This window comes from Cynocephalus volans, chromosome X (assembly GCF_027409185.1).
Source record: "Cynocephalus volans isolate mCynVol1 chromosome X, mCynVol1.pri, whole genome shotgun sequence".
NCBI classification, from domain to species: domain Eukaryota; kingdom Metazoa; phylum Chordata; class Mammalia; order Dermoptera; family Cynocephalidae; genus Cynocephalus; species Cynocephalus volans.
The window spans coordinates 64,089,606-64,161,694 of NC_084478.1; the positions used below are offsets into that span (position 1 = coordinate 64,089,606).

Sequence of the window (72,089 nt, forward strand, 5' to 3'; positions counted from 1 at the left end):
TTCTGTTAATTTGTTGCCCAGATGATCTGTCCAGTACTGAGACAGATGTGATCAAATCTTCCCCCATTATCCTAAAGCAGATGCTTCTTCCATTACTCTGGAGAGTACTTTGTGGAGGAAGAAGAACTCTTTTTTTTTTTTTTTTTTTTTTTGGTCTCTGCTGGTGCCCTTCCTTGTGTCAATGCAGTTGAGTCTGGCATGCCATCTGCACTGTGGCTGTGATTGCTGCTATACAGACTAGCCACTTTTGTGGCAGCTGTGGCAATTGAGGTGACTATGGTGGGCTACCTGTGGGAAATGGTGTTTTTGGTGCTCTTTACCTGGTTGCAAGTGGGTTCAGCTTCCCCCAACTCCATACCTCAGGACTCCAGTGGGGCCCTGGGGCGATGGCAGAAGCATGCCTAGCTGTGGCTGGGTTGAGCTTCCCCCAGCTCCATACCTCAGGACTCCAGTGGGGCCCTGGGGCGATGGCAGAAGCATTCCTAGCTGTGGCTGGGTTGAGCTTCCCCCAGCTCCATACCTCAGGACTCCAGTGGGGCCCTGGGGCGATGGCAGAAGCATGCCTAGCTGTGCCTGGGTTGAGCTTCCCCCAGCTCCATACCTGAGGACCCTAGCAGGACCCTGGAGCGTCAGTGGCAGCGGACTTAGTTGTGGTTGGGTTCAGCTTCCCCTGGTTCCATCCCTATTTTGTATATTTCTGTTGTAATCTTTGTTATTTCCTACTTATATTTGCTTTTGGTTTAGTTTGCTCTACCTTTTCTATTTTCTTAAGGTAGAAGTTCACATAACTGATTTGAGATTCTTCTTATTTTTAGTATAGGTGTTCACAAGTATAAATTTTCCTCTAAGCACTGAACAAGCCCTGCATCCTATAAATTTTGATATGTTGTGCTTTGATCTTTCTCTCAAAGTACTCTCTAATTTCCCTGTGATTTTTCTTTTTACCTACTGTTTATTTAGGAGAGTGTTGTTTCCTTTCCATACATTTGTGCGTTTTCTAAATTTACTTCTGTGTGGTCAGAGAACATATTTTCTATGATCTTAGTCCTTTTTTTTTAAAAAAAAAAAAAGAAAAAAATTTAAACAAACCAAAAGCTCATGGAAAAATTTCCATTATCTTCCAATTCCATTTTTCCATAAACTTTTTGAAGTGCCCTTGTGTTTATATTTGTTTTACTGATTTTTATGCAACTTATGTTGCTAAACTTGGATATCTAATATCTGTTCTTGATTTCTTTTTATTAAGTGGACTTGTTGATTTGCTTAGAAATTAATTTGCCTTTGAAAAATTTATTCATCTTCCTCTGTTGAGGTTAATTTGAGATTTGCATGCTTTTGGAAGACTTTAGAGAGCTATTTCAAATAATTGTGGAGATTATAAAATGAAATATATAAATTTTAATCAGTTTTATATCTCCAGTTTTTGTGAAAATTTGAAGCTCTACTTTCTACAGAGTATTGTGTTATTAATCTGTTATTCAGATTGTGCATGCATAATCTGAACAAATAAATGTGCATATCCTTGTTTAAAATATTTTAAATTAAAAAATAAAAAAAGAAATCCTAGAACTGAAGAATTCATTCAATGCAATAAATAACAGAATTGAGAGCATACATAGCAGGCTACAACAAGTGGAAGAAAGAATTTCTGAACTAGAAGACAAGCTTTTTGAATCAACCCAGTTGGACCAGAAAAAAGAATTTTAAAAAATGAAGAAAACTTATGAGATCTCTCTGATAACCTTAAGCATACAAACATACGCATTATGGGTATACCAGAAGGGGAAGAGAAAGAAAAAGGCATTGAAAGCCTATTTAATGAAATAATAGCTGAAAACTTCCCAAGTATTTGGAGATATACAGTCTTACAGATTCAAGAAGCTCAAAGATCCCCAAACAGATTCAACCCAGAAAACACCTACCAAGACACATTGTAGTCAAATTATCAAAAATCAAAGCAAAGAAAGAATTCTAAAAATAGCAAAAGAGTCAAATCACCTATAAGGGAATCCCCATTGGGCTAATGGCAGACTTCTCAATGGAAACCCTAAAGGCCAGGAAAGAGTGGGATGATATATTCAAAGTGCTAAAAGAAAAAAAACTGCCAACCAAGAATACTATATCCAGCAAAGCTTTTCTTCAGAAATGAAGGAGAAATAGTATCTTTCCCAGACAAACTAAAACTGCTGGAATTCACAACCACAAGACTGGCCCTTCAACAAATTCTCAAGGGAGTCATACATCTGGAATCAAAAGAGTGATATATGCCACCATAAATACATGAGAAAGAATAAAAACTGCTAGTAGAATAGATATGCAAATGAGAAAGAGAAAGAAAATGCATCTTATCACTACAAAGAAACAACAAAGAGAAAAGATAAACAATAAAAAGGAAAGAAAGTATCAAAAGAAATATAAAACAACCATAGAGAATTTAATAAAATGGCAGGAACAAGATAATACTTTTCAATAACAACCTTGAATGTAAATGGATTAAATTCTCCACTTAAAAGATATAAATGGTTGAATGGATTAAAAAACTAGGCCCAACTATATACTGCCTGAAAGAAACTCACTTCACCAATCAAGACACACATAGTCTAAAAGTGAAGGGATGAGAAAAGATATTCCATGCAAGTAGAAACCGAAAATGAGCAGGAGTTTCTGTACTTATATCAGATAAAATAGACTTCAAACCAAGAACTTTAAAAAGAGACAAAGAAGGACACTATATAATGATAAAAGGATGAATGCAGGAAGAAGATACAACAATCATAAATATATACGCACCCGACCTCAGAGCACCCAGGTATATAAAACAACTATTATTGGATCTAAGGGGAGAGATAGACTGCAACAGAATCGTAATTGGGGACTTTAACATGCCACTCTCAGCACTGGACAGATCATCTAGACAAAAAATTAGCACAGAAATATTGGAAATAAACAACACTTTAGACCAAATGGACTTGATAGACATATACAGAACATTTCATCCAACAATGACAGAATATACATTCTTCTCATCAGCACATAGATTATTCTCCAGGATAGACCACATGTTAGGCCACAAGTTAAGTCTCAACAAATGTAAAAAGATATATATCCAGTATATTTTCAGACCACAATAGAATAAAATTAGAAATTAACAACAAACAAAACTTTGGAAACTACACACATTCATGAAAATTAAACAACATGCTCTTGAACAACCATTAGGTCAAAGAAGAAATAAAGCAGGAAATAAAAAAATGTCTTGAAACAAATGAAAATAAAAGCACAACTTACCAAAACCTATGGGATACTGCAAAATCAGTACTAAGAAGAAAGTTCATTTCAATAAAGTGCTTACATCAAAAGAATAGAAAGACTTTAAATAAACAACCAAACAGTACACCTCAGAGAATTACAAAAACAAGAATAATCCAATCCCAAAACTGGTAGATGGACAGAAATAATTAAGATCAGAGCAGAACTAAATGAAATAGAGACCAAAAGAATGATACAAAAAAAACCAATGAAACAAAAAGTTGATTTTTTGCGAAGATAAACAAAAGAGACAAGCCATAAGCCACACGAAATAGAGAAGAGAGAAGATGTAAATAACAAAAATCAGAAATGAAAAAGGAGACACAACAACCAATACCACAGAAATACAAAGAATCATTAGAGAGTATTATGAACAACTGTATGCCAAAAGTTTGAAAATATGAGGGAAATGGATAAATTTCTGGACACACATAAATGACTTAGACTGAACCAAGAAGTAGAAAACCTGAACAGCCCAATAATGAGCAATGAGATTGAAGCAGCAATTAGCAGTCTCTCAAGAAAGAAAAGCCCAGGACCAGATGACTTCACTACTGAATTCTATCAAAGCTTTAAAGAAGAATTAACACCAATTCTTTTTAAACTATTCCAAAAAATTGAAACAGAGACCATTCTTCCAAATTCATTCGTTGAGGCCAGCATCACCCTGATACTAAAATCACATAAACACACAACCAAAAAAGAAAGCTACAGGCCAATATCCTTGATGAACATAAACACAAAAATCCCCACCAAGATATTAGCAAACAGAATACAACAGCACATCAAAAAGATCATTCACCATGATAAAGTGGGATACATCTCAGGGATGCAAGGATGGTTCAACATATGCAAATCAATAAATGTGATGCACCACGTCAACAAAATCAAGGACAAAAACCACACAATTATCTCAATAGATGCAGAAAAAACATTTGACAAAACTCAACATCCCTTCATAATAAAGACCTCAAAAAATTAGTTATAGAAGGAAAGTATCTCAACACAATAAAATACATATATGATAAACCCACTGCCAACATCATCCTAAATGGGGAAAAGCTGACAGCTATTCCTTTAAGAACAGGAACAACACAGGGATGCCCACTCTCACCACTCCTATTTAACATAGTATTAGAAGTATTAGACAGAGAAATCAGGCAAGAGAAAGAAATAAAGGGCATCCAAATTGGAAAAGATGAAGTCAAATTGTCCCTGTTCACAGATGACGTGATCCTATATATAGAAAAATCCATAACCTCTACCAAAAACTCCCAAAACTGATAAACAAATTCAGCAAAGTTGCAGGATACAAAATTAGTACACAAAAATCAGTACATTCTTATGCACCAACATTGAACAAGCAGAAAAAGAAATCAAGAAAGCAAGCCTGTTTACAATAGCTACCACAAGAATAAAATACTTAAGAATAAATTTAACTAAACGGGTGAAAGATCTCTACAACAAGAACTACAAATCACTGTTGAAAGAAATTAAATAGGACACAAAAAGATGGAAGACATTCTGTGCTTTTGGATTAGAAGAATTAATGTTGTGAAAATGTCCATACTACCCAAAGCGATCTACAGATTCAATGCAATCCCCATCAAAATATCAATACCATTCTTAACAGAAACAGAAAAAACAATCCTAACATTCAAGCGGAACAAGAAATAACCCCAAATAGCCAAAGCAATTCTGAGCAATAAATAAATAAATAGATAAACAAATAAATAAATAAATAAAGCCAGAGGCATAACACTACCTGACCTCAAATTACACTATAAAGCTATAGTAACCCAAACAGCATGGTACTGGCATAAAAACAGACACATGGACCAATGGAACAGAATAGAGAACCCAGATACTTAACTTATCTCTGGCCAGCTGATCTTTGACAAAGACACCAAGGACATATATTGGGGAAAAGACTGCCTCTTTGATAAATGGTGCTGGGAAAACTAGATACCCATGGATGGAAGAATGAAACTAGACCTATACCTCTTACCATATACCAGTATCAACTCAAAATGGATTAAGGACTTAAATATAAGACCTGAAACTATAAAACTCCCAAAAGAAAACATAGAGGAAGCAGGAAGTAGAACTGGGCAAAGACTTTACGAATAAGATCTCCAAAACACAAGCAACAAAAAGAAAAATAAACAAATGGGATTACTTCAAACTGAAAAGCTTCTGCACAGCAAAGGAAACAATCAACAGAGTGAAATGACAACCCACATATGGGAGAAAATATTTGCAAACTATGCATCTGACAAGGGATTAATAGCCAGAGTATACAAGGAACTCAAACAACTTAACATTAAAATAACAAGTAACTCCATTACAAAATGGGCAAAGGAGCTGAATAAGCATTTCTCCAGGTAAGATACACAAATGGCCAACAGACACATGAAAAAATGCTCAACATCACTAAGCATCAGGAAAATGCAAATTGAAATCACACTGAGATATCATCTCACGTCAGTTAGACTGGCTGTTATCAAAAAGAGAGAAAATAACAAGTGCTGGTGAGGATTTGGAGAAAAGGGTACCCTCCTACACTGTTGGTGGGACTGGAAATTAGTGCAGCCATTATGGAAAACAGCACGGAGGTTTCTGAAACAACTACAGATAGAGCTACCATAAGATTCAGCAATCCCACTACTGGATATACACCCAAAGGAATGGAAATCATCATGTCAAAGGGATACCTGCACTCCCATGTTCATTGCAGCTCTATTTACAATAGCCAAAATATGGAACCTACCTAAGTGTCCATTGACAGACGACTGGATAAGGAAAATGTAGTATATATACACTATGGAATACAACTCAGCCATAAAAAGAATGAGATTCTGCCATTTGCAGCAACATGGATGAGCTTGGAGAAAATTATGTTAAGTGAATTAAGGCAGGCACAGAAAGAGAAATACTGCATGTCCCCACTCATAAGTGGGAGCTATAAAAAAGAAAGAAAAAAAGAAAGAAAGAAAGAACAATCATAATAATGGGGTGAACTTTCAGAAGGAGAGAACAGAACTGTGGTTACTAAAAGTGGGAGAGGGGGAGGGTCAGGGGGTGCTAATGAGAAATCGGTTAATGGACAAAAGGAATGTTTGTTTTGTAATGATGAACATGCTAATTATCTTGATTTGATCATCACACATTGTACACAGGTGTTTATATTCAACTCTGTACCCCACAAATATGCTTAATCAATTATTTTTCAATAAAAAATTGTAGTGGGTTAGAAATCTTGATTCTCCTTTGATCTTAGAATAGGATTTTTAGGTAATGAATGAATGAGCCAAAAGGTTCTTGAAGAGGGGACAAAAGTCCACAGATAAGGTTGGCAAAAGCCATCTAATCAATTTTAATCACTGTTTGGGGATGGAATCCTGTACTTTGACTGTTTTAGGTTGCTGGTTTGATTCTGGCTTGAATGACTATTTACTATCTAACCTACTGATTGTTCTTGAGATATGTTAAGGAAACTGCTTGAATGCTTTTTAAATATGCTAAGGAAATTGCTGTAGGAAGTATGTGAAAAAGAAAATGTTTACTAAGGACAAGCTCTTTGTTGGTGAATTAACCTAGCTTTTTACAAATTACATTCTGGAATGTCACATTGTTAATTTACTGCTGTTACTAGCTTTACACTGCCTGTCTTTATGTCCTTCTTTGATGATTGAATCAGCTGATTTTTCTTGTGAAACTTCCTTGTCTTGTCAATAAAAAGAAAGGCTGATTTCGGATCAGGGCTGCTCTCCTGATGGGTGGCAGTCCCTCCAGGCCTCATTGATTGTATTTTGAGCGAATTCTTTCTTTCCCTTTTCTCTGTCTCGGTTACACAGAGGAAAGTGTAACAAAAAATTTAGTACATTATTAATATATTATGTTGGTATTGTTGAGTGGAAAAAGTAAAATGCAAGTAAAATGCACATATCCATTTGTGTACATGTTGCTATATAAAGGGGATGATATTAAAAAAAAGAGTTGCATTTGCTGTGACTAGAGGTACATCTAACCTCATCTTTCACACACCTTCTCTTAAGAAAAGCTGAGTGTCACAGCCCCAGGGGCCTGAGGAGGGTAACTGCTAGCCCCATCATGGTTTCTAAATACCACAAAAGGATACAAGGATCTTTGGAGAGCTAGCTGATTCCAGGGCTGGGGCAGGGAAAGACAAGATGAGCCTGGAATATTTTGTGCCAGAAAGTAATGAAGTGCTCAAAAAATGGAGGGGCCATGTCAAAATAGTGCCAGCTGGCAGGGGCCCTCACTGGGCCAAATCTGGGCAATTTGAGCACCAAAATAAATAATAACAGGACTTCCAGTCCCATCCAAGATGGAGTAGTCCATTCCTCCAGAGTCCTCTCTCTTACAACTAAAAATTGCTGGACATAACACAATGAACAAGCATAGGAAGATTTTGAAAGGTGGGAAGAAGAAGGTGTACCATCTAGGGACCTCAGGACTTGAGGAGCCACATGGCAGTGAGTTTCCTCAGCTCCTGTAGTCCCTCCCAAATATCCTGGAGAAAAGCTGCAGAGGCCTCCAATCTGGAATTGCCAACAGGCACAGATCAACAAAAAGGTCCAAGAAAAGCCCGTTTCCCTTAGCCAAAGTTCTGGGAAAAGGGTGGCCTAACATCTGAAAACCTTTTGGGTAATACCAGCCCTAGCTAGCCATACACCAATGGAGAAACCAAACCCCACTGCCCCCCACTCCCACGGCATCACTTGGGGAACAGGGAGCTGAACTTCTACCCACTCCATACCTACAGGATACGAACTGAGCCTCCACCACCACCCGGCATCAACAGACTAAACAGGCAGTGAGTCTGCTCTAATCAGGATTGCACATTCCTTCCTCCTCTGGTGTCAGCAGGGCCTGGCGGGGAGGTGCTCTGACACCCCCAACGGAGGTAAGGAGATCGTACCAGTCTGAGCCCTAAATTTGCTGGGAAGGTGTCAGCAAACTGAGGGGTGAGATGATTTTTCACAGCACCCATCTGCAAGGAGGTAGTACAGGCCAGACGCCAAAACAAGACAAAAAACATCTCCAAGGAAGCAGTGTGAGTGCTCCATCTTTGAAGGGTCTGGTGGGAAGTGGAACATACACGCCCACCTGGACTCACAGTCTACCTCAACAGGGGACCACTGCCCAGCAACAACACAAAGAAGATTAAATCTCACAGTATAATATTCCCAAATAAGACTGTCATAACATAATATCCAATATTGTGGATCCAATAGAAAATCACTTATCATACCAAAACCAAGAAAACTCACAACTTAGATGAGAAAAGATAATCAACAGACACCAATACTGAGATAAATCATATGTTAGAATTATCTGCCAAGGATTTTAAAGCAGCCACTATAAAATTGCTTCAACAAATCCTCTCAAAACAAATGAAAAAATAGAAAATCTCAGCAAAGAAACAGAAGTTATGAAAAAGATCCAAAGGGAAATTATAGAACTGAAAAATACAATAGCTGCCATAAAAATCTTGCTGGATGGGCTCAATAGTCGACTGAGATTATAGCAGATAGACTCAGTGAAGTTGAGGACAGGTCAATAGAATTTAATAAAATATGTACAGATTCTGTATGCTGAAAATTTATGTGATGATGAAAGAAATCAAAAGAGACCTAGATAAATGGAGAGATATACTGTGTTCATGGATTAGATGACTCAACATGGGAAAGACATCAGTTCTACCCCCAATTGATCTGTAGATTTAATGTAATTCTTACTAAAATGCTGGTGAGATGTTTTGCAGACCAGCTTATTCTAAAATTTATATGGGAAGGCACAGGTCCTCAAATAGCTAAAACAATCTTGGAAAAAGAATAAAGTGGGAGGAATCACTGTACTCAATATTAAGGCTCACTGTATCACTACAGTAATCAAGACAGTGTGTTGCTGAAGTGAGCAGGACTGAAGCCATGTTGGGACCGAAAACCTCCTGGGCTACGTGGGAGGGTGGAGAAGGGAAGGATGGGGTTTCTAAAAAGGACAGTTTTTTTTCTCTCCACTCTTTCTTCCCACCCCTGACTTTCTTATCTTGCTTGCTAAATAGGAGAACAAGGCTGAGAAGCTCATCAGTACTTTGCAAAGCTGACAGTTCTTTCTTCGAGACTTGTGGAGTTTTGAGAAATGATCCAGGCCAAATGACTGGAAGCTGACCTTGGGCGCCAGCCAAGTCAACCAGAGCTCTGTGAAGCAAAACTATGAAAAGACTAAAGAAAAGATGATTCTACACTGGAGCACATCAAAATCTTGCAGGGCCCTGAGATAACAGTAAAGATGAGAACAGAAACCAGACAGAGCTTTGGCGAGACCTTGTACCTGACTCATAGACATGGCCCCGCGTAACTCACGTCTCCTTCTCTCCTGCTTTTCATTTCCCACATTCCATTCCCTCAACCCTTCCTTTAAAACCCCCTCAGTAAATCTAAGTCTTTGAGATGGGACAGCCTACCATCTCTTTCAGCTGAATACATCTGCTTTTCGAACAGCAACAATTTGACTTGTGAGGTTTTTTTTCTTTCCAAGGGGGTGGGCAGCTGGACTTGTGTTCAGTAACACTATTGGAGAAGGGATCGATACATAGATCAACGGAGCAGAGTTACAGAACTCAGAAATAGACCCATGCAAATGTGCCCAACTGATTTTTGACAAAGGTGCAAAAACGACTCAATGGAAGAAGGATAGTCTTTTCAACAAATGATGTTGGAGCCATAGGACATCCATCAGCAAAAAGAAAAAAAAAAAAAGGAACCTGGACCTAAACCACACTTTATACAAAAATTAACTCAAAATGGATCATCGACTTAAATGTAAAATGTAAAACTATAAAACTTTTTGGAAAAAGTCTAGGAAAATATCTTTGAGATTAAGACTAGGCAAAGAGAATTTAGACTGGATGCCAAAATCACAAAAGGAAAGTTTGATAATTAGAAACTTGACACTGGGGCTGGCCAGTTAGCACAGTTGGTTACAGAGCAGCCTTGTAACACCAAGTTCAAGGGTTCAGATTCCCACGCTGGCCACCCACCAAAAAAACCCAAAGAGCAAGAAAAAGAAACTTGACACTATTAATAAGACGAAGGGAGGAGAAGTGGTAGACTATTGGGTATAACACTATGTTATCTACCCTAAGTGATTCATTGTGCACTGTATGCATGTATTGAAACAATACACTGTACCCCACAAATATGTACAAGCAAATGTAAAAAAAAAAAAAGAAAGAAAGAAAATGGGCAAAAGGTTTGAAGACATTTCACTGAATGGGACATATAGATGGCAAACAACAGCCTTGTAACTCCAAGGTCAAAGTTTCGGCCAGCCCCCCTCCCCGGAAAAAAAAAAAAAAAAAGCAAATAAGCTAAGTACATGAAAAGCTATTCAACATCATTAGCCATTAGGGAAATGCAAATTAAAACCACAATGAACTATCTCTATACACCTATCAGAATGGCTAAAATTAAAAAAAAAAAAAAAAAAAGTGACAATACCAAATGCTGGCCAGGATGCAGAGAAACCAGATCACTCATACATGGTAGATAGGAATGTAAAATGGTACATTCTAAAAAGACGTCTGGCAGTTTCTTATAACGTAACTATGAAATTGCCGTACAATCCAGCAAGTATACTCTTGAGCATATAAGCCAGAGAAATGAAATTTATGTTCACACAAAAACCTGTACATGAATGTCCATAGCGGCTTTATTAGTGTTAGTGAAAAATTGGAAACAACACAGAGGTCCTTCGACAGGGTAGTGGGTCAACAAACTATGGCACATCCAGGCTACGGAACACTGCTCAGCAATTAAAAGCAACGGAATGCTGATACATGCAACGACTTGGATGAATCTCCAGGGAACTATGCTGAGTAGAAAAGCCAAACCCAAAAGGTCACATTCCATTTATACAACAGTCGTGAAGTGACAGAGTTCTAGAGATAGAGAACAGATGGAGGTGGAGGAGGAGGTGGACGTGGCAGGGTCGTGGGCGTGGCTATAAAGGGCAGCAAGAGACATCCCGGGATCGTGGCAATGGCAATATCCTGGTTGCCACAGTGTACTGGAGTTTTCTGAGGTGTGACCATGGGAGGAAACTGGGTACAAGCACATAAGATCTCTCCGTATTATTTCCTGCAAGCACACGTCAGTCTACAATGATCTCAACTCAAAAGTTTAGTTTTTAAAAATGCGCACCTCACCCAGGACGGATGTGCCCCTGGCTTAGATCATGGCTCCATAGTAGTAAGCAGAGGACGCTGAGAATAAGCTCGGGTAGGAGAGAATCTTCTGGAGGCAAAAGAGAAGAACAAGCAAGAACGTGGCGGTGAGACCACACCGCCTGGGTCAGAATCGTGGCTCTGCCACACTCTCGTTCCACGGCCCTGGCTAAGTCACTTCCTTCCTCCAAGCCTCGGTCTCCTCATCTGTAAAATGTGGATGGGTTTCGCAGCGATCACTTACAGCAGCACCTGACACATGGTTAGCTCTCAGGGTTTGTTGCTATTTCTATTATTTCACCTGGGATGGACGTGCTCGACTGGAAATGCTAGACTGACATCTTAAAGTAATACTGTCAAATCACATCACATGAATATTTCACTCAGGAGAATTTCGCTACTCATGCTCTGGCATAGCTAACATGTACTATACACAGTCATTTGTGTGACTGCTCAGATTTGCTGCTTTCCTTTTGCATTACTTCATTTTTCTCCAGCTTTATCCTAATTTGTGGAATAAAAATAATATAAAAAAATTTAAATAAATAACAACAATAACTCATTAGAACCCATAGAATAAAATAGGAAACCATGAGTCCATACTGATTATTTAAAAAACGAATAAATTGAAAGTCTGATGAGGAACAGGATATTCACATGCTCTCGAGGTGCCCTTCCACAAACTACTTACTAGTTACAAAGGGCAGAGAGCGACTTTGTGGTGGAGAAGCCTGGCAGAGCCACTTCCATCAAGTGATCACAGTGAATATCACCGGTAGTGGGACAAATTGATATCACGGCCACCTGGTTGGATGCACTCAGGACACAGCATCACTTCTGTGACTTCTCTGACAGAGCTACATCACCTGCACCTAATCATGAGGAAACATCAGGCATAACCAAGTTGTGAGACATTCTACAAAATAACTGCCCTGACCTTCGAAAGGTTATGAAAGACAAAGAGAGACTGAGGAACCCTTCCCAACTGAAGAACGCTGAAGCGATGACAACTAAAGGCTGAGCGCGATCCTAAAGTGGATCCTGCTGCTGTGATGGACGCTATTGGGACCCCCAGGAGGGGGTCATCATGTATATCTCCGGATTTTGCTGCTTGTCCTGTGCTTATATCAGACAAGGTCCTTGTCTGTAGAAAACAATGAAGTATTCAGGGATGACGGGCATCAGGTCGGCAACTTACTTTCAAATAGTTCAGAGTAAAAGGTATTTCAGGTGAGAAAAAAAAAGAAGAAAAGGTATTTTTACTGAACTCACCATTTTCCTGTAAGCTTGAGACGGTTTCAAATAAAAATTATTAAAACAAAACAGAATCTATTCATCAAAACACACTATCAAAAAGGGAAAAGAAAAGGCACAGCCAGGGAGAAGATATTTTCTATGCACATAAAGGACAAAGGGTTAGTATCCAGAATATAAAATATCATTAAGAAAAAAGCTGGACAACTACATAGAAAAATGGGCAAGAAGTTTAGGCTGGCCAGTTAGCTCAGTTGGTTACAGCACAGTGTTATAACACCAAGGTCAAGAGTTCAGATCCCCCTACCGGCCAGCCACCAAAAAAAAAAGAAAAAAAAAGAAAGAAAGAAATTTATACAAGCAATTGACCAAAGAGGCAAATAATCATATAAAAGATGCTTGGCCTCATTAATAAAACCTCACGAAGAACCAAGGGTGGTAGTCACTATGCTATTAGTCTAATACTGAAGATTTTCCAATACTGTGAAACTTACTTAATAAGAAAAGGATTATTTTCCTTATCATATATATTAAATGATTTATAATTAATATATTCAATGTCATATATGAGTAGATGTAGCTGAAGTGTCTGAGAATAGTTTAATCTTCCTAGTGATTCAAATCTGTCCAGCAATATGCTTTTACCCAACAAGTGGGTAAAAGAAACACATATTAGTTAGCTGCCTTCCATCCTGTTGGCTCAAAGCCAGAGAGCGAAATTAGATGAAGGCAATGAAAGGGGTTTTTTTGCATTACCAACTTGGAGTTTTTGATGCCAAAATAGCATGTATCAGAATTTCAAAGTGTTGTGGCTTTTCTCTATTCAAGTAATGTCCTGACATGGTTCTATCTTTGGTAATGATTAGCTTCATTGTCTGTTCTATGACATTTTCTTCCTCTACTTCTCACTACTTATAAAACTGAAGATATTTAAAGGGATCTGGAAATTTTCTTCCGTTAAAACTTTTCACTATTTTCCTTGTGTGCTATTTTCCTGAGAAATTCAAATAACTTTCAAGTATTTCTAGGGTGCCCTAGTACTTGGGGGAAAAAAAGAAAACTCCATGTCTACCTTACTCCTCACACCAAAAGAAATTCCAGCTGGATAGAAGCTTTAAATGTAAAACAGAAAACCAAAATCTAAAAAAAAACAACTTGAAAGTATTAAATTAAAACAAGGGCAAATATTTTTATAATTGACAGACTGGAAGTCATGAAAGAAAAAATTAATGAATTAGGCCCTGTAAAATTTGTTTGTGTGTGCTTCTGAACATTTTGCTTTTTTTTGTACCAAGATCATTTTTTTTTAATGAAAATGAGATCAATGAGTACTTACTGCTCTGTAAGCTATTTTTATTCACTTAGCAATAAAATAATGACATTTTTCCAAGTTAGTGCATTCGTTTTAATGGATGTATTAGTATCTCATTATACGGAAGTCTACAACAGATATAGATGTTATCCTCTTCTCTTTCGTTCATACCTTAGATAACTAGGTTTCCTGAGGAGCAAAGAATGAGCCTACACCAACACCAACGATGTCCAAAGAGTCTCATCAAAGGGCTTGAAGCACCTAAATCAATGGTTTCATGACATCCTCTGCTCTAACCTGTGGCTGGAGACAAGTGATTCTGAGAAGAAAACTGCTGAGTCAAAGAACATATTTTACATTACTCCAAGTAGATACGAAGTTTAATATTTAAAAAAAAACAAAAGTTCACTAATATTCTGAAGGCAATAAAGTTATGAATGTTGACAATTACATAGTTTTGCTTTCAAGAGTGATGATAAAAATGTACCATTTTAGTTATTTACTTTAAAAAACATAAACTTAACACGTCACTACATCTCAGGTGTTGCTAACAAAAAGGAGGGGAGAAAATGAGCTTTCTAAGTTTTAAATATTGCATCTTCCAAGCAGTTCCCAAGTTGTGAACAAAATCAAATGAAAACTTAGTTGCTTTTGTTGGTTCTCAGAATTTTCCCCCTACATTCTCCACAGCTTGTTTTTTCCAGAAAATTCCCTGGATGGAATTTTGCACATAGCCCAGCACCGGGCCCTGTATTCTGAGCCACAATCAGGCACACCCAGAAGACACTGCAGACGTCAATCTGCACGCAAATCAGGAATGAGGCCTCTTCTCCTCCCACACTGCACCCACGGGCTATCAGGTTCCTCCTGCTAAGAGCAGATGGTGTCTGCACTTCCTTTTAGTCAAGGAGACAATAGAAATGGTTTCTAAGAATAGCTGGAGACTTGGGAAAAGATTCCCATCATGTGCTTTAGCGTGCAAGTATTTTATATTACAGCTTCTATTTCCCTAAGATTCCTGTTCTCATTTAAAAATGTATTTAATAGACATAGAGACATAAATGCTTAGGAAAAGTACATTAAAAATTAAAGGGCAGGGCCGAGCCTGTGGCGCACTTGGTAGAGTGCTGCGCTGGGAGCGCGGCACGCTCCCGCTGCGGGTTCGGATCCTATATAAGAATGACTGGTGCACTCACTGGCTGAGTGCCGGTCACGAAAAAAAAAAACATTAAAGGGCAAACAATGGTTATTACTAAAGAGATTGCAGTTGATTTTGCTATGTTCTTTTATTTTCCAGATTTTACACAGTTAGCATGGTTCTTTTGTTTCGAATATTTCATTTTTATATATTTATTTTTGGCGGCTGACCGGTACAGACATCGAACCCTGGACTTTGGTGTTATCAGCACCACAATCTAACCAACTGAGCTAACAGCCAGCCCTTGAATATTTCATTTATTTATTTATTTCATTTTTTGGTGGCTGGCTGGTCCAGGGATCTGAACCCTTGACTTTGGTGTTGCAACACCATGCTCTAACAAACTGGGCTAACTGGCTAACCTTTCATTTTTAAAAAGAGAAAATAAAAAGAAGTTTGAAAAGGCAAGAGACGGGAAGTAAATATGTGTTTATCAAAAAGATTCAGAACACTTGGAGCAACTTTTTGCTCTCTTTATTAAAATTTTTTTAGAGTAGTATAAACTAATATAAAGGAAAATAATTTATTTAGCCTTTATGTAATTGCTCACTTTAATCCTTTCAGCCAAAAAATGGAAGCATGCACTTAGGTGCAGAGGGCACAGATCTTTTTTCCAGAAACAAATAAAAAACCCTCTGCACCATAAAGAGCATTATTTTTATCTTGATTTCAAGGAGGGGGATAAAACCTTTCCCATGACTTTCTGTTATTACAGTATATTTTGAATTAAAGTATCATTTCCCATCTATTCCACAAATACGGTATTTAGAGATTCCTTTTATGTGCCAGGCACTTTTCACATCATGAACTCCTCCCTGCACACACACACAAAAAGGGGCCTAATCCATATCACAAGCCCTTAGTCTCAGAAAATTGGAACTGTTACTATCACCCCGCCCTAGCTGTCACTCGCCCCATTCATTCTTTGGGGAGACCTCCTCATCTACCCCCCCGGCTGGCTTCTGTCGTCTGGACGTTGGCTTCCTCAGCAGCGCTGGATGGGCCCACTCATCAGACTCATTGCAGACACTTAGGACTCCCCTTGACTGTGAGCACCAGAAGGAAGAGCCAGGAAACCCTTGAGCCAAACCCGCTGACCTGCAAGCCCCATGTATGTATATGTGGACTGTACTTACAGCGTAAGTATGTTTGTAAGCATTCCCTAGTTCCAAATAGGGCACTTCTTCTCTTTGCCACCATGTTTTATTTTATATTTTTAAATGTTGATTTTGAAATAACTTCAAAAAACAGAAAACTTCTAAGAATAGTTCAAAGAACTCCTGTATATCCTTCATGCAGTTTCCTTAATTGTTAAAATTTTGTTCTTTATGCTTTACTCTATCTATCTATCAAGAAGTTTATAAAATAAAATTTTAAATAAAATGATTTATTTTTAATTGAAAAATAAATTTAAAAATAAAATTAAAAGATAATACAGGGCTGGCTGTTAGCTCACTTGGTTAGAGTGTGGTGCTGATAACACCAAGATCAAAGGTTCAGATGCCCATACAAGCCAACTGCCAAATAAAAAAAAAGATAATACAAATCTTTCCATGAACTTTCTCAAGTACTCTTGTATATGTATAGATATATATATGTATATGTATATTGCAGATTACAGATTGCAGATATGATTTCCCTTTACCCCTAAGTAGTGTGGGATTGTAGAGAAAAATATTTTCATGTTTCTGGACAGTTAGGGTTTTCTGAGCAAAGAAACCTGGGCTAAAAGACAAGCCTTGGAAGTTAAAGGGAGATTAAATAATAGCAGAATATAGGATGAAATTTATCACTCCGGAGGTATGTGTTTACATTTTAATGTGGGTTGAAATCCAGAGCTGGTGGTTTACATTCCAGAGGATTTTAAAGGACAGAACTACAAAGGGTTCTCTCCCTCTTAGAAGGGACAGGGGTGGGCAGCTCTCTTATTCCTGTGTGAGCTCCCAGATCCTACTTTTGGGGCTCCTCTCCTGTAGTCCCCTGTGTGCGCAGGCCTCTCCATTGGGTTCTTACTGCATTGCCCCAGAAGGGGGAAGAATTAGGAAAAAGGGAAATCGATGGAGTTATTCCTGTAAGTAAACCTGCCTTGAAACTATGAAATCTTATGTTTATGTAAAGACGTTTTGTTTTAAGCAAAAAGAAAAAACAGAAAAAACAAAAAAAAGTATGTTTATTTTCAGTATAATGTGAATAAATATAGACATTAAAAACTTATCAAGTACTTCAGTGTGTATCTCCTACCGAGAAGGACATCTTCTCTTACAAAACCAGAATACAGGGGTTTGGCCGGTTAGCTCACTTGGGAGTGCTTGGTGCTTATAACACCAAGGTTAAGGGTTTGGATCCCCATACCAGCCAGCCACCAAACACACACACACACACACATACACACAACAAGCCAGAATACAGTTATCATATTCAGGAAATTTAACATTGATACAAATATTATCTAATTTTCAGCCTTTATTCAAATTTTGCCAATTTTTTTTTGGTCTTTTTTTGTGACCGGCCGCACCGCGCTCAGCCAATGAGCGCACCGGCCATCCCTGTATAGGATCCGAACCCGCGGCGGGAGCGCTGCTGCACTCCCAGCGCCGCACTCTCCCGAGTGCGCCACGGGGTCGGCCCATTTTTTGCCAATTTTTTTAAACAATGCCTTTGATAGCAAATTTTTTTCTTGTCCGGGATGCAATCCGGAATCATACATAGCATTTATTTATCACATTCTTTTTAGTTGCTTTCAATCTGGAACAGATTTGTCCCAATATTAGCTTTGATCACATGGTTAAGGTGATGACTACCATTTTTCTCTATTATAAAGTTACTGTTTTTCTCTTTCTAATTAATAAGTATCTTGTAGGGAGATACTTAGATGATGAATAAGATATTCTATAGACTCAAACTCCCCCCTCCCATTTAGCATTCATTGATTATTCTTGTCTGAATCAAGAATGGTTGAAAACTGGTGGTTTTCTAAGTCTATCATTTTTTTCTACATTTAATAATTGTATTCTATTGAATTGGTGAAAGAATAGGCAAATTGATCAAAAAATGGAATAGAGAGTCCAGAAATAGACCCACACAAGTATTTTCAACTGAGCTTTGACAAAGGAGGAAAGGCAATTCAGTGATGAAAGAATAGTCTTGTCAAAAGACAAAATTACAGCAAACTTAGTTACAGATCTGATTGGCTTTTATTTGAGATTCATGAGTCAGGGTAGCCTTCATTCTATAAAATAGAATGAGAGCTCCCATCAGGCAATGGCAGAACAGTGGGTTTTGTAAGGTGGCAACAAGGAGACAGCAATAGAAAAAAACAAACAAAACAAAACAAAACGGTTAAATTCAGGTTACTTTTCTTGTAAGAGTTAAAGCAGAGGGGGCTTCCTTCTTAGACTGTCTCAGGTAGACTGGTATCTCCTGTTTTCAGGAAAAACTTGTCTGTTTGGTGGTCTACCTGCTTCCTTAAAGTTTCAGTTTGATTATGTGGGATTTAGCATTAGTGACTCCATTTTGGTTTGGTTCAATCTGTTGGGGCTGTTAACCTAGTAAGAACATGTTAGAGAAAAATATCTCCAAATATGTTGAGTTTATTCATGAATAGAAAATAGGATTATAATCTGGAATGCATACAATGGTAAACCGTGAATGCATTCAGTGAAGGGTAAAAGAAAGATTTTATTGGCAAAAAAGGGTAGGTTCATGTAAGTTGCTTAGAAATAGAGTTGGTTGGTTTCAGAGGCTTAAAGTTAGATTTGTCATCAGTTCATTGGTCAAGATGCCATTACTGGGCAGTTTCTTCTCAGGGCATCTTATTTAAAGTTCTAAAGAATGTCTAATGATGAGCTTTTCACGGAAACATGTGCACACATGCAGTATACACAGGAGATGTGTGAAGGATTTCTGATTTTTTTTTTTTTTTGGGCAGCTGGCTGGTACAGGGATCTGAACTGTTGACCTTGCTGTTACAAGGCTGTGTTCTAACCAACTGAACTAACCGGCCAGTACCTCTGGTGAGTTTTGGAAAGAGTCCTTGGAAAATAGTTCTTCTCTCAGACAAGCAAGCATGAAACCCCCTCCTTTATGTCTTTCCCAGCCCTATTTTTTCTGGGTCTGACAGAAAGCGATTTCATCAACTTTCACAGGGCCTTGTGCAGGACTTCAGTCCAAATCAATGGACTCCCATATTTTTTTAACAGTCTTTTCAACAAATGGTGCCAGAAAAATTGGACATCCATATGCAAAAAAAAAAAAAAAAAAAAGTGAATGTAGACACAGTCCTTACACTTTTCACAAAAATTAGCTCAAAATGTATCTTAGACCTAAGTGTAAAATGCAAAACTATAAAGCTTCTGGAAGATAACAGAAGAAAATCTAGGTGACCTTGGGCTTGGTGATGAGCTTTTAAATATAACACCAAAAGCACAATCCATGAAAGAAAAAAATTGATATTGGACTTCATTGAAATAAAAAAGCTTCTGCTTTGCAAAGGACACTATTAAGAGAATGAAGAGATAAGCTGCAGACTCGGAAAACCCCCCCACAAAACATATCTGATAAAGGACTTGTATCCGATATATACAAAGAGCTCTTAAAACACAATAAGGAAACAAACACTCTGATTTTAAATGGGCAAAATATTTGAACAGAACCTCAACAAAGAAAATGTACAGATGGCAAAGAAGCATATGGGAGGATACTCAACATCATGTGTTATTAGGGGACTGTAAATTAAAACAACGAAATACCACTAAATTCCTATTAGAATGGTTGCAAATGCAAAAAACTGACAACACCAAATGCTATTGAGGATGCAGAGCAACAGGAATGATCCTTCACTGCTGGTGAAACTGCAAAATGGTATAACCACTTTGGAAGACAGTTTGGCAGTTTCTTACAAAGCTAAACGTAGTCTGGCCACACTACCCAACTGGGTTGAAAGCTTATGTCCACACAAAACCTGCATGTGAGCGTTTTTAACATTTTTATTCATAATTGCCCAAAACTAAAAGAAACCAAATTGTCCTTCTATAGGTGAATAGGTAAACAAACTGTGGTACATTCATACAATGAAATATTATTCAGTGATAAGACGAAATGAGCTATTAGGCCACAAAAAGATTTAGGTAATTTTTTTTCCTCCAGTATATGACATTCTGGAAAAGGCAAAACTAATAAAGCAATAAAAGATCAGTGGCTGCCTGGGGTTCAGTGGAAGGGATAGAAAATTTTAAATGTTTAGTTTTGTTTATAACTTTTTTTTCTTCTGGTGGCTGGCCAGCACTTCAAAACGAAGACCCAGAGATAGAGGGAAAACCATCCATCGTTCTGCTCAGGTTCAGTGAAGCACGGACAGCCGTGTAGAACTGTGATTGGACAAAGGGTATGATCTCATGCTAATAACTGAGTGGGGAACCCAGCAAGGCCTGTGTGTTGCGATTCTTCTTGGCCTCTCTGTGCAGCCTTCCTTCCTCCCAGGTGTGGGGCACGACCCTCTGGAATGAGGGTCTTCATTTCTTTATGGCCAGCTGTTATACAGGAAGACAGGGGGAAGGTTAGAATAATCTTTTTAGGCTTTATGGCTGGCTTTGGGGAAAAGTGGTTCTGGTTTCTATGACCCATCTTAAGGAAGAAGGATTCTAGTTTGCATGGCTTAGCTTGGGGGAAAATGAGAGATGAGAGACAGAGGGCAAGAGAAGGTCAGAGAGAAACTTTGCTTCTGAGGCCTTCATTGTGGGGTATCGCTTTCTGAGCCCCAGCAGTATTCATTTTGAGTGAAGATATAAATGGAAAAAATTCTTTAACTCAGCTTACGTTTCTGTTAGTCTATACAAATACTAAGGCACTCAGATCCAGCCATCCCACTGCTGGGTATATATCAAAAGGAAATTAAATCAGTATGTTTACTGCAGCATTATTCACAATACCCAAGATATGGAATCAACCTAAACGTCTGACAAGGAATGAATAAAGAAAATGTCGTGTATATACACAATGGAATACTATTCAGCCATAAAAAAAGAATAAAATCCTGTCATTTGTGACAACATGGATGAACCTGGAGGACATCATGTTAAGTGAAGTAAGCCAGGCACAGAAAGACAAATACCACATGAACTCACTCATATGTGGAATCTAAAACATTAATTTCATACAAGTAGAGAGTAGAATGGTGGTTACCAGATGCTGGGGTGACTAGGGAGATAAGGGATGGAAAGATGTTGGTTAAGATATATAGTTACAGTTAGACAGGAGGAATAAGTTCAAGAGATCTATTGTACAGCAAGGTGCGTATAGTTAATGATGATATTGTATTCTTGAAAAATGCAAAGAGAGTGGATGTTAAGTATTCTCACCACAAAAAATGATAACTGTGTGAGGTAATGCATTTGTTAATTAGCTAGATTTAGCAATTCCACAATGTATATATACTTCAAAACATCATGTTGTACCTGATAAATATGTACAATTTTATCTGTCAATTAAATTTTTTTTTAATTAAAAAAAATACTAAGGCACTCAGATTGTTGGATTAAACCTGAAAATTTGCCCCTTGATTAAAAAAAAAAAAGGTGCTCTAGAAATGTAAGGATTTTATCTGAATTAAAGCCTCATAGTGAGGATAAAGATGGCTTTCATCATCTTAGCCTTTTCTTATTTCTTATGCTTTACTGTTTGTTCGTTTTGGGGATTTTTTTTGTTTATTTGTTTCTTTTGGCAGCTGGCCATACAGGGATCGAACCCTGGACCTTGTTGTTATCAGCACTAGGCTCTAACCGACTGAGCTATATTTCTTATACTTTTATATGACATAAATTTAAAAATTAATCTGAACAGAAACATTTGATATTAGGGTAAAATATTTGCATCTTTTTGAAATAGAAATTCTTAGTGCAATATAAATGACTAAATCTCTGCTGAAATCTTTCAATAGTGCCACTAGAAGGCCACACCTTAGGAAACACTTAGGTAAAGGCTTCTAGGTTTAGCAATTACTGGTTTTAATACCCTTAAAAACTTTAAGATAGAGAATAACTTGAATGAGGAAAATGAGAAAGTCAAAGAGAATGATAGGGAGGTAGACAGTCACAACAAAGTATTACGTATATGATGGGTTACAAGAAGACTCTTAAATGTCCAAAGGCTTAACAATGCTAATATTGCTCTTCAGAATTAGGAAGCAAACACCAAGATCCAACCAAGGTTCAATCCCTGTACTGGCCAGCTGGAAAAAAAATAATAATAATAATCTGGAAGTGCCATTTATCATGGAAGCCCTAACTTCAATTATGGAGATATTGAGAACATGCATCTGAGACAAACATGTTGTATAATCTAGAGGAAAGGAATGTGCCCAGATCCCATCCTTGCACTAGAAGTAAGTTGTCTTAGTCTTCTCAGGTTGCCATAGCAAAAAACACAGACTGGGTGGTTTAAGTCACCCAGAAATTAATTTTCTCACAGTTCTGGAGGCTGGAAGTCCAAGATCAAGGTGCTGGCAGGATTGGTTCCTTCTGAGGCCTCTTACCTTAGCTTGTCGGCGGCCACCATCTCACTGTGTGCTCACATGACGTCTTCTTGGTACTTGTGCAGAGAGAGAGAGAATGAGCTCTCTGGTGTCTCTTCTTATGAGGACACTAATCCGTTGGATCAGCACTCCACCCTTATGACCTCATTAATTAACCTTAATTGCTTCTTCAGAGGCTCCATCTCTAAATACAGCCACTCTGGGGATTAGAGCTTCCACATACGAATTTTGGGGTAACACATTCAGTCCGTAACATATAGTTAAGATGCCTTGATTCTCTATCATAAATAACAAGCTGAATGTACTAGATGCATTTGTTCCCCATAAATATATTGGCAAAATTTCTTTAAAGATTAAAGCTGATAAAAGGAAATAAATGTTAAAAAAATAAATATTAAAGCTGCGGATGGAATTGTACAGCATAGTAAAATTTTTTCAGAAGACTCAGAGAAAATTCTCTCTATGCCTGAAGATATTTATGTTTCATATATAATAGTTGATTGACACAAATATTGTGCTTCATGAAGTATATTGTGTACCTAGACTATTTCTATATCAAGCATTTAACTGCTAGCCTAAATTATTTATTTATTTATTTTGAACAGCACATCATCTTTTTTTTTTTTTTTGTTATGTTCTTTTTTTTGGGAATCATAATTGATTATACATATTTTGGGGATTCAGTGTTCACATCTATTGATCAAATCAGTATTACTGGTATGTATATTGTTACAAATTGTACTTATTCTTTATGCCCCTTGTCCAATCTCTCCTTATCCCCTCTCCCTCCCGCCTCCCCCCTCTAATTACCCTAGATTTCTTCTCTCCTTCTGAAAGAGTAATGGTTACTCTGTTGATTTGTTGCCTAGATCATCTGTCCAATGCTGAGAGGTGTGTTCAGTCCCCCAGTATTATCATAGAGCAGATGCTGCTTCTGTCACTCTGGAATGGGCTTTGTGGAGAGAGACATCCTCTTCTTTTCTCTGGTCTCTGCTGGTGACTCTCCTTGTGTCAATGCACTCCAGTGGCTGGCAGGCCATCTGTGTGGAGGTTGTGACGTCTAGCCACTTTCGTGGCAGCCATGGTTACTGTGGTGGCTGTGGTGGGCCACCCACATGGATGTGATGGTTTTGGCATGCTCCTTGGTGCTGGTGGTGTGTCTGGCTGTGGGGGGGTGGGTCTGGTCCCTGGCTGTATGCTATGCTATGCCTCGGGCCCCCGAGTGGGGCCCCGAGGCACTTAGTCTAAAATTATTTAAATCTGGGATGACAGACAGGCCTTCTCAAGAGGAAGGATGCTCTGGGCAGAGAAACTTCTCCTGCCAGTGTGAAAAAGAAAACAAAATTTTGGGAAAACAGCAGGTTTTAAAGAAACTTTGGCCAGAGTTATATCATAGTTTTGGAAAAAGCACCCAAGGTATTGTTTTGGGGGATTGTATGGAGTCATTAAGAAAAGGAACAGGCATTTCTGCTTTCATCCAAGATGAAATAACAGGGATCAGATTTAACTCTCCATCTGAAACAGTCAAAAAATCCCAGATAATATAAATGAACTGATAGAGTTTGGATGCTATTGTCCCTCCAAAACTCATGTAGAAATCTGATCCCCAATGTGGCAGTGTTGGGAGCTGTTTGAGTCACGGGAGCAGAGCCCTCATGAATGGATTAATGCTCTCCCTGGGGGTTGGGGGTAGTGAGTGAGTTCTTGCTTTATTAGTTCCTGCAAGAGATGGTTGTTTATAGGACCCTGGCACCTTTTCTCTCTCTCTTGCTTTCTCTCGCCATGTGATCTGCTCATACCCACCGGTTGCCTGCTGTTTTCCACCATGAATAGAAGGAGCCTGAGGCCCGCGCCATATGCAGCTGACCCAGAATCGAGACAAATAAACCTCTTTTCTTTATAAATTACCCAGTTTCAGGTATTCTGTTACAGCAACACAAAAACGGACTAATACGTGAACCAATGGTTTCAAAGACTCTGGACATCAGGCAATGAAGGATAGTAATCACTGAGAAATGGGAAATAAACAAGGTGAACCCTACGATTGTCCCAGCTTAGTGCCTTGATAGAGTTTCCAGGCTGCAGCACAGGGATGGGGAACTGAGGTGACACCTGGTAGACTCCTTGAGTTGAGAAGATCTCCTTGTTGTAATATTATGTTATAGCTTCTTGTAGTGCTGGTCTGCTGGAATTTCTTCAGGCAGAAGGCAGATAACACCAGATAGAAATTGGGATCTACACAAAGGAATGAAGCGCACCAGAAATGGTGACTACACAGGTAAATATACAAGAATTTGTTTCTTATTACTTACATCTCTTTAAGAGATAATTGCCTGTTTAAATGAAAAAAAAATGTATTGCAGAGTTTGTAATGTATAACAGTAATAGTATAAATCTCAGAAGAGGAAAAATGGAAGTATACTATTACAGCTTCTCATACTATACATGAAGTGGTATAATATTACTTGAAAGTAGATTCTAATAAGTTAAATGTTTACTATAAATCCTAAAGCAACCACTAAAATAACCATGCTCATAAGTCAACAAAGGAGACAACATGGAATTATCATAAAAATACTCAATCTAAAAGATGGCAGAAAAAGAGGAAAATGGCACATATGGGACAAGTAGAAAATGAATAGCAGAATGATAGACTTCAACATATCTGTATCAATAATCACATTAAGCATAAATGATCTAAACACTCAAATTAAAAGGCACCAATTTTCAGACTGGATAAAAAAACAAGACACACTGGCCAGCTGCCAAATAAAAAACAAAACAGAAAAGCAAGACCCAACTATATGCCTATGAGAAACATATTTTAAATATCAAAACAGAAATAGGTTAAAAGTAAAAGAATGGGAAAAAAATATACCATTCTAACACTGTTGAAAAAAAAGCTGAGGTAGCCATATGAATATCACACAATGTAGATTTCAGAGCAAAGAATGTATCATGGAAAAGAAGGTCATTTCATAATGATAAAGCAGTCAATTAATCAAGAGAACATAACAACCCTAAACATTTATGCACCTAATAACAGACCCTCAAAATACGTGAAGCAAAACCTGATAGAAGTGCAAGGAGAAATAGAGATTTCAATTCCCCTCTTACAAGAGCTGATAGAATAAGTAGGCAGGAAATCAAGAAAGATATAGTAGATATAAACAACACTGTATTAATTTTCTAGGGCCACCATAACAGAATACTACTGACTGGGTGGCTTAAACAACAAAAATTTATTTTCTCAGTTGTGGAAGCTGGAAGTCCAAGATCAAGGTGTCAGCAGCTTTGGTTTCTCCTGAGGCCCCTCTCCTTGGCCTTCTCACTGTGTCCTAACATGGTCTTTTCTCTGTGTCCACACATCCCTGGTGTCTCTTCCTCTTCTTATGGACACTGGTCATACTGGGTTAGGGTTATGACCTCATTTAACCTCAATTACCTCTTTTAAAGGCCCTTTCTCCAAATACAGTCACATTGGGGGTTAGTATTTCAACATATGATTTTGAGGGGAAGACAATTCAGTTCATAACAAACAGTAAACAGCACTGGCTGAGCTGGGTACCTGCAGGCCACCAGGATTGTTAAAATATCTGTCAACACTGGGTCTGAGCCTTCTGAAATGAAACTAGCCTTCATATCGTATTTTTTGGGGTGTTCAATCTCTTGTAATCCTGTCAGTGTCCTTGAACTTGGATCATACAAGTTCTGCCAAGGGACATAGGTATTTGCTTTAATACCTTAATAATATCAATAGTGATAGTGTTAATAGGAATAGCTGACAATTACTGCACAGTCACTATGTATCAGGCACTGTGTAAAGTTTGATATAGATTAGTTCACAGAATCTTACAACAACCCTATGGTGGAAGCACTTTTTAAAAATATTAAAGATGAGGAAACTGAGACACTGAGAGGGGAAACAACATCTAAGGTCACATGTTACATAGCAGGACATGGGGATACTCACACACTCTGATTAGACTAGTGGTCAAGTACTGTTTTAGTCCGTTTTGTGTTGCTATAACAGAATACCCGAAACTGGGTAATTTATAAAGAAAGAGGTTTATTTGGCTTACGATTCTGGGACAGCTGCATCTGGCACGGGCCTCAGGCTGCTTCTACTCATGGCAGAAAGTGGCAGGCAGCCGGCGGGTACAAGCAGATCACATGGTGAGAGGAAGCAAGAGAGAGGAAGCAAGAGAGAGAGAGAAGGTGCCAGGGTCATTTTAAGCAACAAGCTCTCACGGGAACTAATAGAGCGAGAACTCACTCATTAATCCCCCCTCCCCAGGGAGAGCATTAATCCATTCAAGAGGGATCCACCCCCATGACTCAATCAGTTTCCAGCACTGCCACATTGGAGATCAAATTTCCACCTGAGTTTTGGAGGAGGCAACACATCCAAACTCCATCACTTGTTTAAAACAGGCACGTGGGCTCCATCTCAGATCTTTGGAACAGTATTTTGTTTATCTGTATTCCTTTATTCTTCTCATTTGTGTTTCATAGTTTCTTCCTTTAATAAGCATAGATCTGGGTTAATAGATGGTGTGACAGAATGGAAAGAGCACAGTATCTGACATGAGGCAAACGCGGATTTGAATCCCACCTCTCCCACTTACTGATTGTATGACCTTGAAAAGGCATTTAAGCCTGAGCCTCTAAATTCCAATCCATAAAAAGCAGCTAAGAAGAAACCATCTCACAAGGTTTAGGAAAGAATTAAAGCACCTAGTAGTGTCCAGCACTCAGTAAATGCTCTGTAATTGTCATTTCTTGCCTTCCTTAATACCTGAGTGTTTAATATTACTGTCACTATTGTAAATAGACTCTCCCTTTTCTGTCTGGGTGGCTCTAGGGTATAGGAAGTTAATAGAATCTTTTAGATTTATGTTCTGACACTGCAAAGATTTAGTGTGGGGGAACTGGTGAACTTTTTACATGTCTCTGAGTCACTGGGGGAAAAGCAGCTGGAACTGTTTTAGTTGATGACAAATTCTTACAGCTCACTAGTATCTTCTATCATATAACTTTGCAAAACTCTTTCGTTACCTCTGGTATTTGGGGATATGATTTTCATGGATGTGCAAATACATCATTTGCAAAAGCAGTATTTTTATTTCTACCTCTCCTATATTTCTACTTTTCACTTATTTTTTTTTTTTCATTCATTATTAGAACTACTTTAAGATAGAATTTTAGCAGGGGCAATCTCTCATGGATCCTTTTTTATAACCAGAATTAATCTAATATGAGCTTTTGTTTGGAAAGATGTACTTTTCATGTTAAGCAAGAGAAAAAACAACTGCAACATGCCCCAACCCCTGACATTTGAAGGATTAAGTGAAACTTTGCTTTCTCCATTTGTTCTTTCCTTGCTTCAAATTTTATTTCTCCTTACCTAAACTTGTTTGATTTATTTGTTCCCTTTTTCAGTTTTTTAGGCATGGACTTGACTGTTTCTCTTTTGTACTGATATAGGCTTTAAGGGCAATACATCCTCTAAATAGTGCCTGGCAATCTCCCATAAAGTGTTACTCCCATAAAATCAGTCTTACCAATTTTTCCTTTTGCTTCATGCTTCATTATGGCTTGGCACAATACTGTTACTGATCCTCTGTATTAAAATTTTTGATATTTTGTTCATCGTGGGGTTTTTTGGGCATTAATTTTGATTTTTCAAAATATTGCATTAAAATATTATTTACCTTGGTTACTGAGTTTTTTGGCCCCTGAGGCAAGTACTTGCCTCACCACAGTCTAGTCCTGGCTCTGAAGTAACCTCCCAGACAAATTCTACTCCCAACTTTCTTTTGAAACGAAGGCAAGAAGACAGAGAAATTGAAACTGTTTGCAAGAGATAGCAAGCCAGTCACACCACCTGCCAGGAGAGAACCATGTTTTCCTCTTTTTCTGCTCCCGTTGTCCCTTTCCTACTATATGCAGGGCTGTCAGCTCAGCAGAAGTCCTTGTCCATTTCCATTTGCTGGCACTAAGCATGGCCACATTGCTATTGGGATGCCAGGGTTTCACTCTCCAGGAATAAACCTCAAGGGCTATTGAGCTCCTGCAGACCCTTGTCAGGGTCCTTGTGGCCCAAAGCATTCCTTTCTCTGCTGGAGTCTGTCAATTAGCTCTGGCAAAAATCAAGTTTCTTTACCGTGAACTTACCTCACTCACACACGTTTCCCTTAGAAATTATTCAAAAGAAACTTATTCTTATAATCCTTAAATGTCAGAACTGGAAGGGCCCTTATGGACCATCTTGCCTCAACCCCCCTCATTTAACAGAACATATAACTTCCTTTGCTCTATTTCCACGTTCCAAGGAATCCCCAAGGCCACTTCATAATAAAAATCAGGAGCAAGGTAAGAGCCAAGTTAATCAAAGAAATAAACTACTATGGGACCCAGCTGTGCTCAGGGATGATTGAGTCATTAGAAATGCAGCCCTGGCCTTGGGATTTGTTTATTAAGGATTTTCTTCAAGGGCAAAGAGAAGGATCTGTGGTGGCTCAACTCCAAGGCTTTTCATGGGCTGAGGTGAGACTGGAAAATGTTTGATCAGCTTTCGTCTGGGCTGGAGAGTTTTAAAGGTCCTGCTCTGAAGGGGCCTGCCTTTGCTTCTACCCTACTAATCCAGGCATTGTGAGGAAGTTGGCAAAGTTTGCCTGTGTGCCTTTTACCTCCCCCCAAAAGTGTTTCTCTGGGTCCCATACTCAGAGGATCTTACTTTCAGTTCTGAAACAAATCAAGAGAGCACTCTCAACTGTGCTAGGAGGGGCTTTGAAGGTACAGCTTCCTTCACATATCTGCATTTGTTACAAGATTCACCCTGTGCAAAACACTATCACATCTATTCCACCAGTTTGACCTCTAAATACTGTAATTTTTAGCTACATTTTACAGATGAAGAAATAGGCTCAAAGTCTGGAGGACTGCCTAAGGCCATGCCACTAGTGAGGGGCAAAGCTTTGACTGTTGAGTCCAGAAGGATGTCACATCCTGTGCTTGTTCTACTAAGCCACAGCACCTCAAGGGTGCCACGGCATGCCATGAGAGCACACAGCAACTAGCTAACAGAGGACCACAGGGATGAAACGACTGTCTTGATTTGTAATGAGTTTTAGCATTGCAGTTAACTTCTGGGAAGCATAGAACAAATCTAGGAACTTGGTTCTAGTCCCAAAGGGGAGGTTGTCCTCATGTCAGGACACTGGGACATTGAGACTCATGAGGAATTTTCCACCCTATAACTTTATGTTCTGGAAAATTTTTCTTTCAGAGTGGTGGAAGACAAAGAAATCTCAATTGAAGGATATTAGTTATAAGGAAGCTTTACTAACATATGGGGGAAAATCAGATCCCATTGTAGTTCTGGATAAGTATTTAGCCATGTGCAGTGAACACTGCGGGGGAAAGGGGGTGGCAAGGCAGAGCAATGTCCATGGGCAATACACTTTTTTCAATTTGCTTTTCATCTAAGGTAGCCCATCTGCACACTCTTAACGTGAAAGTGGCATCTTTGGGATTAGAAAGGGGATTATCAAATTAGGTATGTGATTCTGGGAGAAACAGGGAGGCCACAGGTGCCAAAACTTTAGACTATGAATTCGAGATTACTTGGACAAACCAGATTACTCAGTGATGTGGACATCATTTATATCCCTGTATCTTGGGTGCTCAGAAAATAACCCAGAATGAGATCTGGACACAAATCCAACACTGTATCACCAGTCCTGGGAATTGGATCTATTCCGTCCTTTGCCTCAGATAAATCTGTCAAGAAAATAATGACACTTCTTTTTTTTTAAAATTTTTTTAATTCATTTTCTAGCCCAGCTTGTCGGACACCCTGTACTGGCACAGTGTAACTGCTCAGATGTATTAGGAAATACAATCATGCATTGTGCAGTTCACTGGCCTGATGGTGAGGGGGCTCCAGCTGGGATGGAATGCTGCTGGGGGGAGTAGGATGGAGAGGAGTCAAAGGAGTTGTTAGCTCACAGGTTAGTGAGCAGCCAGTCTAGAAGTTGTTTTCTAGCCATGTTTCCCACGGCTTCATCCAGTTGTCGTTCCTTGGCAAACTTCATGACCTCTTGAAGAAGGTCTCCCACACTGTACCCCTTCTCTGCTGCCTTAGCTGAAACGTCAGGAAGCTGTGGAGAGAGCAGAGCTAGCTTGAGTCACCTGGTGCTTTTTGGAGGAAGGACCCGCTGGACAAAGTGAACACCCCACAGCCCTCACTCCTATGATTCTAGGATTAAAGATCTGGAAGGAGGCTGTTGACATAGCTTTCCTTTTTCCTTGAATCTTCTCTAATGACATTATCAAAATGCCAAAGGTACTTTGCTTTTGAGCTTTAAAAACAAACTCTGAAACCAACTGTGTTCATTAAATACTTCTCACCAGATGCTGGACCTTTCGGTTATTCTGTGCTAGTCAAGGTTTGGGGTAGACATTACCCCCGCCTCCCTAAGAAAGTATGAGATTGAGGGTTAGGAGATTACCTGGGTTCATCTCCTGGACTGAAAATAATTTGGTTAAGTATTTGGTTTCTCTGGAACCCATCTAATGTAAGAAATGCAGCTATGGTGTGTGTGTGTGTGTGTGTGTCTGTGTGTGTGTGACACACACACAGAGAATGTGTGTATGTGTATGAATAATGCTGGCCTTCATGGGATCTGAGGAGCAGGACGAGGGTGAGGCAAGTGAGGCACTGAGGGCATAAAATTTAAGGAGACAGGCACTTTCTGGGCACTTGTAGGACCTGTGAGTTTTGGGGAGGAATATAGAAGTCATAATGAGACTAGTTTTAAATTGTTTCTGGCCAAAGACAAAATGGGTCCATGACACTTCTATTACCTCAAAGGGGAGGAGCTCCCTTTTTCTTTTTTTTTCTCTCCAAAGTCCTTTGGGGATCTTAAAACTCAAAACGTAAGACTAAAAAATCACTCCCCAATGTTTTACCAAATAGTATGTTGAAACAGTCACTGATAAAATGAGCAAATCTCAATCTCCTCCTCTTGGTGGAAATACACAGGCCTTGAGGTGTCCACTGCCCCACTTAGCTAGTGGTTCAGCACTTCTGTGTCTTTTTATGAGGTGAAAGTATTTCATGAAGCACATGGTACAGAATAGACTTGAAAAGAAATTGGATCAATCTTAGGCTCTAAGTACAAGGCTGCCTCCCCGCCTCTGCCCATTCTAACCCTCTTTCTTCTCTTGCTTTGATGCATTCCTTACCTTCTCCAGTTGTCCGTCATCATCTCCCATGAAGTAGAGCATGGGCACATTAAACTGGGAGGCTGCAATCCATTGCAGGACAGCCTGGAGCTGCTTCTGCAAGTTACTTGTAGAACATTGATTATTGACGATGACTTCAGGCCCAGGAGAGTCTTGATTGTTCTGTGACATCTCACCATCATGACTACATCTGGCCAAGTTTGCTTGTTCTTCCAATTCAGCAAGGGCTGCGCCATTGCTGCTATACTTAGCCATGATAAGGCACAGCTTCATCACAGATTCTACCAGCTGATCTATAAATTGCCAGCTCATTTGCTTTATCCCCCTGATAAAGTCAAGTTCTTGATTGTCCTGGCATTGTTCTTCCCCTCTGTTAGATCTCTTGGACACAGAAGCTGCTTTGCTTGCCTTCTCAGAACGCTTGTTCTCACCTTCAGATAGATCATCACAGTTGAAGGGGCTCTCACTAAGCAGTTTCTGAATCAGCGTTAGAACAATGTTTGACATATCCAGCTTCTCGGAGTCCAGCTGTTGATTTTCCTTTAGAGAGGTGGATGGTCCAGGAGCTCCGTGAGTTTCTAGATGTTTCATTGACATTGCTTTGGCACTTTGGCCACTTCCACACTTTTCATACTGGGCACTCTGAGTCATATAGTCCATGGTAGAACCAGGACAGTCTTCTTTGCATGTATCTTTGCCCTTGGCCTGCTGAGTCAGATGGTACTGGATCAGCATAAGGGCAGAGACAATTAGGTCCTTGGCCAGTGAATCTGTGGAAGGGCTGATCTTCTCTCTTTTCTCTTCTTTACTGGTACATGCTTCGGTAGTCATCTTACCTTGGTTTCCTTGCTTTTGGTTCCACATGGTCAGGCTCTCCTTGAGAATGCGTTCACCAACTTTCTCAGCACTGGTTAATGACTTGCATGGGTCTGGCTTCGTTTTGCCTTTGTCCTTCCCCTTCATTTCAGCTTTCATGGCTGAGAATTCAAGACTCTGGTTCTTGCATTTAGGATCATGGGAGCCAGCTTTCAAAGATGCATATGACAGACTTTGAGACTTAGTCTCCTTCTTCTCGCCAAGAAGGGCACTAACCAGGCGCTTCAGTATGGCCTCCGTGATGTCAGCAGCATTTTGTTTTCCATGGTTGAACAGATTCCTCTTGAGAGCCGAGACAAAATCTGAGTCGGTCATCAGGACTCCAGTAATATTATGCAAGTTTTTCATGCAGGAATCAATCAAATCAGACACAATTTCCTTGGTGTGCTTTAACAACACTCTCTTCAGGACCACACAGGCTGGAATTGGCTTGCCAGAACTGTGCACTTTCAAGGTCTTCATAACGGAAACCATCATGTCAGATGCTACCTGATTTGCATAAACCATGAGGCCTTTGCTGATAGAATCTGCAAAGTCTTTGCTATCTCTCTGGCACATCTGCTTGTCTCCACCCTTGTTCTTGTTGGATAATTCACTATACAGAAATGTCCTCTGGTCACCTTCCCTACACTCCTCCCCATTGCCATTCATTTCTGCAGAGGTCGCTTCCACAGCATCATGGGCCATTTCAGAAGCAATCTTGCTCACAGCACTGCGGGGGCTGTTTTTTCCTTTGTCCCCATGGGGTGGATAGATTGAATGATGAAGGCATTTGCTTCCACCTTCTAACTTCTCCTTGATTTCCTTACGGGCCATCTGGTTTACCAGAGAAGATAGTCGGTTGACATAGAAGGAAAGGTCATCCGTAGAACATTCTCCTTCAGGGGAGATAACTGCCCTCTGGGTGCTAGGAGACTTGGCTGGAGGAGTCGAAGGACCTTGGTTATTGTTGGTGTTTTTGGTTGCTGTCATTTCTAGATGTAGGCTTTGAGGTCCGTTGGCCACATAATCCATGTTCAGCTGATTGGCATAGACACTGTAGCAGTTCCCAGAGGGTATTTTGTGATATTCGCCATCTGTGTTTCCTATCTTATGTTTACAGCTAGAGGCTGAGGGGCTCAGTGCGTGTTGGAAACCCAAGGCATACTTCTGGAGATCATTGAGAAGCCAATTGAGGACACTCATGGGATCAGAGGGAGTTTGTTTGAAAAGGCATACAGATCCCTCCATCTGAAAAAAGAACATCTAGCTATAAGAGTTTGGGTAGGCTACTTCTTTTCCCCTTATTTCATTTAGTAGATATATCTTCTAAATTGCATAGATTAGGGACTTGACCTTTTAGAATTGGCATGGGAACATAACATTCAATTATATCCATTAGTACACATGTAAGCAGAAGTGGCAGCAACGAAAGCTAACAGTATATACATTTGTACACTTAACTATATACAGGTTGATGGAGTTTGGATGTGTTGTCCCCTCCAAAACTCATGTGGAAATTTGATCCCCATTGTGACAGTGTTGGAAACTGTTTGAGTCATGGGGGTGGATCCCTCATGAATGGATTAGTGGTCTGCCTAGGTGGGGAGAGTAATGAGTGAGTTCTCGCTCTATTAGTTCCCTTCCCATGAGAGCTGGTTGTTTAAAAGACCCTGGCACCTCCTCTCTCTCTCTCTCTCTCTCTCTCTCTCTCTCTCTTGCTTTCTCTCACCATGTGATCTGCTTGTACCCACTGGCTGCCTGCCGCTTTCCACAATGAGTAGAAGCAGCCTGAGTCCCATGCCAGATGCAGCTGTCCCAGAATCATAAGCCAAATAATTGTCTTTTCCTTATAAATTACCCAGTTTCAGGTATTTCTGTTATAGCAACACTAAACAGACTAATACACAGGTGTTATCAATATGCTTGTCAGTTCCGTATCAGTATGTGTGTTTATTTCAATGTGTGAATGTGACTGTTGTGTGTGTATATGTACATTGACATAGGAATTCATTTGTGTGAACATCTCAACAGATGTGAGAATGTATCAGTCTGTATTGTTAGTGTGTGAAAATGTGCCAGTATGTGTATGTGTGTGCATATGTGTGACCATGTGTAAGCATGCGTAATAATGTATTTTGACATTGTTACCCATTGTATATATTTACTGTATAGGCCAAAATGTGCATACTAGTATATCTATTTGTACTTGCATGTGTCAAGATATGAGTGTGTATGTCAGTATATCTCTGACTATAAAAATGAGCAAGTGTCAATTTGAGTAGTCTATGTATATGTTTATGATATAAACTCACTAGTATGTGTCATGAAGCTATAAATTCATTTATGTATATTAAAGCAGAAATTTACACATTAACATACACATTCATTAATATTATAATAGATTGATACATTATATTAATATAGTATCTATTGATATATTATAGATTAATCTATTATAATATTAATGAATGTGTGTGTTAAAATATGGATATGTGTAAGTAGGTGATTGTATAATGACTGTGTACATCAATGAATTGGGTGCCAATTTATGCTATACTTATATGCTATGTCAATGCTTGACAATGTGTGTGTCGGTGTTGCACATACCCTGGCATTTGAGTATGTGTGTGAATACATGAGTGGGTATGTCACAGCATTCATGTCAATGTGTGTATCAATGCATACAAACGATTGTGAAAGTGTATCACTTTGTGTAAGTTTCTATGTGTGTGTGTCAGCATGACTGTGTATGACCATACATGTCTTTGCATAGACATGTATATTAATATGTATGTATGCCAATACCTGGGTCCATATAGTCACTGTATTTTGATCAAGGCTAGAGTGTGTTAATGTGAGTGTATATTTATACATTGTGTGTAAGATGGGTGTTTATGTATACTACATGTTGACATGTCACTGCATCTGACTCTATATATGAGTTCGTATATCTTTGTATATGTGTGTAAGTCCTTGTATATGAATAGATCAATATATTGAGTTTGATATATCAATGCTTGTATGTGTTCCTCAATCACATGTAGCCAGGCCTGTGTGTATCATTACTTGTATAAATTATCTTTTGTTAATGTATGTAAATGTATATACTGATGTGCGTGTCACTTTGTATAAATTTATATGTGTACATCTATGTCTGTGACTGTGTATGCCCATGTATGGGTATGTGTATATGTATTATGTACACAGTGTGCATTCATCAGTAAATACCATTGCCCTCTTTGCCCCTCGCCTTGCTTCCTCTCTTCTCTTTTCACTGAATTCCTGGAAGTGTGAGGTCATGATCAGGTTGACAAATGGGCTTAAGTTACAATCAAGGAGATCTGCATTGTGTGTAGGAAATATGGGCTGCTCTTTTAAAAATAAACACCAGGTATAATTTACGCTTTTCTTAAGACTCCAAAATGGAGTTGGCCACCCCCAACTAAACCCAAAACTCTTTGGAGAATGTTATGTAACGTTTTTTCCTTGCTCTCACTATAAAGGTCTCTGGGGTCAGAAATGATGTTTTGGTTATTACTTGTTAGCCTAGGGACACAGAACAAGAAATATTTGATTCTTTTGTGCTAAAGCCAAATATCCTGTCCCAATACCAGCGACTCCAGGCTTGTAGGGATGTGGGGGTGACTTGTTGTGTGCTCCAATGCCCTTCCCAAACCTGGAGCCTAACATATAATTTGGGATACTTACACAAAAACAAGAGGATTATGTATGAGACAGTAGTGTGCAAATCTAATTGTTTCTAACTTTAAGTTACCCAACAGCCTGGCTAATCTCTTAGACAACAGAGTGGAGACTAGGCACTCAAATTCTTGGTTGTTATGGATTTTCTCTGCTCCGTATCCCTCCTTCTTTTCTGTTGGATGTTGGGCAATATAGGGCACACAAGTCCATTACAAGCCAGCAAACAACATTGCAAAAGATCTTGCTTATACACCCACATCTTTGTTAGGGTAAAAATAGCAAAATTCTGATTGGAGTAGGTACCTGAAAATCAGGAAAGGGCATTCTGAACCTCTGTGATTAGTCCCATTATTAAATAACTGGGTGTTGCACTTACTGTGGCCCTGAACTTAGGCCTGTGTTCTCTAGAATGTCATAGTGTTCAAACTAATGGGCCTGTTTGACCATAGTTTTCTTACCGTCTCTGAACCAGAGTCCTCAGACTTAGCATAAAGTATGGTTATTATTTGTGATAATGAACATGCTAATAATATTGATTTGATCAACACACATTGTGTACAGGTGATGGTAGTCAATGTTGTACCCCCTAAAATATGTATAATCCATTGTGCTTCAATTAAAAAAAGAACATTGGTCTTTTGTAATTAGAAGTGGTAGAATCTCAGAGGCTAAGTATACCTTAGACTGGTCTTGCTTCTCAGTGTCCTTGATCACGATAATCTCTTTTTCTTCCAGAGTCTCCAGGTTTAAGTCACCTTCTGAGCTGCAACCAGCAGCACCCTATGGAATTAAAGGGCGAGATTCTTATGAACAGATGCTTTTTGAGATTTCTCCAAGCTACCCCCCTAGGCTACCACTTCATGAATGTCATGTTTCCTATTATCCTTTTTCTTTCTGCAGGAGAGGTAGGCTTGTAATGCTAGCTAGTCTTTGAAGAATAAGACAAAGTTCCCTCCACCAATTACTACTTCCCCCTCCGAAGATGTTTACAAAATCATCAATCTCAAGGACCATATTCCATTAGTCATCATCCTTTTAGACAGGTTTTTTAAAGAACTTTTCTGACAGCTATCTTCCATGTTTTAGTTCTTTCAGCCCTACCATCAACTTAAGTGGCTTCTAAAATGAGACTTTATATCAAGAGTGACAGTAAATTAGGAACCAGGGATCCTGGGATCATGAGAATGATGGCTTTCCACCCTCTGCCACAGCTTTTCCCTTTCCTCATACTTGACTGATAACCCTTCTCAGCATTTTCCCACCCATTCCAGCTCGTAGCAGAGAATACCCACCTCGGAGTCTTTATCTTCCACATTCAGGGTAGACACATCGACAAAGCATATCTGTATCAAATTAGGAGGATGAATTTAGAATAACTCTAGAAAAGGCTATTATTTCTCTTTCTGGGAGATGACAACAACAGCACTTACCTCACAGGATTCTTATGGGGATTAATTCAAGACAGTGCATGCAAAGCTTTTAGCGGAGTGCCTGGAACTTAGTAAGTACAGAGTAAATCTTAATATTGTGAGTATTAAGCAGACAGAATCTTAGCATTACTCTGTTTCTTAAATGAGAATACCAACCTGTCAGATAGAGGCCCAAAGTACAGTACCTACATGTAGTAAATGAGAAAACAGAGAAGAGAAGCAGCTTTTCCAAGTGACACAAACCCAAAGTTGAAGCTTGTGTTAGAATCCAGTCTCCCTGGCTTCTAGTTTAGGGTGCTTTCTACTACACTAGTGCTTCTCAAAATGTGATATTTTTACTGTTGATGATGTAGAAAATTTTAGGTGGTACATGTATAATCATTTCTGTGTTTAATAAGTGCATTTTTGTTGTGCATTGGGGAAAATACATACTAGAACTCCAAACCTGTGCTATTATTGGTAATGCTTAGGGTGATGGTGATTTTTAAAACGTAAGTTGATTTTGAAAACATTGCAAAAGCACATATTAAGTAAGTAATAGTATGAGTGGTACTTGAGCATGATAAAAAATATGAAATATTATGTAAATCACTTGAGGTTTGGGAAACTGAGCTTGAAGTATTTTGCACTCCCGAAGGGTCCCAGTGTAACTTACTGATAGTTAGGTGACGTTATTATGACTTAGGTCTTAAGGAATAGGGGTTAGTTATGAGGTAACCACTACTCTTCCCTCCCCTGTCTCCTCCCTAGCCCTCCCCTCTCCACCTCCCTCACCCTGCCCCACCCTTCATTTATCCCTGTATCATGCGTGAGTGTGTTGGCTATGACAGACTTTACTGAGCTTGGTTGCTAGGAGGAGTCACAGTATCACCTTGCATTAGTTTATCTTGGGCCCCAGGATATCTATACCCATATGGCATTTTTTTCTAATTTTTTGGTAGGAGTCCTTTTGTATCTTACCACTTTCCGGTCTTGATCTTTCTGTCCTGTTGGGCTGTAGAGATCTACCTTGCACACGCCCCTGCGGCTGCGTAACCAGTCAATATCATCAGACATCTGGAAAGAGAAATAAAAGAAATCTGAAATGCTTATATAGGGTTTTTAGAAACCAGGTCAGTTTGGATAAGAATCTCTGGAGAGGGTCCTGAACCCATCTCTGTGTTTTATATAGGTTTAGGCTAGGAGCTGGTAGGATGAGTAGTGGGGAAGGACACTGAAATGTTTGAACTTGATGCTCAGGATCATTATCTTTTAGCAAAACCCATAGTCTCCTTCAATTTAGACTCCCCACACCAAGTATTTGGAACCATGGGAGTATCATACTGACTTGGGAGAACATCAGTCAGGAAAAATGGTGGACCAGGGAAGCAAATTTAAAAAGAGGTCTAGAGACTGTAGGGATTACATTTAGTGATTTACTTCTACCCAACTTCATTAACTAAATATCACCTGTCTCCACATTTCTTTACCTACTTTCGGGCACCTTCAAAGAATCAAGCTCACCTCATCGCCCTCTAACTTAATTCTATCTAACTCTAGTCCAACCAGAGTCTCATTACATTGAAGAAAGTGAAATTAGATAAACAGCTGTAACACGTCACTCAGGGTTATTGGAAAAGACTAAAGTAATACCAGTAGCGTAAATAAACAGCCATTTTAGTTAAAACAACACATGAGATTCCAACATATAGAACAAGGTCCTGAATGCTGAGAAAACTCAGTCTAATAGCCATAAATATGCCAAGACACAAGTCTCTGAGAGAAAACCAGACCTGATCCCATAGAATCAAGTTCAATTTTATTTTGAAAAGAAAAAATAATCTCTGCCAACTTACTTCTACAACCTTCCCCTGTCCCCCATCCCTACAACCTCCCAACTCAGCCTGGAGCTAAAAGGAAATGGCAGAAGCCAGTGATTGATTTTTGCTAAGAAAGACCTCAGATTTATCCTCGCAAGACACAGTTAAGAGCTCAGTAGACTTGTTTTGGTATCTGGGGCTTGAATTTGGTTTCTTCTTAAAATTTATCAAGAGAAATCCTTTTTGCCAAGTATTAAAGGGCTGTTGAATTCCTTTTTACCCTATATATATATTTTCCCCAGGCCTCTTTCAAAATTTAGACCTCCTTTTTCCTCTAGCCCTCCAAAACAGTCTCATTCTCTTCTCTCCCTTCCTCCCTCTCGCTTCCTCCCTCACCTCTCTCCCTTCTCTTCCCTCCCTCCCTCTCTCCCTCCCTTCTCCCTCTCACTCTCTCTCCCTCTTATTTCTCCCCACAACATTTTTATAGCAGCTATCCTTTCACATGATAATACTACTTTCCTACTCTTTACCATCCCTGCCACCCCCACTCCCAAGATATTTTTGGGCTTACCCTTCAAGAATCTCTATGAAACCTTGAAAAATTATAGGAAAAGCCCCCCCCCCTCAGAAGTGGGAGTTTCTTTCCTTTTTTTCAAGACCTAGAAAACATTGGCCTAGAAAAAAAAGGAGAGGCATAGAGGTCCCTCATGTCATTTGGATCCAGCCTCAGTTCAAGTCCTAAAAAACTGTAAAAAATAAAAATTATGAACTCATTACCTTGATAATGTTCTTTTCAACTTTTGGCTGAAAATGTGCCACCCTGAAGGGAGATGTGCCCCTTTCGATGGAACTGGGCAGTGCCAAGTTCTTGGGCACCTGCAGCTGGCTGCCACCCCCGTCAGCTGCTGGACCAGAATGATGGGCCAGACACATCCCTGCTGGCTATGACCCTGAAGTATGACAATGCGGTTTGGTGGGTCACAATGCCTGAAACTACAGCAAGCTGAGCAAAGGTATGGCACACTGGCAAACTCAGCGCCTTTTCACATTAAAAGCACATCAGGTTTTCTGCTGCAGGGCAAACTTTTCATGTTATCTCTAGGATAAAACACATATTTCTTTCACACTTTCTTCAGCTCATGACTCCTCAAGATTTCCCTTCTCTTCCTTTTCTTGCTAGACCTCCAGACCAATCTAATTATATTAGTTAGCAGTTTGGTGGAGATCTGTAGTTTTCACATACAGAATTACCACCAGTTTTTGTGAATAAAACTATTAATTTTCACATGATAGGTTATTTCTCTTTGAGTTTCTCACTAGAGAATCAGACTGTTGTGGCAAGAGATATCTGGATTTATGTAGAAACAGAGAAATGTTGACCAAAGTCTTTTCTGGATATCCCAAATAAAATTGTGAACACAGAAAGTTGTAGGCTTCCTTAACAGTTCTGTGGTTTCACCTCACCATTAAGACATCTCTTTAGCTAGTGAAAGACAGAAGATGTCCCTACCATTATAAGTATCAGAGTAGATTATTACGTAGGACCTTTGAATGATTTTTTCTTCTCAGTTTGGATGCTGTGATGACTCTTTGTCGGCCTCAACATGTTGCATCTTTCCTCAACCCTCCATACTTTTCTAAACCTCAAGTGCCAGCTGGTACCAGAAATTCTACTCCGTGACATTACTGTTTCTATAGAGAACAGTGATAGCAAAGTGTGGGGCTCTATTCTTAGGATTCTAGGTAATTTAAGTGGTCCAGCAAGCTCTGACCTTCACCATGAGACATAAGTAGGCCACAGAATGTCTGATCCAGTTGGTACAGGGTCAGCTTTTCACAGACTCCTCAAGCCATGAAAAGACTTAAGCCCCACTCATTCTTTTACATTCTGGCCAGTGCTGAATTAATTATTGGCCACTGTGTTATACTTTGAGAGGCCTTCAGTTTAGCCCCAGTTTGGAAACATTGGCCCACAGCCAAGTGGCTCTCACTGTGCCAAGTCTCATCTTGTCTTTCCTTGTCCTTTCTCTGTATGTCTCCACTTTAACTTCAGGTATGTGAATAAATGCATCTGAATTAAAAATCAGTTGAGATGATCTCCTAGATAATCGTTTCATATTCTTGGTTCTACCTCCATTTCTTCTCTCATGTTACCTCTGCGATTGCATGTGTTAACCCTGCTGTACAATTTTGAACGTGTTAGCTCATAATGTCAAAGAGAAACAGAGGCAGACATTTGTTAAAGGTGGCAAGACAGATTTTATTCAGGTCACTGCAGTAGGAGAGAGAGACTTTTGATGAGCAGAGCTCAACTCCACTGAAACAAAAGGTGGGGTATGCTAAAGGTATACTGAGGGACATGGGGGGAAGGGGGTGAGATTGGTCAATGTTATTAGGGCTCTGTGTTTGCTAACTGGTGCTTATCAAAGTTAGGCTCCTACTCTCCCACAGAGACTGAGAAACAGGGCCTTATCTTTCTTGATTATATTTCAAAGGGATGGCTCCCAGGTTCTTCAGAAAGACACTCCTGAGTTGTAGAAGATACATCTCAAAGGGACAGAGGAAGGATTTGTTATGGTAACTTTTCTGAAGTACATGTTCTAAGGAAAAGGAGTCAGGGCCGGTAGTTAGGTTTTGGCTGGAACAAACAGTAAATTCTTTTGGCAGTGTTAAGCTTTCTCAGGCAAGCATTTTAAGGGGGCTGGGGTCATCATCCTAGGGACATGGCCTTGAGCTGATAGAAAGTATATCAGTGTTTTTTCAAGTGTCTTAGTGGGGAGGAGGAGGGAGAGGTGGATGAAATTGTTTGTGCTGAAAGTTGCAGTTTTTATGGGCCAAGGTTAGGGCCTAGTTGAGAAGTCGGCTCAGAAAACGCTGACTTAAGTTTGGTCAAGAAGAGAGTCTTTGTTAATGGTGATCAGCTGAAATTCACAGTACAGGGTACCTGCTTTTCCTATACCACCCTTTTGTCAAGAAGAAACTTCTATGATTAAAGACAAAGTTGGAGCTCCTGTGTCTGTATCATCTCTGTGGAATAAGAAGCAAAGGCAGAAAATGTCCATGTATTCTTCAAGCACCAGAACATATATCCCTAAGAGATCACAGAAAAACAACAACAAAAAAACAAAAAACAAACTTTTATGTCTCCTGGCCCAGAAGAGAAAGACCATGATTTATGCCTGGAAAATATTTTACCAAATCCCCAAATTACAAAGAGAGAACTGCTATGGATGATTAGAGCACTGTCCCATGGCACTCCAATCCTGTCATCCTGGAGGCTAACCAGGAGTAGACAAGCGCAGCATTTGGATGCAAAACCAATAAAGAAAATGTAGGGAAAGAATCAAGGCAGACATGGCTCAGTCATAGGTCACAGCATATCCACTGTCTCTTCTTTCTCTTAAGCTGCTGAGGCTCTCAGACTGACCTGTACTGAGTGTGGGGGGGGGGGGGGTAGGTGGGGGAGAAGGGATATTCAAGTAGTCAAAATAAGAAATACGTTGTAAGTACTGTGTGAATATGTGTAAATAGTCTGTACTTAGGCTAGTCTTTAAGAGCTAAACATAGAGATGTTAAACACATAAGCCTTGGTTATCATTTTTTTCTAACCTTCTTCATCCGTTTTCTTACCTTGTTTATTCTACCCAAACATCTCTTTCACACAAACTTGTGAAAAACAGTACAAATCAACACTTTAAATGTGCTTTCAGTTTGTATTTGGCTTGAAAAAACTATTAAGATAATAAAAGTGGGACACACACACACACACACACACAACACACACACACGCACACACACACACGCAGCAGAGGGAGTCTTTGGGAGGTGATGGAACTGTTCTGTATCCTGTTCGTTGTGGCACCTACATGAATCTGTACATGTGTTAAAATTCATAGAACTGCAAACCAAGAGAAAAAAAGTCAGTTTTACTGGATAATAATTTAAAAAATAAATTTTAAAAAGGTGAAGGCTCTGGAGCTTCACTTTTGAACTTGCTGGGTTCAAATTCTGATGCCACCACTTACTAGCTGTCTGACCCCAAACAAATAACTACCCTCTGTGCTTTAATTTTTTCACCCCTCAAACAGGGACAGTCATAGTTCCTGCCTCCTAGAGGGTTTGCCGTGCTGAAGATTAAATGAGTTAATGCATATAATGTGCTTAGAACAGTACCTGACATAATAAATAAATACATTTCTATGTTTAGAAATTCTGGGGGTTGTAAATATTATTTAAATCCTATGTTATTTTTTTATCTTATATTTAATTCTGTGTTATTAGATGCTCAATAAATTTCTATGTCCAGTAGACAGTTCAGTATAAGGGCCTGGGATGCAGGAGACTGTTTGGAAGACTGAAGAAGTCACTGTTGGGTGTATTTGGGTGTTTGTAGCTATAGGAAAAATAGCAGCTGTGACCTTATATATTTAAGCCATGCAATCTGCCCAGCCACCATCCTTCCTCACTCCTTACCTCCTTCCAGTTTTCACGCAGTTCCTAACCCATGGTGCTCTCTCCATTTTGGCCTTCAGTTCATTGACTAGTTATGACCTCTCCAAACTAAAGTACTTTTAAAGCTGTTCTCAACTTTGACTCTGATCAAAGTCTCTTGGATATTTTGCAAAACGACTGAACTGTTAAAAACTGTCAATGTTATAAAAGACCAGAAAAGGGGCTGGGAACTGTTGTAGATTAAAGGACACTAAAGAGATATGGTAACTAAATGCAGTTGCATGGATCTTGGAGAGAGTAAAGGGGAACAGCTATAGAGACCATTATTGAGATATTTAAGAAAAATTAATCTGAATTGTCTGTGGAAGAATGTCCTTGTTCCTAGGAGATACACACTGGAGTATTTAGGGTTAAATATCATGATGTCTGCACTAACTTGCAAATGGTCCAGCAAGATAATGATAATTTTATACAATAATTATTATATATACACAATTTTAGTCAGTTGTGTGCTCGATAGATAAAACAAGATGGCAAAATATTAACAATTGGTGAAGGCAGATGGTGAAGGTATATGGGTACTCATTGTTCTAGTCTTATAATTTTTCTGTAGGTTTTAATTTTTTCAAAATAAAAAGGGCTAATAGAACATCACTTGCAGAAACTTTGTTTGGTCCGTTATTGTGTCCTCAGAGTGTAGAACAATGTCTGTTACATAGCAGCTGCCAAATAAATATTAACTGAATGGGGGAGAGGAGAAAAAGTGGTGGACTACTGGGTACAAAACTATGCTATCGACCCTAAGTGAATCATCATGTAGTACATGCATGTATCGAAACAACATACCATACCCCACAAGTATGTACAAATAAATGTTTTAAAATGTATAAAAAAGAATGAATGAGGTAATTTTGGCAAAAGAGATGCAAATACTGAAAAAAGAAATATAAAACCATCATTTTTTGCTAAAAATATGACTCCTTACATAGAAAATAACGTAAAATTAACTGAGAAATCGTAATTTATTGAGAACAAAAAAAAAAAAAAAAAGAATTCAGCACAGTGGCAAAATACAAGAGCAACATATAATAAACAATATTGTTTTTATACAACAGCAATAATCTGCTAGAAAAAGTAATAGATTGAAAAAATCCAAGTCACAATAACTCCAGAACTATAAATGGCCTAGAGGAAAAAAATCTAACAATAAATGTATAAAATCTAGACGAAGAAAAATATATAACTTTATTTTTATTTATTTATTTATTTATTTATTTTATCAATATACAATGTAATTGATTTTCGTGTTTCTTTACTGATTCCTCCCTCCCCCTCTCTCTCCCCCTCCCACTCATCAGCATCATATCTGTTCACTTGTCTTAACAAGTTCAAAGAACTGTGATCGCTGTGTCTTCTTCCCTGCCCCCCGTTTGTTTGTGTATTTATTTATTTAAGAAAAATACATAACTTTATTGAAGGCCATAAAGGAATATCTGAACAAAGTGATTGATATGTTATATTCCAACATGGTAAAACTCCCTATTGTAAAGATGTCAACTACCTAAAAGTATCTATAACTTTAATTTCAATAAAAAACCTAGCGATATTTTGTATAGAACCCAACAAAATAACTCTAAAAATCATCTGGAAGAGAAAATGTTCAAGAATAGCTGAGAAAATTTTGAAAAAGAACAGTGGGAGGAGACTTACCCTACCAAATATAACAACCTAGCATAGAAGTATAGTAATTGAAATGATGTGGTAATGGAACAAAACTTAACGAATAGATCAATGAAACAGAATAAAGAGCTCAAAACAGATCCAAATATATATGGGAATCCAGTTTTTTACAAGGGAGAAAGGATAAAGTATTCAGTAAATGGTATTAGAAAAATTAGTTATCCATTTAAAAATAAAGTTAGCTCTTTACCTTGCAACTTTTATAAAAGTAAATTTTTGATAGATTGAAGACCTGAACATAAAACATAAAATAAAAGTAATACAGGAGAGTGTTTTAAAACTTGGGGTAGGGTAGGCACAAAACGTAAAGATATAAGTAAATAAATTTGCATCAAAAATAGAAAACATCGATAAGACAAAAACATGAAAACAAAAGTATCTCATAGTGGCTAAGGACCATCAGATTACCTAGTATTTGTTTTTTATGAGTTGAATATTAAAAAAATGAATTTGACAGATTTTCTTTTGTTTCATGCTTTTTGGCCATGAAGAAACAATCTTTGCCTTATGTTTCTTCTAATAGACTTCATTTTTTTAGAGCAGTTTTAGGTTCACAGCAAAACTGAGTGTAAGGTACAGAGATTTCCCATATTACCTTATGATTTTAGACAGCATTGTCTCTGTATGTGGGGACTATTTGAAAATTACAGTATCTATGTTCACGGAGAGAGAATTTTTTGTAACGATTAATAAACAATTGTGGGGAGCTTCAGAATGGCTGAGTAAGAAGCTTGGAAAATATTCTCTCCCCCCAAAAACAATAAAACAGGGAAAAATTGTCAAAAACAACATTAGAAATGTGACCAAAGGCATAACAACAAATTGAGAAGCATTTATTCAAGAAAAACCATGGGGCCTTGGTTAGAACAGTGAGAATCTGGAAAACATTACAGCTAATCTGAGATCTCTGTACAGGTTGGGGTAGGCAACAGACCAGCAGACTAGCTAGACATGTAACAGGAAGATCTGGGGAACAAGAAAGGCCTAGTGGCTTTCACATATCCCTGGTGGTCTATAAATCTGTGTGCTTGCACAAGGCGGCACACTTGCTCAGGAGAGACAGGAGAGGGACTTAGCTATCTACTTATCTCATGCTGAACACAAGGTCTTGCACACAAAGAAAATAAAAGCTTGGGCAGACTTGTAAGCTGCCTGAACTTTGAACGTGTTCACCAAACTACACACAGATTAATTGGCAAATGGTGGAAGTCTTGCTTGCTAAAAATGGTTAAGTACAACTTCTGAACAATCATATGCTGACCATTAAGCTATGTGTACTCAGTGATAACTGCTAGGAAGCCAGGCCATAAAAAAGAATGAAATTCTGCCATTTGCAGTAACAGGGATAAGGTTGGAGAAAATTATGTTAAGTGAAATAAGCCAGGCCTAGAGGGAAAAATACCATATGTTGTCACTCTTAAGTGGGAGCTAAGAGAGAAGGAAGGAAGTAAAGAAAAGACCACAGTGATGTGTTGTTGGTCCTGCAGAGGGAGAGAGCTTACATAGGGTTGCTGGGGGCTAGGGGAGGGGGCTGGAGTTCAGGGACTGGGTGAGAGACATGGCGAATAATAGCAATTTGTGGTAATGGGCATCCTGATACTATTAATCTGGGCATCACAATCTGGGCACAGGTGGTGATGGTCAGCTTTGTACCCCATGTGTATGCATAATCAATAAAATAAAAAAAACATAAAAATAAGGATAAAAAAATACTGTGTGGACATCAGCAGCTATATACCACAGGAGAGATCAACTCTACAAAATGAGTTCAAATAAGTCTAAGTGAACAAACCAACAGGAATGTTAACCACTGCTAGAGATGGGAATCAGAATCCAGACATTGTACAATATTTTATCTAAAATACCCAGTTTTCAACAAAAAATTAAGAGGCATGCATAAAAACAGGAAAGTACTAACCACACCCAGGGGGGAAAGCAGATAAATAAAAACTGCTTTGAGAGACCCCAGATGTTGACTTAGCAGACAAAGACTTCAAAGCAGCTATTTTAATTATGTTCAAAGAACTAGTAGAAACAATGTTTAAAGAATCAAAGGAAGTATGATGACAATCTCTTATCAAATAAAGAATATCAATAAAGAAGCAGAAAGTATAAAAGAAGAGAACCAACTGGAGTTGAAAAGTACAATACTTGAAATGAAAAGGTCACCAGAGAGGCTCAACAGTATATCTGAGCTAGCAGAAGAAAGAATCAGTGAACCTAAAGATAGATGAGTAGAGATTATACAATCTGAAAACAGAGAAGAAAAAATGTGAAGAAATATGAACAGAGACTCAGAGAAACGTGGGACACCATTAAGTGCAACAGCATGCACATAATGGGAATCTCAGAAGGAGAGGAGAGAAAAATGGCAGAGAAAAAAAAATTGAAAAGCCCCAAACTTGCTGAATTTTATGAAAAACCTCTCTATATACAAGAAGCTCAATGAACTGCAAGTAGGATAATTAAGAGAAAGAGATCTATACCAGGATATATCACAATTAAACTGACAAAAGATAAAGACAAAGAGTGAATCTTAAGAACAGCAATACAGAAGTGACTTACCATGTACATGGGATCCTCAATAAGATTAACTATTGATTTTCTCACCAGAAACCATACAGGCTGAAAGACAGTGGGAAGACATCTTCAAAGTATTGAAAGAAAAAAAATAAATAAAAAAGCTGTAAACTTGGAATTCTATACCCAGCAAAAAATCCCTCAAAAATGAAAGAGAAATAAAGGCATCATCAGATAAAAAAAAGACTGAGAGAAATTGTTGCTAGCAGATCTGCCTTCAGGCTGAAGGAAATGACACCAGATTGTAACTCAAATCCATATGAAAAAATAAAGAGCATTGGTAAAGGTAAATACATAGATAAGTATAAAATAGAGTATAAATATATTTTTTCTTTTTTTCTCTTAACTGATTTAAAAAACAGTTGCATAAAGTACCTATAAAATTATATTATTGGGTTCTAATATATGAAGATGTAATATATATGACAACAGTAGCACAAAGGAGGGTGAATGGAGCAAAGTTTCCTATCTTACTGGAATTAAATTGGCATTAATTCAGATTAGGATGTTTTATGTTAAGATGCATATTGCAACTCTCAGAGCAAAAACTAAGGAAAAGAACTAAAAAATGTAGTAAGAAAGCAACCACAAAGGAATTAAAATGGAAAACTGTAAAATATCTATTTTATACACAAGAAGACAGTAATGGAGGAACAGAGGAACAAAACAGACTAGAGGCATATTAAAAACAAATAGAAAAATGGCAGATATAAATGTATTCATAAAAATGACATTAAATTAATAAAATCAAATGGCAGAGTTAGGCCTCTGTGGTACTCAGAATCCTAAGATGGCCCTTAATATTCCTACACCTGGTATGCACCCATTATATAATGCCCTCTCCTTGAGTGTGGGCAAAACCTGTGAATATGATGGGATTTTATTCCCATAATTAGGTGACTCTGTGTGACAAAGACGAAGGAATATTGCCACTGTAATCAAGGTTTCTAATAAGTTGAATTCAAGTTAATAAAAAGGGAGATTATCCTGGGTGGGACTGGCCTAATCAGATGAGTCATTAAAAGACAGAGTCTCCTGTTGGCCTTTGATAAGTAAGCTACCATGTTGTGAGAGGATCTATGGAGGAAGCCACATACTGTCTGTTGAGGATGGCCTCCAATTGCTGAGAGCAGTCCCTGGCAGATAGATAGCAAGAGGACAGGAACATCAGCTCTACAACTGTAAGGAAGTAAATTCTATCAACAATTGGTGAGCTTAGAAGAAGACCTTGAGCCTCAGATGAAATCACAGCACCAGCCAATTCTTTGATTTCAGTATGGTCATACCCTGAGCAGAGACCCAGTTCAGTGGACTGTATATTTATGTCCCCTTTGGCCCTGCAATTCATATGTTGAAACCCTAATTTCAATGTAATGGTATTAGGAGGTGGGGCCTTTGGGAGGTGATTGGGTTATGAGGGTGGAGCCTTCGTGAATGGGATTAGTGCCCCTGTAAAAGGAATCCTAGAGAACTCTCTTACCCTCTTTCTGCCATGTGAGGATACAGTGAGAAGTCAGAAGTTTGCAACCCAGAAGAGGATCCTCACCAGAACCCCACCATGCTGGCACCCTGATCTCAGACTCTCAGCCTCCAGAACTGTGAGAAATAAATTTCTGTTGTTTAAGCCACCCAGTTTATGGTAATTGGTTATAGTAGCCTGCACTGACTGAGAGGCACAGCTAACCTGTACCCAGAGGCTTGACCACAGAAACTGTGAGATAATAAATGAATGTTGTTTTGACCTTCTAAGTTTGCAGTAATTTGTTACACAGCAATAGAAAACTAATACAGACTTGAAGTTAGGTCTTTCTTACACTTAGTCTATACACTTAACCACTGCACTCTACAGCAAAGTTCAGACACTGGCTGTTCATGTGCCACAAAGGCCTACAGACATTTTTTGTTTGGCTCAGATGTACTTCAAAACATTTTTTTTGAATTAGCTGCCGATATTTAAATATCAGGATTTCACATACAAGTTCAAATTTCTGGCTTCACTTAAACAATTGGAAGACATGGCATCATTGGCCCATATTGCAACCTAGCGAGAACTGGCTGGAGGTCAAGAGCTCCTGCCTTCTTTAGACAGGAGCCCTGTAGATCAACACCAGCCCCCTCCATCCAAACGGTTTCATTCATTTAGGTTACCCACATGGCTGCTGTTAGGTATTTGACCATGTAAGTCCTGATATACAAATTCAAGTTTATCATTGATTGCTTCAGTCTTGTTTCTAGTGTAATCACTTTTCCCATTAGCTCTTTTTTCTGAAACAGTGTTACAAGAGTTTAGATTATGAATCTTCTGGGAATGAATGCCCAGATCAGAATTGTATATTATTTTGCTTTGAGAAGAAAAAAATGAATGTAGGTGTTACAGATTAAATTAAGTTTGGTAGAGACTGGTAAACTCATTTTTCACTAAATTTCTTATTAGTATAAGATTTCAATTTGATTAAAAGCACGCTTTTGGCCTTTGAAGAATGTAAGGTAAAACCAGCAGTGATGGAGTTTTGGTGTGTTGTCCCCTCCAAAACTCATGTGGAGATTTGATCTCCAATGTGGCAGTGTTGGAAACTGATTGAGTCATGGGGGTGGTTCCCTCATGAATGGATTAATGCTCTCCCTGGGGGAGGAGGGGTAGTGAGTGAGTTCCCGCTCTATTAGCTCCTGTGAGAGCTTGTTGTTTATAGGACCCTGGCACCTCCTCTCTCTCTGTCTCTCTTGCTTCCTCTCGCCATGTGATCTGCTTGTACCCGCTGGCTGCCTGCTGCTTTTCTGCCATGAGTAGAAGCAGCCTGAGGCCCATGCCAGATGCAGCTGTCCCAGAATCGTAAGCCAAATAAACCTCTTTTCCTTATAAATTACCCAGTCTCAGATAGTTCTGTTATAGCAACACAAAACTGACTAATAAAAGCAGCATGTTTTGCTTTTCAGTTTTCGTTTTTCTACTGTGGGACATGTGTAGGAAAAAAAGGTTGAGGGCCAGTAGAAAGGAAGTCCATTGAGATAGTGCATGACAAAGAATGAATGGTTGTTAAGTTTTTAAAATTGGTGCAAATTAACATGAAATATAAAACATTTTTTGGAAGATAGGATAAGTAATGCCAATTGTGGCAACTCATGCTTTGATTTTTACTTTTTAAAGATTTCTGCTCAAAATTAATAGAAATGACTTGCATGAATTCAGTTTAACCCATGATCTTTGCACCTAGTTGTAAGGAAGTCTCTCAGAAAAACAAAAACGTGAGTGTATAGTATACGAAATATTTGTCTGTGCATGTGCAAACCATAGCTGACTTAGAATGGAGTTCTATACGTATTCAGTTTCAGAACTTGTTTTGAGTTTTAGAATTTGTAAAAGGCTGAAAACATTTTACTGTCTATATTAAACATTTTATTATGCTAAAGAGAACTACAAATTAATAAGGAAAAGACCAACATCCCAGTGGAAAAATGAACAGAGGATATGAACAGGAAATTCACAGAATAGAAAACTAATAATGATCAAAAGGAATATGAAAATATGTTCAATCTCAATACTAATCAGTGAAAGTCAAATCAAAACAATGAGACTCTGCATTAGATTTTCAATAAGATTTCCAATTAGATTTTCAACCAAGTATTGATGAGGGTAAAGGAAAATGGATACTCTCATACACTGCTGGTAGGTATGTCAATTGAAGCCACTCTGAAGGGCAACTTGGCAGGAACTATTAAATTTTATGAGAATGTATTTATGCATTACATGTGGAAATAACTTTTAAAATAAAGAGCCCATTCTCTGTTCCTCCAAACATCTCTAGCCGCAGTGATAGATTCAGAAACATGATTTCAGCTTTGGCCAAGTCAATTAGCACCTAACAGTCACTTGGCCACAGTGATTGATTCCGGAGTGAGTATATGACAGAAACTGATCCAGTCTCAGAACTTTTGCTAGGAATGCTGAGTGAGGTACAGACTCTCTTGTCTGGCCATTAAGAAGGAAACATGTACTTGGGAGCTACTGACACTGTGTTGGGACCACTGAGGGCCAGCCTGCCTGAGAATGGGGCCAACACCAAGGAAGCACTGACATACCAAGCCTTGTCCAAACCCAACCCTGCCTCTGGTTTTGTTAGTCATATGAGCCATTAAAATTCTTATTTTGTTTAAACCAGTTCGAGTTTTTCTATTACTTGCAATTGAAAATATCTTGGCTGATACAATAATCCTTGACCAATCGCAATTATCACGGCCCGTGACAGATCCTAAAGATTGACTCACACGATATCCATTTCAATCAGCTTATTGTGTGCTTTCCTGTATTTCAGAGGCTGGAAAGCTCAAACCTCTGCTTTCCACATTTCCTTGTAACTGGATTCTGGATGTGACTTAAGTTCTACTAACCAAAACTAGTTCAAAACTTGAATTTGGATGTGAGTTAAGTGGGAGAGAGGCAGGACTCAAGGCCAAACATTTACTAGTGCAGATCATAGCAGAGATGGTGCAGTCTGGGAACGAGCTGCTATGGTGGTTGCTCTCCAGTTTGACAGATAGCTCTCTTCTACGGCAGGAGTAGCAGCTACCTACATAGCCCAGTTCTGTGGTGTGGATTTGGGAGCATTCCTGAAGCTCTACCTAGATCCTTTTTCTTCACTTCCACCAATGTTTTTGTAAACCACTAAAATGCCATACATCCCTTTCTGCTGAAATTAACTGGAGATGATTCTGTTCTTTGAAAATAAACTCTGATCATACAGGACCCATCCAGCCTTTGATACTACACTCAGGGTTGTGAGAGCCAGATTATGTAGCAGAAATAAACCAAAAAACTTAAAAGTAAAAGTGTGCCTGTTTCTAGACATTTGCAGTTTATGTGCTATCTAGGCAGGTTCTAAGCTGGTCTAGTGTCCTAGTATTAGCCTCTGTACAGTTCTAGTGGCACCCTTTCCCACTAGATTTTTCCTACAACCTCCATCCTCAATGGTATAACAGACTTCTTGATAGAGGGGCATCCATTATTGTTACCAGCAAAGAGAATTATGGGGTAGAAGGACCCAGTAAGATGCCTCTGGAATCTGAATGTTCCCAAGCATGGACCAGACTGTCAATTTTCAGCTCTGCTTGTCTATAAAAGATGACGCCAAACAGTAATTTCCAGGAATCATTGATGCAGACAGTTTAGTAAATTATTCACATAGACCAATTTTCCCTGCCAGAAATTTAGCATTCAATTATGTTTTCAATTTATATTTTGTTTCTTTGTACTCTAGGCACAGGTCAGGGCATGCAATGAACAGTCAATAAATATATCCCAAAGAAATGAATTTTGTACCAGCTCTACAGTTTAGGTTGATGGGGCTGCTCAGAAAACAAAGTGTTTTTTTGTTTGTTTGTTTCTTTCTTTCTTGGCTCCATTTATTTTTTTATTTTTATTTTTTTTCAATTTAATTTTATTTCGTCAATATACAATGTGGTTAATTATTATGGCCCATTACAAGTTCCTATGCAACAAAACAGAAGAGCAAATTCTACCTATGCAGAAGTTAGGGCAGGTCACTTAGAAAAAAAGAAAAAGGAATCATATTAGCAGCAGCATTTAAGGTCCCAATTTCTACTGGCCAAAGCAAGTTCTGGTTTTGCTTCTAACACCCAATATTCATTGATTCAATAAATATTAAGAAAACAAATAGTGTTAATTGGACAGAGCCAGACCTGGGATTTAGCCAACATAGCCAGGCTAAAAATGCAGTTGCACATGAGGGAGGGATGACTTTAATAGATAGCCCCAATAAAAGCCTATTGTTCATTCAACAAATGTTTACCAAGTGTCAACCACAAAGTGCTGACGATGCAGAAATGAATAAGGCACAATTCCTCTCAGAAGACGTTCAGTGCAATACTGGATGACACACAGTAAACACCTTATTCCAATTAATTGTGATTGACACAGGGACTCACAAAGTGCAGTGGAAAGGAACCACTAACTCTACCTGCAAGAGTCATAAAAAGCAAGAGGACCCATAGGGATGGGACCAGAGGCCTGCCAGTGTGGCCTCTGGTAACACAATATCACTCACCTAGGGTAATAACTGGGTTACCTAAAGAAATGGGTGTCTAGGGCATCAGCAAAGCAGGGGCATCACAAAATGGAAATCAATTTTACATTACATATAAAACATGGGAAAATCAGAAATTGGTTAGCTTTCATTCCATTTATTTTATGGTTTAGTATAATTTTATTTTGAATTACATAAGGGGTGGGAAGTGGGAACATAACTTTTTCCAAAATGTATGTAGTTTGAAAAATAATACACGCACGTAAGAATGCATAAAATGTACAGCTAAAGTCATTATGAAGTAAATGCCATGTGACCAGCACCCAAGAATGAAATAGAACATTTAATGCATCATCCGGGTAGCCCCACCCAGGATGGCAAACTGTCTTAGTTTGCCTTGCACTGTTTCACTTTTAGCATGGAAAGTCCCAAACCCCAGGAAACCCCTCTGTGGGATGTGGAAAGCCTCAGTTTCTGTGATGGGTACAGAAGATTGGGGGAAGAATAGAAAACCCATAAGATAACCCCCCAAATAGGGGTGAAAACAACAGTTTTTAGTGTGAAATGGATATGCCTTAGATTATCTGCCTTCTGTAGTCGCTGTGACCGTTATGTTCTCCTAACTGCTGACATTGACAACCACGATATCTGGTTCACAATAATAGATTATCCATTGTTGCATCACTGTGAGTGATGCCTCTTTAGTGTGCAACTTAAGTGCATTGAAATCATGAGCTTTAGCAGTCCATCTTTGACTTTGCCTGTGGATCAACTGTTGTGCTATATATCGAGACAGTGCTGGTTTAACCTCTAACATCTTTAATATTGTAACCATGTGTACTAGTTTGCTCAGGCTGCCATAACAGAATACCACAGACTGGATGGCTTAAACAATGGAAATTTATTTTCTCACAATTCTGGAGGCTGAGTCCGACATCAAGGTGTTGGCATGTTTGCTTTCTCTGAGGCCTCTCTCTTTGGCTGGTAGGTGGCCGCCTTCTTTCTGTGCGCTCACATCATCCTTCCTCTGGCTCATGTATTCCTGGTGTCTCTTTGTGTGTCCAAATTCCCCCTTCTTATAAGGACACTGAACGGATTGGATTAGGGCCCACCCCAATGACTTCATTTTAACTTAATCACCCATTTAAAGGCCCTGTCTCCAAATACAGTCACATTCTGAGGTACTGGGGGTTAAGGCTTCAAGGTATGAATTCGGGGGGGGGGGCACAATTCAGCCCATAGCACCATGTTTTGTAAGAAAGCAGATAATGAAAATGAAAACTATTACACATCAATGCCAGAATCACTGAAGAAAAGAAGGCTGAACTACTGTGTTATTTTAATGACAGATGAAGAACACATACAACTGGATTAGGGAGGTAAATGACCTAAACAGAACACACTACACTGTACAGAGAAAACAACTGGGGATTGAGCACTGATGGAGAAGGGTGTGTGAAAGCACATATGGAGAGTAAATCTCACGAGTTCAGCATAAGACCCTCAAGTACTTCTATATCAATTAAAAGTCTCCCTGAAAGATGCCAATGCTCAGTTAAAAATAGTGGCCATGTTGGGACTGGCAGGTTAGCACAGTTGGTTAGAGCACAGCCTTGTAACACCAAGGTCAAGGATTTGGATCCACTCACCAGCTAGCTGCCAGAAAACAAAACGAAAAACTATCAAGGTCTCTGAAAATAGTGGCCAATGAATAATAATGGCCACATACCACACAAATGAACATGCATTATTGTCTTGTTCCCTTGATGGCTCTATGAAACTAAATAAAATTATATTTCCTGATCAGAGGTTGCCACTAAAATGTCCTGCAGGGGGAAATCTTGATGACAGATATGTTGGTCCCTTACACTATAGAGCTGATTCTGTCAGATCTTATCAACGATCATGGTTTCTTACAGTATATCAAAGAATGCATCGCACTGAAGCAAAAAAAAAAAAAAAGTCCCATGGCTATTAGATACTTTGATTTTTAAAAATGGAGTTTTGTATCATCTTGATTTCTTGAAGGTATTAATGAAACTGAAGAAAACATGAAACAGTACAAAACAGACTTTGCTCATCTATCTGCATATTAAGCAGACTGTAAAAATGTAAATTTTGGAAAATTCATTCAGTCCATAAATTTCTTATTAAAGAAATTAAACGATCCCACCTGTAAAGTGTCATGTACACCTTGTACACAGTACACAATCCTGCTAAAAATGGATGTATTTTGCTTACCTGTAAAATCAAAGCTTTCATAATGAAAGTTTTGGGTCACTTTTTAATTTCTTCAAAAAGAAGACTTTTTACTTCATAGAAATGGAAGGAGCTAGCCTCCTTAGACATGTACCTACAAGATGTCTATCATTGTCACACCACAGAAAAAAATGTTAAAATGTCACTCATTATAAAATTATAATTACAAAGTGTGGGATAAGAAGAATGTCCTTCTCTAATTTGGAAATACATTGAGCATGAGAATGGAGGAAAAGGATCACAGTAAACACAAATTTATCTGCTGATCCTCTAAAACTGTCTGAAGGCCTTTGAAGAGGTCATATGGAAGCCTAGAAAAGGATGGACTGACTACAGGTAAAGCAGCAACATGAAGCAGTACTTTCTCAATTTCTTTAATAAAACTAATTCAATAAAACCTCAATTCACAAGTTCAAGTTACCTCTGTGCTTTAGAAACATTTTCCCTGAGAAAGAGAGGTTTGCTTCAGAGTATTTATAAATGATAGGCATGTTAAGACATAGATAGCCTGTATGATGAATTTGTAGACACAACAGGCTTGATTGACAAACAGCTGGTCTACTAAAACAATCCTGTAGACACAGAGTGGCTGGACTTGCCTATAAGTCTAAAAACCTGCTGTGGCTAGTAAGTTAAATCCTAAGTATTCAATGCTCAAACTTTTTTGTTGAAAGGCTATTTAGCTTGGTGTTATCACACTAACCTGACACCAAGAATCAGCATAATATGGGCTTGATAAGAGTGGAGCTGTAGGTCAAAGTGAATTTTATATTTGATTGTATAAAGTTTTACCACCACATAAAAGAAAAAAAAAATGTCCTAATGGCTACAGACAGTTCAGAGTATTATCAGAATAAAACAAAACAAAACAGAAAGAATAAAAATATCCTACTGTATCATAGGACCAAAAGAAACATATCTTTGCTATTTTTAAAAATCAAATATAGGTAATATCTGTTCAATTAGTCCTATTGTATTTGTGTTCTCTTTTCTAAAAAGTTTTATATTTATGTACATGAGGAACACAGAATAACATGGCCTACAACATTTAAATATCTAGTAAAAAGTTAAAAAAAAGAGTTAAAATAAATTGGTGTATCAGAGGGACAGAAAGAAACATCATAAAGACATTATATTATATTTTTGCCACACATATTATTTGTTTTATTAGTCTTACTATTAACTACTACTAATTACCACTGTTAACTAGTCCTACTACTGTCTCATTTAAACAATAGCATTGGTATACAGAGCAGTAAGCAATAACATAATTTTAAATAAATACCTTTTAAAAATATTTTTATGTTAAGATTATCCATGTATAATTATTTTTTATATATCATTATGGGTTTCTTTTTGGGCTTTTATCACTGTGTCCAGGTTGGTTCTGTAAAATGTTGGTCAGCAAACCACCACTACCACCACTACCACTACCCCTGAACTGTAATCTTTATATTATTAGTCTTAATTTGGCTTTGACCTAGGGTTTGAGAGTGGAGAGTGAAGTGTACACTGAAATTTGTCAGGCTAGTAATCTCAGGAGGCAAGTCTATTCCTCTCTCTAGGGAGAGTCCTAATTGTGAGGGAAAAAACAGGAGCTAGAAATCAATACTTGTGACCTTCGGTTCTGCTACTCTCCACCTGAGCTAAGGCTCTGAACTTTTGTGGACTCCATTCTTATATTAGTGAAAGGCAGCTCCCTCCTTCCCTGTGAGAGTGGCAAGGGCTCAGAAATGTAGGGGCCACTCTCTCTTGCTCTTGATCTCTCCCTCCTCAAGTAATATCTCTTCTGCTTGGGGAATCACTAGATGTTTATTTGGTAAGTCTGCAGTGGGGTGAGAGATTTTTACTCCTTAAAAATCAAAGTCTTCATTGTGCAAGGGGACTAATGTTTGTGCAGGTTTGCCTGCAAGGGCTGGGAAGGACAAGGCGGCTAGAGTTGGTGAATAACAGGGATCTAGTTTCTTCCTGCAGAGAATACTCAGATTAGCTAACAGGAGAGTAGCTTACTTTACTGGGTTCCGCCTATAGGGGGGAAATACACTGCAACTTCAGGGAAAACCCACAACCCTTAAGAACCAGTAGCCAAAACGTGGCTGTGGGTCCAACCAGGAAGTTGGACCTTCCCTGCTGGCAGTTCTTCCTTCCAAGCTGTTGCACTTTGCCTACATAGACAGGAGAAAATGGGTACGTCTGAGGTCCTGCTGCCAGGAATTATTCCTTCCTCAGCTTTCCATGGCACGCTGTGAAGTGGAAAGGCACTGGCAGGGAAGCCGGGAGACTGAGCTTTCCACTTTCTCATTCACTCCCTGCTCACCCCCACCCTATCCTTTTCCTTGCTAAGAGGCATATCTGCAAAATGGGGCTGATAATACAGACCTCACTGGGTTGGTGGGATGATTTGCTGCCAGTGTATATGAAGGGCCTGCACACCAGATGCTCAAGGCCTGTTGGCTGTATGGAAATCAACGATGCCAGGACCATGCCCTTGAACGCCAAGACCTTTGCCCTCCTTTCCATCCACAATGAAGATAACAGTTTACACTTACCACTTTTACTATATTAATACATTTTAACCCTCTCAACAATCTTATGAGTTAGGAAATATTGTTCCCATTTACAGGGAACCCATAATGTGGCATTTGAGACACAGAGAGTTGAAGTGACCTTCCTAGAGTCACACAGCTAATAAGTGATGGAGTCACTACTTGAACCCAGGTAGTCTGGCTGCAGTGTCTTTTCTCTGGGAGGAGTCCAGGCTGATTGTGCCCCCAGCTCTTGCCCATATGTGCACAGTTCACTTCCAGGACAACGGCAGTACTTAATACCCCCACCTTGCAGGCAGAAGCATGCAGACTGCCCAGAGGCTCCACTTTGCTGCGCTGGTCCTTTGTGGGCCAAGCAAGCTTATCCCCACCCCCACCCTCACTGCCACCGATCCACGAGATCACAGTTAAGCTAAGTTTTGGGCCCTGGACCTGCCCCAATTCACGTTTGGGTCAAGAAATCCAAGTCCTTGTGGAGAAAAGTGCGGAGGGAGGGAGGTTATGGCTGATGCTAATAAGCCCCAAGAATGATAAGATTAACTCCTGCTGGTTCCAGACCCTCCCTGGGGCACCAGCATTCCACCCTCCAGGGTTCCAGCTCCCCTCACCTGAGAAACAGACACTGCGAAGTAGACAAAGAGGCAGGTGGCGGAGGCGATCCGAGATAGCTTTGATTACAGTGGTGAACCCTAAGGAATTGCACGATTTGGCTCTCCCTCCCCTACTAGGTCCTGGAGCTGCCTCTTCCTGGCCCTCGGCAATGTCCAGCCTGCAGGTGGATGAATCTTCCCTGTGGAACCAGCCTGGCCAGGGTTGGGGGGCAGTGGGTCGTGGTGGGGAGCCGGCTACTGGCTGAACAGGGCTCCAGGGGTGGCCGAACAACCCTCAGACTGAACACTAGCTAGTCCTCTCCTGTGGCCTGCATACCGTTCTACCCACACAGAAGTTAGCAGGGAAAATTAGTTAAGAAGATAAATCTTTGGGGTAGGGAGGAGGAGGGTGTTGGCACAATTGTTCCACGATGAGGAGCTGAGACTACCTAGCACAGGATGAGGCTTTCCTCAGAAAGAGCACCATTTAATAAAGCCTGTACACAGTCAGATGTTTAACAACCCCTTGGAGTAACATTACTAGCGAGCTAACTGGATATAGCCTCCCCTTGGTCTGGAATGAAATACTGATTCATATGCTATAACATGGATGAACCTTGAAAACATTATGCTCAGTGAGGGAAGCCAGCCACAAAAGACCACATACTATATGAGACCATTCATACGGAAGTTTCCAGTAGGGAAATCCATAGAGACAGAAAGTAGATTAATTGTTACTTGGGGATTGGGGGAGGGGACGGGGGAACAGGGGAATGATAGTTAAATGGTTTCTTCTTGAGGTGATAAAAGTGTTCTAAACTTGACTGTGGTGATGGTTCCACACATATGCTAAAAAACACTGCACTGTACAGTTCAAACGGGCAAATTGTATGCTATGTGAATTATATTACAATAAAGCTGTTTTTTAGAAAAGAAATCAGGGACAAAAGGTGTGAGAAATACTTATTTAAACCAAATAAAAATGAGCAATAGAAGGCTTTTCATACACACACACACACACACACACACACACACACACTGCCCTTCCCACTCACTTGCAACACCTAGAATAGGTCCCAGCATACATAGTAGGTGCTCAAGAAATATTTGTTGAATTAATGCATATAGTTTATATCTAAAAAATGGAAGTATTGGGGACGGGCAAAAGGAGTAGTACAGAAGCCAAATGTGTCCACTGGGGGGAAGAATGGTGGCTAGATGGGCCTGGGGTGTGGGGGGTGGCCACTACCGGTTCTCATTCTGCATACATTTTATCAGCCTGGCAGACAACTGCTTCCCTGAAACCCGGGGAAACGCTAGTTTCCAGCTGCTCCACTGTAGCCTCAATCACCACTTTTTCTCTAGTCAAATCCTTTTTCTTGCCAGCTGCTCCATCATACTTTGCACCTCCCAAGGCCATCATCTCCTTTTCCCTCTTCCAGTCCCATTACCTGGATGACTCTTGTCCCATTAGAAATAGAGCAGATCCTACAGCAAAAGAGCTGCCTTGTGAGGTAATAAGCTTCATGTCACAAGAGGCGTTTAAGCAGAAGATGGAGATCTACTGTCGGGAGTTCTGGAGAGACAATTCCTGTGTAAGATTCCATCACATCCTGTACAAGCATGGTTGACTCACTTAACATCACTAAATTGCAGCCTCCTCATCTGTGAAATGGTTGTATGCATGTGCACACACACCCCACAAAATTTCTACCAGAACTTAGATAGCCCCTGCTTTAAATAAACCCACAATAAAGAATTCTGGGTTTTCAAGCCAATAAACTTTCAAAGTTATAGGAAGGATATAGATTTTAGAAAGGAATAAAAAACATAGTATTGGACTTATAAGCCAAAGTATAAAATACATGAGTCCATGGTGATATAAATAAATAATTAAACAAATAAATAAATGGGGGAGATGAAACAAATCTTCCTTACAGAATGATTCCAAATAATATATCTAGACACTCCTTCCAGGAGGTGGAGCTTAATCTCCTCCCCTTTCAGTGTGAGCTGGACTTAATAACTGGCTTCAAACCAATATCTACATAGGATATAAAAGTGTATAGAAATGGAAACATAGTAACTTTATGTGGAGAAACCCAACAAAGACTACCTCGGCAAGGTGATCAAGGTTATCACCTGTGATATCATGTGGATGTCATGTAACCCCTGATACCATGACACAAGAAAGGCACTTCACCTCTGTGTTATTCTTCCTGAAGACCCATAACTTTAGAGATGAGTAAAACATCAGACAAACCCAAAGTGAGGGGCTTTCTTCAAAATGGTCAAGGTCATGAGAACTGAGGAAAAAATGAGAAACAGACAGATCAGAGGAGACTAAGGAAAGACAATGACTAAATGCAGTGTGGGATCCTGGATGGAATTCTGGAACAGAAAAGGGACATTGGTGGAAAAACTGGTGAAATAGGAATAAAGTCTGTAGTTTAGTTAACAGTCATGTAACAATGTTGATTTTTAAAAAATTTTTATTATGAATATTCATGAGATACAAAGCTGATTGTCCCCCCTCCTGCCCATGATGTGGGGGCCAGATTCATATTGGGGGCATACCCATTACCAGAAATTACTTTCGTACCCTTTGTCCCCTTCCAATTATCCCCCAACCTCCCTCCCCTTCCCCCTCTCCCCTCAACTCCAATTTGTAGCCCTAGGAATGTTCCCTCCCTCTGTTGGATCACGGCACTAATGTGGTCTTTCTTTCCTGCCTTCCTTTCTCTCTCAGCTCCCACATATGAGTGAGCACATGCGGTATTTATCCCTCTGTGCTTTGCTTGTTTCACTCAACATAAGTTTCTCCAGGTTCATCCCTGTTGTTGCAAATGGGAGAATTTCATTCTTTTTTTATGGCAGAGTAGTATTCCATAGTGTATATGTACCACAGTTTCCTTATCTAGTCATCCATTGATGGACATTTAGGTTGGTTCTGTATCTTGGCTATTGTAAACAGAGCTGCAATAACCATGGGAGTGCCGATATCTCTTTGACATGATGCTTTCCATTCCTCTGGATATATACCCAGAAGAGGGGTTGCTGGATCATATGGAAGATCTATGTGTAGTTGTTTGAGAAACCTCCAAATTGTTTTCCAAAGTGGTTGTACTAATTTACATTCCCACCAACAGTGTAGTAGTGTTCCCTTCTCTCCACACCCTCGTCAGCATTTGTTATTCACCATCTTTTTGATTATAGCCACTCTAACTGGAGTGAGGTGGTATCTCAATGTGGTTTTAATTTGCATTTCCCTAATGACTAGTGATGTTGAGCATTTTTTCATGTATCTGTTGACCATTTTTATGTCTTCCTTTGAAAAATGTCTATTCCTCTCCTTTGCCCATTTTTTAATTGGGTCATTTATTTTTTTTACTGTATAATTACTTAAGATCTATGTATATTCTGGATATTAGTCCCTTGTCAGATGCATAGTTGGCAAAAATTTTCTCCCACTCTGGATAGGTTGTCTTTTCATTCTATTGATTCCTTCTTTTGCTGTGCAGAAACTTTTTAGTTTGACATAGTCCCATTTGTTTATTTTTTTCTTTTGCTGCTTGTGCTTTCAGGCTCATGTTCATAAAGCCTGTGCCCTAACCTCATGCTGAAGTGTTTCACCTATATTTTCCTGTAGTAATTTTACAGTTCTGGGTCTTATACCTAGGTCTTTAATCCATTTTGTGTTGATTTTAGTGTATGGTGAGAGATGCATATCTAGTTTCATTCTTCTGCATATGGATATCCAGTTTTCCCAGCACCACTTGTTGAAGAGGCAATCTTTTCCCCAATGTAGATTTTTGTTGCCTTTGTCCAATATTAGATGGCTATAAGCCTGAGGGGTGATTTCTGGGTTCTCTATTCTACTCCACTGGTCTGAATGTCTATTTTTATACCAGTACCCTGCTGTTTTGGTTACAACAGCTTTGTAGTATGGTTTGAAGTCAGGCAGAGTTATGCCTCTGGCTTTTTTTTTTTTTTTTTTTTTTTGATCAGGATTGCTTTGGCTATTAGGGGACTTATATTTTTCCATATGAAAGGTAAGATTGTTTTTTCCATTTCTGTGAAGAATGTCATTGAAGAGGATTGCATTGAATCTGTAGATTGCTTTGGGTAGTTAATTCACAATGTTAATTCTTCCGATCCAAGAGCATGGAATATCTTTCCATCTTTTTGTGTCTTTAATTTCTTTCAGAAGTGGTTTGTAATTCTCATTGTAGGGGTCTTTCACCTCCTTGGTTAAAGTGATCCCTAGGTATTGTATTTTTTTGGTGACAATTGTAAATAGGCTTACTTTCTTTATTTCTCTTTCTGTTAATTCATTATTTGAGTATATAAATGCTGCTGATTTATTTTGTGTCCTGCAACATTACTGAAGTTATTAACCAGCTCTAGGAGATTTTTGATAGTCTTTAGGTTTTTCTATATCATCCGCAAATAGGGAATGTTTGACTTTATCTTCTCCAATCCAGATTCCCTTTATTTATTTCTCTTTCCTGATTGCTCTAGCTAGTACCTCCAGTACTATGTTGAATAGAAGTGGTGAGAGTGGACATCCTTGTCTTGTTCCCATCCTTAAGGGGAAGGCCTTCAATTTTTCCCCATTCAGAGTAATACTGGTGATGGGCTTGTCATAAATGGCTTTTATTGTGTTAAGATATTTTCCTTCTATACCTAATTTGTTGAGAGTCTTTATCATGAAGGAGTGTTAAATTTTGTCAAACGCTTTTTCAGCATCTACTGAGATAATCATATGGTCTTTGTCCTTGAGCTTGTTGATGTGATGTGTCACATTTATTGACTTTCATATGTTGAACCATCCTTGCATCCCCGGGATGAATCCCACTAGGTCATAGTGTATAATTTTTTAAGTATATTGTTGTATTCTGACTCCTAATATTTTGTTAAGGATTTTAACATCTAGGTTCATCAAGGATATTGGCCTGTAATTTTCTTTTTTTGTTGTTTCTTTATCTGGTTTTGGTATCAGAGTTATGTTGGCCTCATAGAATGAGTTTGGGAGAGTAGCATCAGTTTCAATTGTTTGGAACATATTCGTGAGAATTGGTATTAACTCCTCTTTAAATGTTTGATAGAATTCAGCTGTAAAGTCATCAGGACCCAGACTTTTTTTGTTGGAAGATTGCTAATTACTGCTTCAATCTCCTTACTTGTTATTGGTCTGTTCAGGTTTTCTATCTCTTCTTGGTTCAATCTTGGTAATTTGGATGTGTCTAGAAAATTATCCATATCTTCCAGATTTTCAAATTTGTTGTCATACAGTTGTTTATAATAGTCTCTAATGATTCTTTGTATTTCTGTGGTGTCAGTTGCAATGTCTCCCTTTTCATTTCTGATTTTTGTTACTTGGGTCTTCTCTCTCCTTTTCTTTGTTAATTTAGCTAATGGTGAGTCTATTTTGTTTATCCTCTCAAAAAACCAACTTTTAGTTTTGTTGATCTTTTCTATTGTTTTTTGGGTCTCTATTTCATTTAGTTCTGCTCTGATCTTAATTATTTCTTTCCATCTACTAACTTTAGGTTTGGATTGTTGTTGTTTTTCAAGTTCTTTGAGGTGTAGCATTAGGTTGTTTATTTGGAGTCTTTCTATTTTTTTGATATATGCATTTACTGCAATAAATTTGCCTCTTAGTACTGCTTCTGCAGTATCCCACAAGTTTTGGTATGATGTACCTTTATTTTCATTAGCTTCTAGAAATTTTTTGATTTCCTGTTTAATTTCTTCTTGGACCCATAGGTCATTCAGGAGCCTATTATTTATTTTCCGTGTATTTGTATAGTTTCCAGTGATTTGCTTATTGTTTATCTCCAGTTTTAGTCCATTTTTGGTCTGAAAAGATTGTTGGAATGATTTCAATTTTTTAAAATTTGCTGAGGCTAGTGTTGTGACCTAATATGTGTTCTGTCCTGGAGAATGTACCATGAGCTGATGAGAAGAAAGTGTATTCTTTAGCTGTTGGGTGAAATGCTCTGTGTATATCTGCCAAGTCCAGTTGGTCTAGGGTGTAGATTAGATCCTGTGTCTCTTTGTTAACTTGTTGCCTGGAAGTCCTGTCCCATACTGAGAGAGGGGTGTTCAGATCACCCACTATTAATGTATTAGTTCCTATCTCCTTCTTTAGGTCTAAGAGTGTTTGCTTGATATATCTGGGTGCTCCGGTATTGGGTGCATACATGTTCACGATTGTTATGTCTTCTAGCTGGAGAGTTCCCTTTATCATTATATAATGGCCTTCTTTATCTTTTTTAATGTTTTTTGGTTTAAAGTCTATTTTGTCCAATATAAGAATAGCTACTCCTGCTCGTTTTGGGATTCCATTTGCATGGTATATCTTTTTTCCATCCCTTCACTTTTAGTCTATGAGTGTCTTTACAGGTGAGGTGGGTCTCTTGAAGACAGCATATACTTGGGCCTATGTTTTTAATCCAGTCAGTTAGTCTGTGTCTTTTGAATGGGGAATTTATTTTATTTATTAATTTTTTTTTTTTTTGTCTTTTTCGTGACCGGCACTCAGCCAGTGAGTGCACTGGCCATTCCCATATAGGATCCGATCCCGCGGCAGGAGTGTTGCCGTGCTCCCAGCGCTGCACTCTCCTGAGTGCGCCACGGGCTCGGCCCTTGAATGGGGAATTTAGTCCATTCACATTTAGAGTAGTTATTGAGAAGTGTTGTTTAATTCCTGTCATTTAATTGCTACTTGTTTAGGTGGTTTAAATATCTTTTGATAATTATTTCCCCTTTTATTTCTCTTCTTCAATGTGAGTTGGGATTTTGAGGTGGAATGATTTAGCTTCTTTCTCTTTTCGTGCTGGCATTTTTGTGTTAACTGTAAGTTTTGCTCTTTCTTGTGTATTTGTGATGATGATCACCATTAATCAGATTCCAGATGAATGACTCCTTTGAGAATTTCTTGCAGGGCTGGTCATATGGTGGTGAACTCTCACAACTTTTGTTTGTCTGGGAAATACACCGTTTGTCCCTTGTTTCTTTTTTCTTTTCTTTTCTTTTTTTTAAAAGATGACCGGTAAGGGGTTCTTAGCCCTTAGCTTGGTGTTGTTAGCACCACACTCAGCCAGTAAGCCAGCTGGCCATACACCTATGTAGTATCCGAACCCATGGCCTTGGTGTTATCAGCACCACACTCTCCCAAGTGAGCCACAAGCTGGCCTTTCTCCCTTGTGTTTAAAGGAGAGCCTTGCTGGGTAAAGAATTCTTGGCTGGCAGTTTTTTTTCTTTTAGTATTTTGAATATATCATTCCACTTTCTTCTGGCCTGAAGGGTTTTGGTTGAGAAGTCTGCTGTTAGTTTGATGGGGGTTCCCCTATAAGTGACCTGACGCTTTTCTCTTGCTGCTTGCAGAGTTCTCTCTTTGTCTTTGAGCTTTGTGAATTTAACTATAATATGTCTTGGGGAGGGTCTTTTTGGGTAGAATCTGTTTGGGGTCCTTTGAGCTTCCTGGATCTGAAGGTCTGTATCTAGCCCTACAACTGGGAAGTTTTCTGTTACTATTTCCTTGAGTAGGTTTTCAGTACCTTTTCCCTTCTCCCGCCCTTCAGGAATACCCACAATTCGAATGTTAGAGTGCTTGAGATTACCTGCTATGTCTCTTAGGTTTTCCTCATTATTTTTAATTCTTTTTTCCTTTTTTTGTCTGCCTTAGTTATTTCAAAAAGACCACCTTCAAGCTCTGAAATTCTCTCTTATGCTTGCTCTACCCTGCTGCTCAAGCTCTCAGTCATGTTTTTTATTTCATTGAGTGAGTCTTTCATTTCTAGAAGTTCTGCTACACTCTTTTTTATGACATTAATCTCTTTGTAGATTTCCTCCTTCATATTCTGGATGTTTTTTCTTGTTTCATTGTGTTCTCTAATTGAGTCTTCCTTTCTTTCTTCAAGTTTTCTTAAGATCATTGCTCAAAATTCATTTCCAGACATTTCAAGGATTCCCTGTTCCATGTAGTCTGACTTTGGGACATTACTGTATCCTTTTGGTGGTGTCATTTCTTCTTGACTCTTTGTACTTCTAGTGTTTTTTCACTGATACTTGGTCATTTGGTAGGGGGTTTGCTTCTTCTATTACACTAAGGTTGGCTGTGGAGTGGCCTTGGTTGCTACTGTGGGGGGTGAACTGTCTTTGCTTGGCAGTAGGTGTGGTAGTGGTTATGTTAAACCAACTTGGCTCCTGTTTGAGACTCTGTGGTCATAGAATGAGCCTGTAGTGCATGGAGTTCTGCTGGGACAAACTCGGTGGGTCAGATCTGTAGACTGGTGCTCCCCCCTGAGTCTGAGGTGCGATGAGAGGCCACATGAAGCCACGTGATTCTGCTGGCTGGCTGGTGCCAGCATGCTCACTTGCACAGTGGTGGTTCAGGGTGCCAGGGTGGGGCCTTGAGCTCCCCCCTGCCTGGGTCCAAGGCGGCGGGTGAGGGGGCTGCGTGGAGCCATGTGGTAGCGCTGGCGGGCTGGCACTGGCAGGCTCACCTGCGCGGTGCAGGTTCAGGGCGCCAGAGCGAGGCCTGATTTTTTAATTTTGACAAAAGGACCATGGTTATATAACATGTTAACATAAGGGGAAACTGGGTAAAAGGTTTATGTGAATTCTCAGTACTGTTTTTGCAACATCTATGTAAATCTAAAATTATTCCAAAATGAAAAGTTTATTGAAGAGAAAGAAAGAATAATCTCAAGATTTCTTTAACAGGATTTAAAAGACCTCAATTCAACCATATATCCAAGATTATTGTAGAGAAAGGAAGTAGAGCATAATAGTTAAGAGTTGGCTCAATTCCAGCTCTGCTGCTTACTAGCTGTATGACCATGAGTAAGTGACAACCCCTCTGTGCCTCAGTTTACTCATGTCTAGAATGAGGACAATAATAGCAACTACCTCATGGGTCAACACGAAGTTGGTATTTGTTAATGAGTTAATATTTTAAAGTGCTTAGAATAACGCCTAGCACTAGTATATGCTATATAACTGTTTATTATTAAATAAAATATCAAGTAATACTGCTACAGAAATTCCTGATAGGCCCTGCCTGTGCAGCAGCCCATCATATACCTCAGTACACATCCACTGGATTCATACAATATGTTCAGAGTACAATTTAGGGCTATTTATAAAATTAGCAACCTGTGAAGTAGCCTTCATGATCCCAAACAGATGATCAGAGGAGTCACTTTTGAATAACAGGTTGCCTTGGGGACGCTGGGCATAGACTGGCAGTTAATTGTAGATGATGGTATGTCAGAGAGAAACCTACCAGACTCAAGTGTGTCCAAGGAAGTATTTGTATTCCATCCTCCACATATTTGCTTGAGTTGTTTTTTGTCTTCCAATGCTTTCCCCACTTACTCTATGATTAAGAACTTCCCTTCCTTTAACACTCAACTTAAATCCTACCCCAGCCTTTCCTCTGAACTCCAATAGTGCTAGCTCATTCCTTCAATGGTGTTTTAGTCTGTTTTGTGTTGCTATAACAGAAATACCTGAAACTGGGTAGTTTATAAAGAACAGAGGTTTATTTGGCTTACGATTCTGGGACAGCTGCATCTGGCACGGGTCTCAGGCTGCTTCTACTCATGGTGGAAAGTGGCAGGCAGCCTGCGGGTACAAGCAGATCCCATGGCGACAGGAAGCAAGAGAGAGAGAGAAAGAGAGAGAGAGGAGGTGTTAGGGTCCTTTAAACAAGGAGCTCTCACAGGAACTAATAGAGCGAGAACTCACTCATTACTCCCCCCTCCCCCAGGGAGAGCATTAATCCATTCATGAGGGATCCACCCCCATGACTCAATCAGTTTCTAACACTGCCACATTGGAGATCAAATTTCCACGTGAGTTTTGGAGGGGACAACATATCCAAACTCCATCAACTGGGCCCCTAAAATATGCTGCCTTATTAATTTCTCTCTCTCCTCAGTTAGAACTTGAGTACCTCAAGGGCAGGCACTGCCCTCACAGGCACATTTCTCACAGGACTGGTCTCCCTTCCCCTGCCCCTGTAGGAGGTGAACCAACAATTAGTGTTCAAGACAAAACAGAAAGTCCACTCCTCCTTTCATTCATTGAATACTTCCTGAGCCTGTGCTTGGGGTGGGGGAGCTGGATTCATTGTCCTCAGGAAGCCCACATCTTAGATCAAAACTTTACACCCCAAATTCATGATAGTGTTTGCCTCTGCTGGGGGTAGGGAAAATGGGGCAGGGGAAAGGAACAAAGCAGTCTTTGTTTGACTTTATCAGTACGTAATGTTCTTTTATCCATAATTTAATTATCTGGGAAAAAGGAAAAAAAAGTCTCCAGAGGGCATGAAACTGAGGCAAAGGTGGGAGGAAGGGGGAACTCCTATGGGGGGGAGGGGGGAGAGAGAGAGAGGAATTTGGAGCTTGGGGAGGGAGGTTAGAGAAGCAGGAAAGGAGACATAGGAAGGTTTGACCCTTCTTCCCCCAGTTTCTCCATCTTCAGTAGATTCTGCTCCTCATCCCCATTTTGTTTTTCAAATAAAAGCTTTAATGCCATTGGATTGCTTATGGAAACCAGAGAAAGATATAAAATGCAAAATGAATGTGCCCCGTCTCCGGAGTCCTGCCACTGCAGCTCTGCGTTTATGACTGCCATCTGCATAGAGGTGGCCAGTGGAGAGCCAGGTGCTAGTGATGAGGCAGGGAACATGACAGACAGTGCCAGCCCACCTGAGGCTCACAGTCTAGGGATGAGACTCCTCATGAAAGCGCAAACAGGTAAATCCATAATTGCAGATTGTGATAACTGTTAAGAAAACAGAGAAAGTAACAGGGGAGAGGGTTTACTTTAGACTTGGCACACGGAGAAAGCCTCTCTAAGGAGGAAGTATTTAAGCTGAGACCGAAAGACTAAGTTGCTAGCAGTGCAGATTGGGGTTGGGGGTTGGGGAGAGTGTTCCAGGTGAGGGGAGTGAAAAAGTAGAGAAAGATTTTTTTAAAAAGAAGAAAGCATGAGTAGAAATAGTCAGTAGGAGATATTATGTACACTGAGACTCAGGTTAAATGGCCTGCTCAAGATTACATAGCTAGTCAGTGACAAATGAGAGGATTAATGAGCTCCATCCTGAGAGATAAAATTGAACAGAAATCTTCTTGAAGTTCAAGGTAGAATCTGGCCAGAGTCCCGGGGACAAAACAAGGACAGGAACTCAGAGAAATTCTTTTAAAAAAAAAAAAATTAAAAAATACATGTCTGTGTATGTATGTATGTATTTTTATTGTATAAATTTAAGGTTTATAGCATGATGTTGAGAACTTTCTAATATTTTGGAAATTTTTTCAATATTTCGGTGTTAGTGAATTTTTTAAATTCCTTTTTGTTTCTCTTGAAGAGGCTGACAGCAAAACCCTTGAATGAAAATCATGAGAAGTACCAGTAAGAATTTCCCATGGGCCAGGCCATGGCTGTTTGTCTTTAGGGGCAGCAAAGAAGGGAGACCTGTAGGCTTGGATCCCACACCTCAGTCAATCTTGGGAAAGCTGAAGCCTGAGGCAGAGAGTGAGGGCTGACAGCTCCTGAAGGAGAGAAAAGCAAGCTGAATGTCTGGGTTTGTGGAAGAATTCAAAACGTGGTGCGTGGGTGGGTGGGTGGGTGGGGGGCTGGCTAGATATTTGGAGATGTGGTGGGGAGTTGAAGGGATAGAAGGGGCTTATAGTTTGTCAGAAGGCCACGTGGATCTCCTAGAAAATGGCTCAGACAAATCGGTTATCTTGCTCAAGGTCACATAGCTAGCAACTGGCAAAACCAGGAGTGGAACCCAGGTCTGACATGTTCCACAGTCTTTCTATTAAATCATCTAAGTTGATTTTCTCTACAACTTTTTCATGTTGCTGTTACATTGTTTTTAGAATGCTATTGTTTTTTTAAAAAAGTGTGTGTGTGAGAGAGAATATGTATTGAGGAGTGACCTAATTAGCATAAATGTGCTTCTGC

The 72,089-nt window shown here is 39.2% G+C and overlaps 1 protein-coding gene across 1 annotated transcript; it reads right to left on the reverse strand.

Moving 5' to 3' along the window:
• Window positions 1–30,864: 30,864 nt before the first annotated feature.
• On the reverse strand, window positions 30,865–39,153 carry LOC134367545 (A-kinase anchor protein 4-like). Its single transcript, XM_063084287.1, has 5 exons — window positions 39,058–39,153; window positions 37,960–38,010; window positions 37,346–37,447; window positions 32,108–34,213; window positions 30,865–31,020 (listed from the first exon to the last, which is right to left on the reverse strand). Exons 1-5 carry the CDS (start codon window positions 39,151–39,153, stop codon window positions 30,865–30,867), a joined length of 2,511 nt encoding a protein of 836 aa, XP_062940357.1.
• Between the last annotated feature and the right edge of the window lie 32,936 nt (window positions 39,154–72,089).

Bases quoted from the DNA above. Each gene is read 5' to 3' on its own strand.
- LOC134367545 (XM_063084287.1), bottom strand. From the start codon at position 39,153: ATGTCTGATGATATTGACTGGTTACGCAGCCGCAGGGGCGTGTGCAAG. The intron at 38,011-39,057 runs GTAAGATACAAA...AATTTGATACAG, and splicing joins AAGATCAAGACCGGAAAGTG to ATATGCTTTGTCGATGTGTC. The intron at 37,448-37,959 runs GTGGGTATTCTC...TTAATTCCATAG, and splicing joins TGGAAGATAAAGACTCCGAG to GGTGCTGCTGGTTGCAGCTC.